We start from the raw sequence: 72,089 nt of genomic DNA, 5'->3' as shown, positions 1-72,089 counted from the left end.
AGTGCCATGGCAGAAAAAAATTAAAGTAGTAGTCTAAAAGAATTAGCACTGGACTGGAGTCAGAATATTTCCAGTGCTTGAAGTGAGGGATGGAAAAAAAGAGAATTAGGCCTCTGACATTTACCTTGACCATGTTCTTCCATTGATCTACCATGTTAGAGGTTCAAGGGGAATGGAAAAATAATTTTTTTCTTGACCGTGTAGGAATAAGCGTTTGGACATTGTCCCTTCAGCTGGAATAGGGAGCTAGAGAATCTCTCCATCCAAGTTTTACAGGCTTTCATCCAACTGTAGCTTTGGCATATGTTGCCTAATCAGAAAAGCATGACGCTTCCTTTTAACTGGCTTAATTCCATCTCACAATTGAACCTTGCTGTTTCCACTGTAGCCAGATGGCAAAGGTGTAACTTCCAGGAAAGTATCTTTCACTCTTATAGCAGATGGCAAAGGTGTAACTTCCAAGAAAGTATCTTTCACTCTTCTTTGATGTATGCATTCAAGCAACTGCCAAGCCTAAGTTAATATTCATCACAGTATTTTATATATATATGTAAATTGTAAATTCTTTATTTTGAAAAATTTATAGAAAAATTGCTAAAAAGAATACAGTGGACACACTCTTCCTCCAGTGTCTAGTTTTAGCACTCTACCATATTTGTTTTGTCACCATCTGTTTATATTTGTATATACATATAAGTGCACATACACATATATTAGTATTACTATTGTTTGTGTTGTTGAACCATTCAAGTTGCAGATATCTTAACCCTTTACCCTTTCCTGATGTATCTCCTCTGAACAAGGACATTCTCTTACATAAACACAGAACAGTGACCAAATTTGGTAAATTTAACTTTGATACCATAATACCGTCTAATGTGCAGTCCATATTCAAATTGCACCAGTTGTCCCCGTAATAGTCTTTATAGCGTTTTTCCCGTCTGATCCACTGCATTGTGCTTAGCTGTCATCTTATGATACATTTGATACCCCTCTCTCTTCCTATCTCTACATTTGAAGCTTTTATGAGTCTTTCCTTCCTTTGTTTAAGTCACTAAGAACCAATTATTTAGCACCTGTTAAATGGTTAGCATTACATTAGGCCAAGGGAGGACAAAAAGAAGTAGAGATGAAATTTCAAGTTGTGTCGTCTCTTGGGAAGACAATATTTCCATTCATAAAATGATCAGACTATAGCTTCAAAGCTATACATAGTAAAGTGTGAAATAGAGTTATCTAAATGCTCAAGGAATTTAGAGAAGAAAGAAAGGAAGGAAGGAAAGAAGGCAGAGAGGAGAAAAGGAAAGAAAGAAAGAAAGAAAGGAAGAAAGAAAGAAAGAAAAGGAAAGAAAGAAAGGAAGGAAGGAAGGAAAGAAAAGAAAAGAAAGAAAAAGAAAGAGAAAGAAAGAAAGAAAGAAAAAGAAGAAAGAAAGAAAAGGAGGGAGGGAGGGAGGAAGGAAGTTAGGAAGGAAAGAAAAAGAAAGGGAAAAGAAGAGCACTTCTGGGTCTGGGCTAGCCCCAATTCTGTGTTGGGCTCCACATTTCTCTACTGGATACCTAGTAGAAGTACAAACTGGTCACCAAAAGTTTTTAAGACTCTACGTGGAATTCCACATTGGCCCTTAGATTGAGAATCATTGCACTAGAATCTGAAAACATCACAGTGAGCAAAACCATCTGTGCATCCTTGTGCCTTCTTCTGATGTTGGCTGGACCTATTTCTCTTTGCAGGTTTGAGATGTCTATATCAACCCCAAACAAACTGTTCAGTAAATCTGTAACATGTTTCCATTCATAAAACCAAAGTATCTCAACCTCAGCACTATTGACTTTGTGGGCTGTGGCTCTTTGGGGCACTATTGACACTCTTTGTCATGGAGCTGTCCTGTGTATTAAAGGTGTTTAGCAGCCTCCCTTGCCTCTACCTGCTAGAGATCAGTAGCGCCTTTCCTATTGTAACAACCAAAAAATGTCTCCAGATGTTGCCACATGTTCTTTGCAGGGGGATAAAATCAGCCCATTGAGAACAACCACATTAGACAGAGCTCCTCAAGAATAGGGGCCACTGCGGATTTATCTACTATTGTGTGGCAAGCACCACATCTGGCCCAAAGTACAATAAGTCTGTGATAAAGAGCAAGCTAATGAATCAAAGCACTAGATTTCTGCTAATTTGTTTAATTATCCCTACTATTACATGTTTGTACTGAGTTGTCTCCACTACAGTTTTTCCCAGCAGCTGCATGAGAAAGGATTGGGTTGACTCCATGTAATCTTTTTTTTTTTAATTTTTAATTAATTAATTAATTATTATTATTATTATTTTTTGGCTGTGTTGGGTCTTCGTTTCTGTGCGAGGGCTTTCTCTAGTTGTGGCAAGCGGGGGCCACTCTTCATCGCGGTGCGCGGGCCTCTCACTATCGCGGCCTCTCTTGTTGCGGAGCACAGGCTCCAGACGCGCAGGCTCAGTAGTTGTGGCTCACGGGCCCAGTTGCTCCGCGACATGTGGGATCTTCCCAGACCAGGGCTCGAACCCATGTGCCCTGCATTGGCAGGCAGATTCTCAACCACTGCGCCACCAGGGAAGCCCCATGTAATCTTTATGATGAAACTACATTTCAATTAAAGTTCAAAGCCCTAGTTGACCAATGACAAGACACAGACAGATAAATCCAGCGTGATATGCGATTAGTTTCAGAAGATTTATTCTTTTCATTTACTTGAGGAAAATAGATTATTGACAGTTTAAGTCTGGCAGGGAAGGTGGTGGGATGAAGGCAGCTGACACATCCCACCAACCACAGGAAAGTCTGCGTGAAATAGCACAGGAGCTACTTTTGGTGCCCGTGGGGCAGTGATCGACTTGGTCCTCGAGGAAAGTTGAAGGGTAATCATGCTGAACTATCAGAAACTTATCTTAGCTGCCACAAATGTACATTGTACAAAACAGTCTTTTAATTTGTTTATCTTTGTCAGACAAGAGAGTCATGAAAAACTGTGTACATGTAAAATCACCACATTTAACATACTGTCTTAATCTGGTTAGGGGCGTTGGTAGAGGGGGAAGTTGGGTGGGAGGGATACAGGGAAATGCTCTGTACTTTCCATGTAATTTTGTTGTGAACCTAAAACTGCTCTAAAAAAATAAAAATTAACCTTTGCTAAGATGTTAATGCTAAGTTTAGCGGACTCTGACCACATAGTTCAGACTTTCCTTGTTCGTGTGTCCTTCTCATACTTAATGACCTCGAAAGGCTTAACTGTTTCAGTGATAACAGCTGCTCCAAGGAGACATTAATAGGCGAACTCCTCGCAGGAGGAGAAGCCGAAGTTAAGGTCATTCTAAGACGAGGATTTTCTGAGAGTTTTGGCTGCCTGGTCTTCTCACCACCCACAAATTTCTGATTTTGAAATTACCTATTTTGGGATTTCCCTTGCGGTCCAGAGGTTAAGATTCCATGCTTCCATTGCAGGGGGCACAGGTTCGATCCCTGGTCAGGGAACTGAGATCCCACATGCTGCATGGTGCGGCCAAAAGAATTTTTAAAAAAAGAAAGAAATTACCTGTTTTATATCTTAATTCTTAAATGAACTGCAGTTCAAAACCCTGGAAAGCACAATACCGAGGACCTGGGAAGGTGAAGCAAGACTCTGGGGATTTTATTTTATTTATCTATTAATATTTTATTTATTTATTTGTTTGTTTGTTTGTTTGGCTGCACCGGGTCTTAGTTGCAGTATGCAGAATCTTTAGTTGCAGCATGCGGGGTCTTTAGTTACGGCACGCGAACTCTTAGTTGCGGCATGTGGGATCTAGTTCCCTCCTGCATTGGGAGAGTGGAGTCTTAGCCACTGGACCACCAGGGAAGTTGGGTATTTTAAATTTCACAAGGTTTAGCTTTTAAAATCTAGCCTAATAATATCCATATATGCAAATAGCTCACTGCTTCAAAAGATTTCGACCTAGAGTTTTAAATGTATCTTTTAAAAGGCAAATTAAGGATATTTTCAACAGGATGTACACTCCCTACCTCCTGCAAAGCAGTTTTTTGGTTGCTATACCCTGTCATTAGTTGGTTCTTGACTCACCCCATTTCCCAGCTGAGACAATTCTCCACTCTACTTTGTCACTTAATCCTATTCTGTCTCACCTGCCCCCAACCTGGAATAGTTGACCACTAGTCTTATCTTTGATGTTCACTAGTGGCTCTTAAAGATAACACACAAAGTAGGATTTGATAACACTGTTCTGTATTTCTTGTTTGGTTCCTACATTTCTACACGCTCAGCAAGTTTTATTGATTCAACAAATATAGGAATGTTCAAGGTAATCTTTTAGGCACTAAAGACACAGTCTCCACTGTCAAGAGGATATTTAGTGCTCTTCATGTCAGTACCACATCCAATTGATCAGGAAGTTCTATTACCAAAACCTATCTCAAATCTGCCCATGTCTCTACATTTTCCTGACTCCTTATCAAATCCAAGACACTGTCATCTCCCTCAGGACTTCCAAAAATAACCTTTTAATTTCTCCCTTTTCTCTGTATCCACCCTCCTATTCATTCTTCATATGGCAGCCAGAGTAATTTTTTAAAATATATCACCCAGAATTTTGTCACTCCCTTGCTTAAAACTGATCAGTGGCTTCCCATTGCACTAAGAAGGAAATTCAGACTTTTCCCACGAGCCTCAGGACTCTGTGTGTTGGCTGGTGCTTACCTCCTGACTCCCATCTTATACCTCTTCTTGCACACCAAGGCCTCAGCCACACCTGGTCTTCCTTCTTAAACCACCTATTGTTTCCTCCATTGGGTTGCTCTCCCCACGGCTATTCACATTACTGGTTCAATCTCAGTGTTCCGAACAAAAGTCACCTCCTTAGAGAGGCCTTCCTTAAGAGATCCATTGGAAACTGGTCTCTCCTAATTACTATCACATTTCCATCTTTATTTCCTTCAGAGCACTTATCACAATCTGTATTTACTTATTTTTGTTTTTGTTTGCTTATTTATTGTCTACCTCCCACCTCTAGAAAATAAGCTCCAAAGTATAAGGGCTTTATTTATTTTGTTTATTGCTATATCTCCAGTGCCTTGAAGTTAAGGTCATTCTAAGACAGGCCAGTGTCCTGAATAGAGGATGGGGCATAGCAGGCACTTAAGAAATATCTGTGGAGTCAATGAATATATTCCCCACATTGTCTAGCAATGGTTCTATACGAGAGCATCAATAAATAATTTTTGATCAATTGCCACTTGAGGGCCTATGATATGAAACAATACCTTTTCGGACTTATAATATGATTTGAGTTATAATTCTAGAATATTTTGTTCCTCAGAATTACTAAGAATTATAGTGTTACGAACCTATGGTGTAAAATATTTAGTATAGTAAATAATATATATACATAGATTTGTACAAACCTGTACTGCACACTTTCTAAAGGATGTCCTGTGCATAAAAAGGCACTTTTAAATATTTTAAAATTATTACATTATGAATAAACTTTGCTTATTAACATGTCTTTTGTGAGCTCCAGGAGAAAAACAAGGCCCTTGAAGTCTTGCCTGAAGCAAAGGTCCCAGAGTCATCTTAGGGTTTCTCAGGGAAATCCTAACTCTGGCCACAGAAGCAAGGCCCCTTCCATAGAATCACTTCCCAGGAAGCACTCTCTAGCTTGGTTTGGAATAAGGTAAAGAGGTGAGATGGTTGTTCTTGTAGCCACTCAGCACTCTTGGGAATAAACCAGGCAAATTAAAGTGGTGAGTAGGCTAACAGAGAGTTGCTAGCTATTAAGGAAAAGGCTCAGTTATTTTAGGTCACCACGCATAAAAATCTCCTTTTTTTCTTAGGGTTCCAAACATCAGTAGGCTGAATCTTTTCATGAATGAGTTAATTTCACCAAAGCAGAGAGGGGCTCTTTCCTGGCTCCAAAACATATAATCCTGCCTCTGCCTGACAAAGGGCTCTCAAAAGTCAAATAGGGACTGGACAAATTGAGCTTCCATGACATGAACTACTAAGCGTGGACAACTCATGTTAAGCACGTTATTCTTGGCACCTACTGTTATAAACTTGAATTTGCCCAGGCTTTCAAGTGGATCCAACTTCATAGTAGCAGCTCTACTTCTAGTTTCACTGGCTTGTACTCCCACCCATGCACACACGTAATGTTGGGTCTCATGCCCTGAAAGATCTCCTATCCCCCCTCCAAAGATTTCTGGAGTCTCTAGATGCTTCCTACCTGTGCTCACATACAAGCCTTCTCTCTCTCTTTTAATCAATTTTTTTAAATTAAGGCAAAATTCACATAACATAAAATGAACCATTTTAATGTGAACAATTCCGTGGCACAATGTTGTGCAGTCACCACGCCTCTCTAGTTCCCAAACATTTTCATCATCCCAAAAGGAAGCCCTCTACCCATTGAGCAGTTGCTCCCAATTCTCTCCTCCCTGAGCCCCTGAAACCACCGATTTCTGTTCTGTCTCTAGGGATTTACCTATTCTGCATATTTCATGTAAATGAAATCATACAATATGTGACCTTTTGTCTGACTTCTTTGACTTAGCATAATGTTTTCAAGGTACATCTATGTTGTAGCGTGAATCAGCACTTAATTCCTTCAATCAGCTGAGTATTGTTCTGTTATATATATAAATATATATACCACAATTTGTTTATGCATTCATTTGTTGATGGACACTTGAGATGTGCTATAGTCTGAATGTTTGTGTCCACCCAAAATTCACATGTTAAAATCCTAAAGCCCAATGTGATGGTATTAGTAGGTGGGGCCTTTGGGAAGTTCTTTAAATCATGAGGGTGGAACCATCATGAATGGGATTAATGTCGAATAAAAGGGGCTCCAGCGAGATCCCTTGGTCCTTCCACCATGTGAGAGAGAACACAGTGAGAGAAGGTGCCAGCTATGAACCAGGAAAAGGGCTCTTGCTAAAACGTGACCATGCTGGTGCCTGATGTTGTACTTCCCAGCCCCCAGAACTGAGAAATAAATGTCTGTTGTTTATAAGCTGCCCAGTCTGTGATATTTTGTTATAGCCACCCGAATGTACTAAGACAGTTTGCTTCCATTGTCCATTGTGAATAGTGTTGCTAGGAATATGCATCTACATGTATATTAGCTTTCTCTTGCTGGGGCACCACAGAGGGCTTCCACCTCTCAGCATTATTGTTGTCCCGCAGTGAGGCTGAGATGCTAGAAATGAGACTAATACTGTGTTTTACTTAGAATTGCTCCTCCTTTCTGAGGGCCAAGACTTTTTTTCAGGGCCACAGGCTTGCTCTCTGATTATTTCTTTCTTAGGATCAGTCATTTTCCTGAAAAACCTCAGTCTTCGTGTACCACCAGCTTTCAGTTTGCCAACGGTTCCCAGATAATTCTGAATGACTCTAAGACTCAAGCTAGCGCTCCTGTCACATAAAGATAAAAAGAGTCAGTTCAATAAATTACCTTCAATAAATTCACAAATGGCTACATCCTGATTGGAGATAACTTGACTACAGCAAATACATATGTATTTATTCACTTAGATGTGTTTATTGGTTGTGGTGGTTTTAAAATATGTCCACAAATTTGACACTTCCCCCTACAAAAGGTGGAGCCTCATCCCTCTGCCCCACCCCATGTGTGTGGGGTAGATTCAGTGACTTGCTTCAAATGAGTAGAGTATAGTGAAGATGATGGTGTGTCATTGTGGCTTCTTCCTTGCTCTGCCTCTCACACTGCTTGATCTGGGGAAAGCCAGCCATCTGCCATGTCATGAGGACACCCAAGCAGTCTGGAGAGGCCCACCTAGGGAAAAATTGAGACCAGAAGCTAGCAAGAAAAACTGAGACCAACAACTAGCAGGGAAGCGAGGCCTCCTGACAACAGCCATGTGAGTGCACCATCTTGGAAACAGATTCCCCAGCCCCAGTCAAGCCTTCAGATGATGGCAGCCCAGCCAACATCTTGACTGCAACTTCACAAAGAGACCTTGAGTCAGAACCACAGAGCTAAACCACTCCCAAATCCCTGAGCCACAGAAACTGTGAAATAATTTTTAAGATGTTAAGTTTTAGAGTAATTGGTTACACAGGAATGCATAGTTAGGATATTTGTTTATTGGATGACTGCAGGATACACACATAAAATGACATTATGCTTTGTCACCTTTTCCCCTTTAAAGTTGATTTTTCTCTTTGTTCTTTGCTGCCCCAGGATGAAATAGTAGGCATGTTGCTTAGCTTTTCTGGGTACATTTAGATGTTAAAAAGTTCATTTTAGTCTAATAATCGTATAACTCCTAACTCTCATTCAATTTAAGCTTCACCCTTCTGCCAGCCCAGGGCTATTTTAGGCCTGAAAGCCTGCAGTTGGAAGGGAAGCTTGGCTGGATTCTTTATTCCCTATCTTATTTTACTTCCTTTCTTCCACTCACCAGGCTGTGTCTGATACCTCTGTGGATAGGGGATACGGCAGAGGAAGGATGCCAGGGAAGGGACAGAAAAGGTCTTACCTGACTGGTTTGGCTGTAATATGACATCTCTGCCTTCTGGGAATGGTACAGTGGCGTATGCTAAGTTTGCCTGTAGCAACCCTCAAGAGCTAATTGTTCAATTATCAGGAATTTTGTGTGGTTGTTAAATCCAGACATCATTAAAAATTAAATCATATATAAACTTACAATTAAATAAATGTTTTAAAATCAAAGGTAACAAATACTCATTATCTTCTAACTATTTAACTACATTTTACTGTTTTCTATGTTCTTGTCTTGAGTTTACTTATGTCTACTGTATATGCATGGTGGAAGCACTTTACAGTGGTGTCCTATTGTGCATCTTTTCCATGTTTAGCGATGTCACGTTGGTAGCCCGAAGTTGGCTGCAGCAGGAGCCAAGGAATCTTACTGTGGAAGTCAGAAATGCTACAAATCTGGACTCTTTTCCTGGAGATCTGGTTGTTAAACCTTTACTAGAACACCACCGGCATGGTGTATTCCAAATGCAGATCTTCATTCTCATGGAATGCTTCTGCTGGGAAATATGTTTCCTGTAGTTTCCTTGGCAAGGGCCCGTCTCATCTCTTTGACCACTTACAATTTTCCCCTGAGTAGTTCTCTGTTAGAGATATCTCATCCCTCAAGGCAGCCCTGGTTGGTAGAGTCACTCTTAAGAAACCCAATATGGCTCCTTCCTATGTGGTCCACTTCTAGCCCGTGAGAAATTCATCTTCATTTTTCTTCCTGGAAATTTAGGCCATTCCCATCAGAATTCTCTTTCCTTATCATGCAGACAGAGCAGCAAGCCTCCAGTAAGCCCTAGTTGCATCTTCTTGCCCCCAGACTCGGGCACCAGTCCTTGTGTTCCTTAAACTCAAGAGAACATGTGCTAAGACCTTTGAATACTCTCTAGAAGTGCCTGCTTCCTCCCTTGCTGGTCTTGAGGTGGGGAGAAGCACACCTCCCAAATCCCTACGGGGATGCTGATGGGAATATTCAGATAATGTGACAATGCTCTTCAAACAAATGCATAGTTTCCCATCTTTAGACTCTTCTCGTGGATTCTTAGTCTACATATACAGCCTGGATATGAGTGGTGTGCGGACAGTAAAACTAGGATAGGACACTCCCTTTACAGTCTAATCCCTTACCTTAGAACATGACTGTCTTTGCTACTTATTGTTTATTCTGTTTTGGGGCCTCTGCTCAAAGCAGAAGATAACACAGAGAGTCACATCTAACAACCTGTTACATGTATCATAGCCTCAGTGTGCTTTTGTCAAACGTTCTCATTTGGGAGTTGAGGCAACCTGGGCTGCTCATGGGCCACGTGGGCTGTAGAAGTGTTCCAGAGACTGTGAGGCTCAGGCTGGGTTGATCATTTACTGCCTCGCAGCAGATGGGAGCGCAGGTGTTGGTGCAAATGATAAGAGAGGAAAGAGCCAAGGTTGTACTGGGCGAGTGGTATCAGGTATCAAGTGTCAGCAGCAGAGCACAAGACCAAGATGGGAGATGGGAGAACGAGTGAGAAGCTGAGGAGGTCAGGATCCCGTTGGGAAGTGGGTGCAGCTGTCAGTGAGCTCCTCGTTACCACGCTGTAACCTGCTGGCGTGGGCCACTCAGCTGGCAGGAGGCTGATAGGCTGGTTGAAAGCACAGGGTGGGCACGGGCGGCGCCACTTTTAAATTCGTCTGCATCAATTAAATGGGGCTCTTATTTTCTTATCTCATTCCTCACCAATTATGCCTTCACCAGTAAGGTATAAAAGGAAGTAACACTCCAGTGAGACCATTTTCAAAAAGAGCATCGATTTGGCGTCCAGCATGGTACATAGTGCTAAAAGGATACTAGCCAAGTACGTTTAGATTCAGTACTTTCTAGCTTAGCAAATGCCTGCTTTAATTAGATAATCAGTTTCGTCCATAACATGGTGTCCTTGAGGGCCACGTCTTACACAGTGCCCGAACAATACTACCACATTGGTAGCCATCAAGTGGACACTTAATAATTTCTGCCTTACTAAAAGTGTTTCTCTCTTATTTAAAAGCTCTTTGGTTCTCCTCACATAGAAATTATAAGTCCAAACTCCCCGAACTAGTTCCCACAACATGCTGCAACCTCCCCAGAATTCACCTGATCTGTCTTAATTCCCATTCCTTCCCTCCATATATGCTGTGTTCTGTCAAGTGTTTTACCAGTTGCCTCTGGACACACCTTTCTTTCTTGCTCATGTCAGAGACCAGAATGTGGCACCCCCCAAAACTGTCACTTTGGCATAAGGATTATTTTGAGCTGGAGGCAAATGAGATCAATAGATGCAGAAAGAAGCCTTCCTGACTAAAAGCGGAAACTTCTGAAAAATTAAGGACTGCCATACTTAAATCCACTCTCCTTGGGAAGTTTTACGGCCACGAAGAAGACAGAAAGCCAAGATGGACCTGCACAAACCAACCTTATTCCATTAGCTGCCCCTACGTGTTTACCTTCTCACAGGTTGCTGCACCTGAAAGTCTGAAACTCTTCCTTTGTCACATCTCTAGAAATTATTGTTTTGTTAAGATACTACATTAGCCCAAGCTCTAACCCCCCATTTGAGTTACTTTTCCTTGAGATTTCTCCCGAACGATGTGCCTTGTATGTGTTAATAAACTGTTTGTCGTTCCCTTGTTAATCTGTCTTTTGTCAGTCTAATTTTACAGGACCCCAGCTGGAGAACCTAGGAGGGTGAAAGGAAAAAAGAATTTTTCCTCCCCTACACTCATACTCTTTTACTCTCTTAGAAAAAATAATCATTCCTCTACCCTGCCCCCATCAAAATTCTACCCATCATTAAAATGAAGCTCAGATCCACCTGTTTTCTAAAGCCTTCTTTATATTTACCTAAAGAGATCATGCCTGCGGAACTCTGGCCCATACCCTCAAGGGCATGGCAATGAGTGGCCATCAATCAAGCACTGTCCTGGGATGCCTATTCTATATATGTTTGGAACTTTTATTCAGATCTCTTGCTATTTTGCTCCTCCAAACTGCCTGTAAACCCTTTAAAGTCTAGGACTTGATTGTACACAATAAACCCTTAGGAGCTTAGATATCCCAGAATCTCCCAAGGTTATGACTTCCATTACAGCATATTATTTACCCCGTAAAATGCAATAATTCAAATTCAAAAGCAGTCTCTTGTGTACAATTAAAAAAAAAAATTGTGAACCTCAGTCCATTAGACCATGTGTTAGATACAAATCAAATCAATTATTTATTGAGCTTGTGTACCCAGCATTCTGGTAGGTACTAAAGAGACTATGATGATAACATACAAGCTACAAGAGTAGACTGTTGGCCAGGACTTGATCAATAACTGCCAGCTTCCTAAGTTTTTGCCCTGTTTCCAACTTAGGACCAACCAGAGAAAGGCAAATATGCACCCCTAACCAACCACATAGGATGCCTTGCTTCTGGTTACTCTTTCTCGTTTCGCCATGCCAACAATCAAGGCATCCTGAAGCAGTTCCCCTTTTCTACTGTAAAGCTTTTACACTTCCCGGCCCTCCTTTGAGCCTCTGCCAAATGCAAGTGATGGGAGCTGACTGCCTTGCTATCACAAGCTCTGAATAAATATCTTTTGCTTGTTCTCGTTTGAGTGTTCTTTATTTATTTCCACACTTGGAATTCACAGAACTATTATAAGTGGTTTCAACTATTAACTGGAGGCTCCAAAGGCTCATGACATAGCCATTTGTAATTTTACTGAGGCTTGAATTTAAAATGTAATCTTTGATAGTGGTGTACAGGAGTTAGTTAACTAGTGACGGCCCTGTACACTCACATACAACTTTGCTTTCATATTCATATTGTAACATAGGTACTTACTGAAGAAATTATATTCTCTGTATTTCGGGGGATTTTTTTTTTTTAAGACTTAACTGATGAATCTTAAGGGTCTACTATTGACAGATTTCAAAAGGACTTGAAGAGTGATCGACTTTGAAGAGTAAAAAGGAAATTAATAAAAATGAAAGATCAATCTTTTTAAGCCTGTGAGACTACGAAAATAGTACTACCAACAGAAATGAAGATATGAGGAAGAAAATTGGCTTCAAAAGGTAAAGAGACAGCAGGATGTTCAAGCTCATTCAACAAATATTGACTGCAGTTCTGTGTCAGGCACTATTCTAGGTGCTGAGGAGATAATGGAGGACCATATAGGCAAAAATCTTTGCTCTGGTGTAATTTATATTTGAAAATGTAGACAGCTGGGATTTGGTAGGAAGGGAAATGTAAAGATACCTGCTTTTAAGACTTAATCACACAGAGATGAGTTAAACTTATATCAGAAAGCAGCTTTCTACGACTTTGAAGTTTCTGAGGACTTGGCCTTGGACAAGACATATGGGGACAAAAGAAAAATGCCTGAGGTCAGGATGCCACAGCACAGAAACCACACCAGGGCCTGTTGACTCAGAGTAGTCCAGTGGAATTTCCCTCAGAGTATGCTGGGAAAAAAATGTTAAGGGAAGATTAACCTAGGATTAGAGGCACCGTCCTTTAGCAGATGCTCTGGAAATAAGTGGTAATAATGGTAATTTATATACATTTACAAAGTACTTACATTTGCATTATTTATTTAAGAAACAGATAAGAGTATCAGCATATTTATAGATGTAGAACTGAGGTAGAGAGAATAATAGTCCTCAAGATTACACAATAAATTGTGGTGAGATTAAGAATTAGAACCTAATTTTCCTGACTCTTAGATCCTGGGAGGTATTCATAATGCTACTATTTTTTTCAGTCTATGTATATCATAAATGTAGCATAAAAATTCTGAAGCATATTATGAGCCTGACACCCTAAAGAAAGAAGGATAAAGCGGGTACTGAAATAATTTGATTAATGTCTGCAAACAAATTTCCCCTAAGTAGTAATTTTAAGTAAATGGTTAAGATTTTTCTATTCTGCATGATACGTTTCTGAATAATTTATTAGAGGAGCTTGATGCTGATAGTTTATTAGAAATTGACTAGATTAACACAAAAAATGTCCATTGGTATTGTTTTACTAGTCAACTGAAAAATTTCAATACATTCAATTTCAATAAAATGAGAGATTAAAAAGGTAAGAAATGCACTACATTTGACTATAGAAGTAAGAAAATTTCATTTCTTCGCACCATCTCATAAAGATGTTACAAATGCGCTGGTGGTAGACAACTCCATACAGAACCTCTTAGCATTGTTTTCGTTTTCTAAATGCAAACCAGCTCGCTGGCAAGCCATTTTTCTTATGGGATACTGAAAAGATGATTAAGAAAAAATCTGTACAATGTAATAATTATTAACATTTGTGTTCTACCTGCCATGAATTATCTAAGCCCTTCACATTTGTACGCTCATGTAATCCTGGCATATGTACAAACTAACAGATGAGGCAGGTACTACTATTATTATGCCCACTTTTCAGATGAGGAAACTGAGGGTCAGGGAGGTGAAGCAGCTTGCCCTAGGGACACAGCTTCTAATTCCCAGAGCTGGGATCTACTTTACATACAAAAAGTTTCCACAAAGCAAAAGTTCTCCCAAGCCATTTTGCTTTTCCGGCCTCTTCTCGAGAAAGGAATATCGAGAGTTGCCTGACCGAACTTTGTAAGAAATGGAGTTGCTATCTCTTCTTTTAGCGCGGGGCCATCTGGAGGCTCGGCCACCTCCCTTGACCTTCGCTCCGCCCCAGCCACCCACGCCCGCTTCCCTCTTCTCCTTCCACCGCGCCGCACTTCCCTTCTTCCCACCTCCGCTCCTCCCTGCCGCTCCAGCCGCATCTCCGCGCTCGGTGCCCAGCGCCGCCAAACCACCCTACATGCGGACCCTCCCGCGGCCGCCGTTGCGCCTCCGTGACGTAACCCGCGCGCCACCGCCCTCAGGCCGGGGGGCAGGGCCGCAGGCCGGGCTGGCTGGCCGGGGGCGGGAGCGGGACCGGAGCCGGGGGCGGGGCCGGGGGCGGGGCCGGGATCCAGCTCCAGGCCTCCGCGGCCATCGCTGCCTGCGCGGTTCCTCACTCTCGCCCGCTCCCCGCCCTCCCGGGCCGAGTGGAGCCGGGTGGCGTCGGCAGAGTCGCCCGGAGGGGCACCGCGGCTTCAGGGGCTGGGCCTCCAGCGCAGCGCAATGTCAGGCGCCGCGACAGCCCTGTGAGTCCGAGGCCGCGGCCGTGGCCCTGGGCGGCGGCGGGTCCGGGCCGGGTCCGCTCATGGTGCCGCCACGACACCATCGCGGGGCAGGAAGGCCAGGTAGGTAGGCACGGGAGGCCCGCGGAATCACCCGGAGCCGGAGCCGGGATCGAGGGTCCACCAACAGCCCCACCTCCAGCCTTTGGTAGCAGCCGACGTGCTTTGACCGAAACGGCAACGGTGTCTGGGCGCCGAGTGAGGGGGGGAGGCTGACGGGGGCGAGCGAACCCGGTCCACACTCTGGCCGTTGAGGAAGCTTCCTGGGCGCCGCCGCTTCAGGGCTTTACTCGCCTTCCCTGGGGAGGCGTCCCCGGCTTAACTTTTTTTTTTTTTCTTTTCCTCCGAAAAAGGAAGATTCCCTTTAACAGCTGTTTCCCCACCCATCTCGTGAATGACTATTTAGATCTAAAATAAGTGACGGGGGTGGGTGGGGAAGCCTGGAGGATCCTTTCCCTTTACCACGTGAGGTGCTTGGAAACGTGCCGTCGAGACGCACAACAAATCCCTTCCTCTCACATCACCCAACTCCGCTCGAGATCGGGGACGGAAAAGACACTTAGAAATCGGCGCGTGTCTAGACGCTGTCCCGGGAGCGGGTACCTCCGGAGAGAGGCACGGGAGGCGAATGCAGTTCTGTATTTATGAAACTCGGAGAAGCTATTTTTCAGTAGCTAACTATTCTTAAATATGCCGTTTGTTGAATACGGCTTTTTTTTTTTTTTTTTTTTTCCCCCTGTACCGTGTTCTTTTCTGAGTATAATTTGAAATGCACAACGGATCACATGAAAGTCTAGAGGAAAGTGTCAGTTATATTTTACACACTTTGATATTCTTTCATTTGGAAGGTGAAGAGTGAAAAAGAGCTTATGAATCTTAACGTTGAGTGATCGATGTTTTCATAAGCGTTGTTTTGTGGTGGTTTTTAGGTGCGCTGAGTTCTTCACCTCCGTTTAGACTCAGATCTGCCCAGTTTTCAGGCACTGCTCTTGAAGACCTCAGAAAGGCCTTTAAAATAAGGTAAATTACACACTTTTTTTTTTTTTAACCTGGATGACTTTCAACCTGAATATTAGCTTAACAAATGTAAGACATTTCTGTTTTACTAACTTTCTCGTTTTTATACGGTTACTTTTAAAATATCTCCTCTAATGTGATCTGTATTTTCACGAAACAGACTGCAAATGGTGTGTGTATTTATCATGAACCGAATGAATTCCCAGAGCAGTGGTTTCACTCAGCGCAGGCGAATGGCTCTTGGGATTGTTATTCTCCTACTTGTTGATGTGATATGGGTCGCATCCTCAGAACTTACTTCGGTATGTAATTCTTGTCTAGGAATGATGTTGCGTTATAGAAATATTACTATTGTTATAGTATCTCTCGTCATTACTCTCTCTCATGCTTACTTAAAGCAGTATTTTGAATATTGTTGAATTATTTATCTTTGATAATGAATTAGTATCAATTCAAGTTGAAACTGAAAGGATACTCTTTTTGTTGCTTCCTACAGTTTTCTTATATCTTTTAGGGAGATTATTTAGAAAATGAGATACACGCGTATTTTCTTAATATTTGTGGGTGTTTTTGTTGTTCTTTTCCTAAATTAATTTCTTTCTTTAGAAATACTGTCTTCTAGTGGAACAGCCACCTAGGATGCGAATCCATTTGTCACCATTTAGTAGAAAGTGAGAATGCTTTAGGTCAGATGAGTGAAAGTGATCTGAGTTTTCCTGTACAGGGCACTATCGTACACATACATGCGTGCATGGACATTTATATGTTTGCCGATTCAAACATTATTATAAAGTATATGTATACAGTGATTGCCTTTAGTTAAATTTTATGTTGTTTTTATTGATGACCTGTCAGTAGTAATGTGGTATTTTGAGTTCGCAAGCTAGTTTTTCTTTCAACTTGTACAGGTACTTTATTCTGTTTGGCTAATGACCCCTGTAAAAACTTATTTTCAGAAGTTACTGCATTTCAACTTACATGTTGCTATCTTAAGGCAAAAGGAAGACTAGCATTTATAAAATGAACTTAAATGTCAAAAGAAGCAGTGTGGTACTGCTGGTCGTCTCACATGGTAGCTAAGTAAATAGTTGACATTGACATTGTATCTGATGAATGAATAAATGTTTAGCCTTCTTGGACTTAGGCTCTGGAATACAATAGGCCATTTATTTTTCACTCTTCTACAACCTTTTTTTTTTTAGATTAACATTCTGTAGTTTAACTACAAAGAAACCTCTTTAATGTTGACAGGGAAATAAGCCTATCTTTAAATTTTTATTTTAGTTTTAAATAAATAGTTTGGTTTTTATTTATCACGAAATAAAGTTTAGGACAAAAGAGCACCTGATTAAATTATAATTTAACAATCCATATCTAAGCAAAGTAAAAAAAAAAAAAAAAAAAAACAAAAACCCAACAACAAACTTGTCCCTGTTTTTGAAAAAAAATAGTAAAACCTGTTGATAAGAGGATATTTTATAATTTGGTTATCCAGGAGCATATGTAATGTGTCTAATTCCTCAGCCAAATATGCTCTTCAAACTTAAGATATGCTGTGTATTTCAAAATTGAAAATCAGTCTTTTTATTGTGGGAATTTTCTGACATATACAAAGTAGAGAGAATGGTATAATGGATCTTCACGTACCCATCACTTACCTGTAACAGTTATCAAATTTTGCCAATCTTTTTTTTTTTTTTTTAATTATTATTTATTTATTTATTTGGCTGTGTTGGGTCTTCGTTTCTGTGCGAGGGCTTCCTCTAGCTGAGGCAAGCGGGGGCCACTCTTCATCGCGGTGCGCGGGCCTCTCACTGTCGCGGCCTCTCTTGTTGCGGAGCACAGGCTCCAGACGCGCAGGCTCAGTAGTTGTGGCTCATGGGCCTAGTTGCTCCGCGGCATGTGGGATCTTCCCAGCCCAGGGCTCGAACCCGTGTCCCCTGCATTAGCAGGCAGATTCTCAACCACTGCGCCACCAGGGAAGCCCCATGCCAATCTTTTTTTTTTTAATAAATTTATTTATTCTATTTTATTTATTTATTTTTGGCTGTGTTGGGTCTTTGTTGCTGCACGTGGGCTTTTCTCTAGTTGCTGCGAGCTGGGGCTACTCTTCGTTGCGGTGCGCGGGCTTCTCATTGCGGTGGCTTCTCTTGTTGCGGAGCACGGGCTCTAGGCACGCGGGCTCAGTAGTTGTGGCTCGCGGGCTCTAAGAGCTCAGGCTCAGTAGTTGTGGTGCACGGGCTTAGTTGCTCCGCGGCATGTGGGATCTTCCCAGACCAGGGCTCGAACTCGTGTCCCCTGCCTTGGCAGGTGGATTCTTAACCACTGCGCCACCAGCGAAGCCCCAAATTTTGCCAATCTTATCAACCCCTTACCAAACATTTTTTTCTTCCAGTGTTTAAAGCAAGCTCTAGCCACCTGTCATTTCACCTATAAATTCTTTCATATTCATCTCAAAAGGACTTCTAATTTTTTAAATATAATTACCATGCCATTAATATATCTCACAAAATCAATTATAATTCATTAAAATCATCTGATATTCAAATTTCCCTGGTTGTCGAGGACGTCTTTTTAGGTTAGGATCTAGTCAAAGATCACACATTACATTTGTTGGAACTTTTAGTCCTTAACCGTATTTCCTCCCTTTTTTTTTTTTTTTTTTTTTTTTTTGATTTGTTGGAGAAATGGATCATTCTTCCTGTAGAATATATCACTCTGTCATAGTCCATTTGGGCTGCTGCCGTAACAGGTCACTGTAGACTGGGTGGTTCAAACAACAGTTCTTACAGTTCTGGAGACTGAAAAACCCAAGATCAAGGCGCCAGCAGTTTTGATGTCTGTTGTGAACCGCTTCCTGGTTCTTAGATGGCAGTCTTCTCACTGTGTCCTCACAGAGCAGAAGGGGCAGGAGAGCTCTCGGGAGTCTCTTTTTTTTGGGGGGGGAGTCTCTTTTGTATGGAACTAATCTCATTCATGACTTACCCTCATGACCTAATCACATCCCACAGGCTCCTGCTTCCTCATACCATCACATTGAGGGTTAAGATTTTCACCTAAGGGGATACAAACATTCAGTCCACAGCACACATGTTCTGGATTTGGCTACTTACTTCCTTGAGATGTCATTTAGCTTGATTCTTTGTCTCTCTTTTTCCTGTAAAATGGTAGTTAGATGTAAAGTCTTGATTTGATTTAGGTTCAGTTTTTAGGAAAAAAATGCCTTGGTGGTATCGGGTACTTCCTTTGACATCACAACATGAGGCCCATAATGGCTGCAAGTCTTACTTTGGATGATGCCAATTTGAGCACTGTAAGTTCCTCATCAATCTTTAGGTAGTGGTTGAATATCCATATGATTATTGCCCAGATAGAGTATTTCACTAGGGTTGTAAAATGGTGATTTTTCTAAGGGTCGTTCCTTCTGCGTTTATTAGCTAGAATTCTTTAAGGAGAACTTTTCCACAACTACTGTTTGGTTATCCTGATACATGGGTCATATAGGAAAGGTTGGATAAATCTTGATTCTTTTCCTTATTCATTTTTTCCCCTTTATTCATTTTAAACTAATGTTGCCTAGCAACTTCCAGAAGTAACCATTGAGGATTTTTTGCATATCATTATACATTTACAGATTTTTGTATATTTGATGTGTTTTAAACAATTGTGCTTATTATCCCTTTTGATGCTTAAACTGCCCTATCTTTGGCCGGTGGGACCCCCTTTAAATTCTCTCCAGTGTCCTTTCAACATTACCCCGTTAATCTCTTTTTTTTTTTTAAGATTTTTTTGATGTGGACCATTTTTAACATCTTTATTGAATTTGTTACAATATTGCTTCTTTTTTTATGTTTTGGTTTTTTGGCCACGAGGCATGTGGGATCTTAGCTCCCCAACCAGGGATCAAACCCTCACCCCCTGCATTGGAAGGTGAAGTCTTAACCACTGGACCGCCAGGGAAATCCCTACCCCGTTAATCTTTAACATCCTGTTTGCCTTCTGGCACAAGATGCCCCAGACTCATCTCATACATTACTGCCCCATACTTGGATTTGACCCTTTCTTCAAGGGCCTATGGTTTTTTTGTGTGCAAAATGGTACAGATCATCATCTGGATTCTAGAGGTGCTCATTCCTTACGGGTTACCTTTTTTTTTTTAATTTAATTTTATTTATTTTTTTATACAGCAGGTTCTTATTAGTCATCCATTTTATACACATCACTGTATACATGTCAATCCCAATCTCCCAGTTCATCCCACCACCACCCCCACCCCCCGCCGCTTTCCCCGCTTGGTGTCCATACGTTTGTTCTCTACATCTGTGTCTCAATTTCTGCCCTGCAAACCAGTTCATCTGTACCATTTTTCTAGGTTCCACATACATGTGTTAACATAGGGTATTTGTTTTTCTCTTTCTGACTTACTTCACTCTGTATGACATTCTCTAGATCCATCCACGTCTCTACAAATGACCCAATTTCATTTCTTTTTATGGCTGAGTAATATTCCATTGTATATATGTACCACATCTTCTTTATCCATTCGTCTGTCGATGGGCATTTAGGTTGCTTCCATGACCTGATTATTGTAAATAGTGCTGCAGTGAACATTGTGGTACACGACTCTTATTGAATTATGGTTTTCTCTGGGTATATGCCCAGTAGTGGGATTGCTGGGTCTTATGGTAGTTCTATTTTTAGTTTTTTAAGGAACCTCCCTACTGTTCTCCATAGTGACTGTATCAATTTACATTCCCACCAACAATGCAAGAGGGTTCCCTTTTCTCCACACCTTCTCCAGCATTTATTGTTTGTAGATTTTTTGATGATGGCCATTCCGACTGGTGTGAGGTGGTACCTCATTGTAGTTTTGATTTGCATTTCTCTAATGATTAGTGATGTTGAGCATTCGTTCATGTGTTTGTTGGCAGTCTGTATAACTTCTTTGGAGAAATGTCTATTTAGGTCTTCTGCTCATTTTTGGATTGGGTTGTTTGTTTTTTCATATTGAGCTGCATGAGCTGCTTGTGTATTTTGGAGGTTAATCCTTTGTCAGTTGCTTCATTTGTAAATATTTTCTCCCATTCTGAGGGTTGTCTTTTTGTCTTGTTTATGGTTTCCTTTGCTGTGCAAAAGCTTTTAAGTTTCATTAGGTCCCATTTGTTTATTTTTGTTTTTATTTCCATTACTCTAGGAGGTGGGTCAAAAAGGACCTTGCTGTGATTTATGTCATGGAGTGTTCTGCCTATGTTTTCCTCTAAGAGTTTTATAGTGTCTGGACTTACATTTAGGTCTTTAATCCATTTTGAGTTTATTTTTGTGTATGGTGTTAGGGAGTGTTCTAATTTCATTCTTTTACATGTAGCTGTCCAGTTTTCCCAGCACTACTTATTGAAGAGGCTGTCTTTTCTTCATTGTATATTCTTCCCTCATCAAAAATAAGGTGACCATATGTGCGTGGGTTTATCTCTGGGCTTTCTATCCTGTTCCATTGATCTATATTTCCGTTTTTGTGCCAGTACCATACTGTCTTGATTACTGTAGCTTTGTAGTATAGTCTGAAGTCAGGGAGTCTGATTCCTCCAGCTCCGTTTTTCTTTCTCAAGATTGCTTTGGCTATCCGGGGTCTTTTGTGTTTCCTTACAAATTGTGAAATTTTTTGTTCTAGTTCTGTGAAAAATGCCATTGGTAGTTTGATAAGGATTGCATTGAATCTGTAGATTGCTTTGGGTAGTAGAGTCATTTTCACAATGTTGGTTCTTCCAATCCAAGAACATGGTATTATCTCTCCACCTGTTTGTATCATCTTTAATTTCTTTCATCAGTGTCTTATTCTGTTCTGCATACAGGTCTTTTGTCTCCTTAGGTCGGTTTATTCCAAGGTATTTTATTCTTTTTGTTGCAGTGGTAAATGGGAGTGTTTCCTTAATTTCTCTTTCAGATTTTTCATCATTATTGTATAGTAATGCAAGAGATTTCTGTGCATTAATTTTGTATCCTGCTACTTTACCAAATTCATTGATTAGCTCTAGTAGTTTTCTGGTAGAGTCTTTAGTATTCTCTATGTACAGTATCATGTCATCTGCAAACAGTGACAGCTTTACTTCTTCTTTTCTGATTTGGATTCCTTTTATTTCTTTTTCTTCTCTGATTGCTGTCTGGATTCTGTTTGCTAGTATTTTGTTGAGGATTTTTGCATCTATATTCATCAGTGATATTGGTCTGTAATTTTCTTTTTTTGTAGTATCTTTGTCTGGTTTTGGTATCAGGGTGATGGTGGCCTCATAGAATGAGTTTGGGAGTGTTCCTTCCTCTGCAATTTTTTGGAAGAGTTTGAGAAGGATGGGTGTTAGCTCTTCTCTAAATGTTTGATAGAATTCACCTGTGAAGCCATCTGGTCCTGGGCTTTTGTTTGTTAGAAGATTTTTTTTTTTTTTAATAAATTTATTTATTTATTTTTAGCTGTGTTGGGTCTTCGTTTCTGTGCGAGGGCTTTCTCTAGTTGCGGCGAGCGGGAGCCACTCTTCATCGCGGTGCGCGGGTCTCTCACTGTCGCGGCCTCTCTTGTTGCGGAGCACAGGCTCCAGACACGCAGGCTCAGTAGTTGTGGCTCACGGGCCCAGTTGCTCCGCGGCATGTGGGATCTTCCCAGACCAGGGCTCGAACCCGTGTCCCCTGCATTTGCAGGCAGATTCTCAACCACTGCGCCACCAGGGAAGCCCTGTTAGAAGATTTTTAATCACAGTTTCAATTTCGTTACTTGTGATTGGTCTGTTCATATTTTCTATTTCTTCCTGGTTCAGTCTTGGAAGGTTATACCTTTCTAAGAATTTGTCCATTCTTCCAGGTTGTCCATTTTACTGGCATAGAGTTGCTTGTAGTAGTCTCTTATGACGCTTTGTCTTTCTGCGGTGTCTGTTGTAACTTCTCCTTTTTCATTTCTAATTTTATTGATTTGAGTCCTCTCCCTCTTTTTCTTGATGAGTTTGGCTAAAGGTTTATCAATTCTGTTTATCTTCTCAAAGAAGCAGCTTTTAGTTTTATTAATCTTTGCTATTGTTTTCTTTGTTTCTATTTCATTTATTTCTGCTCTGATCTTTATTATTTCTTTCCTTCTACTAACTGGGTTTTGTTTATTCTTCTTTCTCTAGTTCTTTTAGGTGTAAGTTTATATTGTCTATTTGAGATTTTTCTTGTTTCCTGAGGTAGGCTTGTATTACTATAAACTTCCCTCTTAGAACTGCTTTTGCTGCATCCCATAGGTTTTGGATCATCGTGTTTTCATTGTAATTTGTCTCTAGGTATTTTTTGATTTCCTCTGATTTCTTCAGTGATGTCTTGGTTATTTAGTAACGTATTGTTTAGGCTACATGTGTTTGTGTTTTTTACGTTTTTTTTCTCCCTGTAATTGATTTCTAATCTCATAGCGTTGTGGTCGGAAAAGATGCTTGATACGATTTCAGTTTTTTTAAATTTACCAAGGCTTGATTTGTGACCCAAGATGTGATCTGTCCTGGAGAATGTTCCGTGTGCACTTGAGAAGAAAGCGTAATCTGCTGTTTTTGAATGGAATGTCCTATAAATATCAATTAAATCTATCTGGTCTATTGTGTCATTTAAAGCTCGTGTTTCCTTATTATTTTTCTGTCTGGATGATCTGTCCAGTGTCGTAAGTGAGGTGTTAAAGTCCCCGACTATTATTGTGTTACTGTCAGTTTTCTCTTTTATAGCTGTTAGCAGTTGCCTTATGTATTGAGTTGCTCCTGTGTTGGGTGCATATGTATCTATAATTGTCATATCTTCTTCTTGGATTGATCCCTTGATCATTACGTAGTGTCCTTCTTGGTCTCTTGTAATAGCCTTTATTTTAAAGTCTATTTTGTCTTATATGAGAATTGCTACTCCAGCTTTCTTTTGATTTCCATTTGCATGGAATATCTTTTTCCATCCCCTCTCTTTCAGTCTGTATGTGTCCCTAGGTCTGAAGTGGGACTCTTGTAGACAGCATGTATACAGGTCTTGTTTTTGTATCCATTCAGCCAGTCTATGTCTTTTGGTTGGAGCATTTAATCCATTTACATTTAAGTTAATTATCAATATGTATGTTCCTGTTACCATTTTCTTAATTGTTTTGGGTTTGTTATTGTCGGTCTTTTACTTCTCTTATGCTTCCTGCCTAGAGAAGTTCCTTTAGCATTTGTTGTAAAGTTGGTTTGCTGGTGTTGAATTCTCTTAGTTGTTGCTTGTCGGTAAAGGTTTTACTTTCTCCATTGAATCCTAATGAGATCCTTGCTGGGTAGAGTAATCTTGGTTGTAGGTTTTTCCCTTTCATCACTTTAAGTGTATATGCCACTCCCTTCTGTCTTGTAGAGTTTCTGCTGAGAAATCAGCTGTTAACCTTATGGGAGTTCCCTTGTATGTTATTTGTTATTTTTCCCTTGCTGCTTTCAATAATTGTCTTCTTTGTGTTTAATTTTTGCCAGTTTGATTACTATGTGTCTCGGTGTGTTTCTCCTTGGGTTTATCCTGTATAGGACTCTCTGCGCTTCCTGGACTTGGGTGGCTATTTCCTTTCCCATGTTAGGGTAGTTTTCGACTATAATCTCTTCAAATATTTTCTCGGGTCCTTTCTCTCTCTCTTCTCCTTCTGGGACCCCTATAATGCAAATGTTGTTGCATTTAATGTTGTCCCAGAGGTCTCTTAGGCTGTCTTCATTTCTTTTCATTCTTTTTTCTTTATTCTGTTCTGCAGCAGTGAATTCCACCATTCTGTCTTCCAGGTCACTTATCCGTTCTTCTGCCTCAGTTATTCTGCTATTGATTCCTTCTAGTGCAGTTTTCATTTCAGTTATTGTATTGTTCATCTCTGTTTGTTCTTTAATTCTCCTAGGTCTTAAACATTTCTTGCATCTTCTCAATCTTTGCCTCCATTCTTTTTCCGAGGTCCTGGATCATCTTCACTATCATTATTCTGAATTCTTTTTCTGGAAGGTTGCCTATCTCCACTTCATTTAGGTGTTTTTGTTGGGTTTTTTCTTGCTCCTTCGTCTGGTACAAAGTTCTCTGCCTTTCCATTTTGTCTATCTTTCTGTGAATATAGTTTTCCTTCCACAGGCTACAGAATTGTAGTTCTTCTTCCTTCTGCTGTCTTCCCTCTCTGGGTTATCATTTTTTTCTAGGCCTTTTCAATGCACATAACTAGGTTTTTGGGGGGTTTTTTTGGAAACAAAAATTATGAGTTCATTCTGATATTTTCAATTTAAATGAAGATTACAAGGATCTACTGTATAGCACAGGGAACTGTATTCAATATCTTGTAATAACTTATAATGGAAAAGAATCTGAAAAAGAATGTGTATATATACATAAAAAACTGAATCACTTGGCTATACACCTGAAACTAACACAACATTGTAAATCAACTATAGTTCAATTTAAAAAAATCAAACAGAAAAAAACAGTGATTACAGGCTGTTGTATAACTTCCTAATGACATTAAACTTCATGCTGTTTTCTTTATACCCCATACTGTTTCATTGCCTCTCTTTATGCTATTTCCTCTGTTTGGGCTATTATTCAGACCTTCAGATACAGATCAAGAATAGCTTCTTTTGGGAAACTTCTGTAATGTTCAAAATGGTCCGTCTTTCTTTGGTACTCCCATGGTGCCCTGTATCCCCCTATCATGGTATTAGCGCATTATACTGTGTATTCTTCATATCTATATCTATGTCTATATATCTGTGTCTGTATCTTTAGGTCTCCTCTCAGGAAATCCTGTCTTATTTTTCCTTAGCTGCTAGTATAGATACTGTTGCATAGTAGGTTTTCAGTGAATATTGAACAAAAGTTTTTTTGCAAGTTGTTGCTGCTTTGTTTTGGAAATATTATCCTTTGTATGCAAGGCAAATACAATATTCAGAAATGAATTCAAAATATCTTTATAATCCCTTTTGATCTTTCCCTTCCAAATGAACTTCTAGAGTTAAAAATCATGTAATAAATGTATTTTATTGGAAATGAGTAATAAGGTTTGTCTCATAGTTTCTGTAACTTTTTCCTCCACAGTATGTTTTTACTCAGTACAACAAACCATTCTTCAGCACCTTTGCAAAAACATCTATGTTTGTTCTGTACCTTTTGGGCTTTATAATTTGGAAGCCATGGAGACAACAGTGTACAAGAGGATTTCGAGGAAAGCATGCTGCTTTTGTAAGTTTTAAATTTTAAGTGTTTGTTGGTGCAGGGGTAAATTTTTTCAAACTATTAGTTTCTTGAAAAACAGTTTAACTTGTTCGTTAAATGAGTGAAGATAGCATGATATAAGAAAAACTTGCTTTTGTCCATACTTTTAAATTTACTCTTCTAATCAGCTTGGCATCAGAATGTTTTGTGAGAAGTCAAAGATACATAATCACTTTCTTTCCCTTATCTCATGGCATCCTCTGAGTTGTTATGACTTACTTAACTAGTCCAAATCAATTAATGTGGAGAAGGTGATGGAAGATAAAGGATAAGAAGAATATCTAGAGTCTATGGTCATTTGCAGATCAAATAAATATCATCTAATTAGCTGTAAAGTTGATTGTAGAAGCAAACTAATTCAAAGTTTATATGTTAAAAAGAAAATAACATATTTCAGGGCATATTTCAGATGTTTGGCTAATCAAATTATATTCCATCATTAATGTCACATAACATGCTTGTTTTTAAGTGTTGAAAGAAATGGCAGTTTATGTAGTGATGTATCTTCCATGTAGTAGAATCTGAATTTTTGATAATGAAGAATATAAAACTCTCTTTTTTTGTTTTTACACATTTATTTATTTATTTATTTTTGGCTGCGTTGGGTCTTCGTTGCTGCGCGTGGGCTTTCTCTAGTTGCGGTGAGCGGGGGCTACTCTTTGTTGCAGTGCACGGGCTTCTCATTGCGGTGGCTTCTCGTTGTGGAGCACAGGCTCTAGGTACGTGGGCTTCAGTAGTTGTGGGATGCAGGCTCAGTAGTTGTGGCTCACGGGCTCTAGAGCACACGCTCAGTAGTTGTGGCGCATGGGCTTAGTTGCTCCACAACATGTGGGATCTTCCTGGACCAGGGCTCGAACCCGTGTCCCCTGCATTGGAAGGCAGATTCTTAACCACTGCGCCACCAGGGAAGTCCCTTCACTTTCTCTTTTGTTGCAATTAAATAGGAATGTCTTTGTACACATCTGTAGTTATTTACTTAGGATAAATTCCTAAAAGTATAATTGCTGGATAAAACAGTAATATCATTATATTGCTAAATTATCATCTACAATAATTGCACCTGTTTCATGTCTGTTAGCAGTGCATGAGACTGAACTGTTAGCAAAACCCTAATGCTTTGCCAATATGATAGGTAGACAGTGGTATCTTGTTTAATCTGTGTGTTTTTGGTTACTTTTTCATATATTTGTTGCACAGTAGAATTCTTTTGTGAGTTGTCCATATCTTGTCCATTTTTCTACATTGACTCTTTCTTACTGATTTATAAGGCTTTTTAAGGGCATGGGCTTCTGGTGTTTGAATCTTGTTCTGTCACTTGCTGATTGTGTGGTCTTTAGCAAGTTATTTCACCTCTTCAAACTTTAAGCAGGGATAAATGATAGGGTAGTTGTGCGTGTGAATAAAAGCATGCTTATACAGCACTAGCACAGTGGTTCTCAAAGTGGTCCAGTGTCTGAATCCATTTAGGGGATTCTTGAGGTTAACACTGTTATCATGTAAGATGTTATATGTCTTCTTCGCTAACCCACCCATCCTCTCCCTAGTGATCTGAAATGTTATTATAATATTGTGAAAAGGGCTTAAGTTCAGAGTTAGACTAAATTGGGCTTTAATCCTAGTTCTGTTACTTAGATGAAATTTCTTATCCTCAGTTTCTTCATCAATAAAATAAAGATAATACTTACCTTACATGGTTGAGTACTTGGCATTAGCTGCTGTTATTATTAATAATGATTATACCCTTATAGGTCTGATCTGGATTTTTGGTTCTGTTCCTTTGAGCTGTGACTCACACTAGTTCTACTTTATTTCATGAGTTTAATTGAATTTTATGTCTCATTATTTGTAGTTTGCAGATGCTGAAGGTTACTTTGCTGCTTGCACAACAGATACAACTATGAATAGTTGTTTGGTAAGTGTTTCTTTTCCCCTCAGGAAGAGAGCGAGTGGAGTTGACCATGGCGGGAAGGACTGAAATAGCGTTGATAGCACCACAGCTATATTAAAATAAAAATATATCTCAATGTTGGCTGCTCTCCATGAGAGTTGTAATTTGTTACTTTCTTAGAGACACCTGAGACCTAAAAGTAAGCAATTCAGCCACCTCTGGGGAGAGAAGGGAAGAGGAAATTAGTTAAGGACTGAAAATAGTAAAGGAAGTCCTTTGTCCTTTGTTTCTTACCAACTTTGTCACTTCATGTTTGTTATTATATTATTACCACTTAGAAACAAATACATTTACTTGACACTGAGACTCTATAAGCAGATTGTTTATTCATTTCGCAAATTTTTAAGAGCACTTAATATATGTTAAACACTTGTTCTAGACTCTCAAAATACAGCTTATGTTCTAGTGTGTGAGGGTGTGTGTTCGGGGAAGGGAGGGAGACAGATAATAAGCAAGCATATGAAGGAATTATCAGTCACTCTGTTTAAGCATTTATAATCTTGTTGGAGAGAGAGTATGTAAAAATCTATTCTTTTTAGACCATTACTAAGGCATCTCTTTAAAATATATTATTCGAAATGTGGCATTCTATCTGAGAAAAATTTTAAAGTTAACTCTAAAATTTAATACCAATTTATGAAGCACTAGCTCGGTGACCTTACAGACAGTACAGTTTTTTGTTCCTCTGACTTTTAGAACTACAGTTGCTTGCAAGGTAGCTTACCGGGTGCTGTGAATGGTTTGTGAAGCTTAGAGAAAATGTCATTTCTTTTCTCTGGGATCCTAAGCATCAACAAAGCTAATTCCCTGGTGGTTCAGTGGTTAGGACTCTGCAGTTTCACTGCCAAGAGCACGGGTTCGATCCCTGGTTGGGGGACTAAGATCCTGCAAGCCTCGCCGTGCGGCCAAAAAAACAAAAAACAAACAAACAAAAAACAGAAAAAAACAAAAACAAGACTAATATCAGTTGTCTCTATCAGTATAGAAGACAAGAGTTGAGATGGCAGCCTACTCTTCTACTATTTTTTTCTATTATCTGTAAGATGGACATGTCAAATTGTTCTAGGCCAAATGCTATAATGAAAAGTTCAATGCAACAATGAGACTCCATCTATTTCCAAATCCTATTGTCTCCTCATTTACTGAATATTTTTCATTGGCAGAGTCTGTATCAGGAGTTAAAGATAAATTAAAGAAATAAAAAATATTTTATGTTAATTTAAGAAACAGCCTTGTTTCTTAAATTAACAGAATTGTGCCTTAAATACAGATCATCTGAAGAACATTTTCACAAACAGTTGGGGGATTTAGAACCACTTAAAAATGTAGACTTTTAGAGCATGGTTAAACAAACCTGGCTTTAATTCTGTGGTCTATCACTAGATTATTTTATATCACTGAGGACAGAGACTTTGTCTCTACTGCTCTTATAGCCCTAGGACCTAGAACAGCACCTGACATAGTAGGAGCTCAATATGTATACGTTAAAAGAATGAATGAAAAGGAATGGGAGATAATCTGTTAGCTGAGAGAGGTCTGTTTTTATGACATTTAAAAATTAAATATCATAATACGCCAGTGCTGTGTGATTACATTTCTAAGCTTTAAATTGATTCTTTCTGTCATTGTACCTGGGTGGATCATTTGAGTTTCCTATATAAGTCTTAAAAATGCATTTTGGGAAAATTATGCTGTATAAACATGGTGGTGAACAGCCCTGTTTTGGGTGGTATCTGTGTCTATATACCATCCACTTAAATTTAGCCAGTATATCAGCTATTATACTTGTTTATATTTGTTTCTGTTTTTGCTGCATTCCAGAGTGAACCTCTATATGTTCCTGTGAAATTTCATGATCTTCCGAGTGAAAAACCTGAGAACACAAACATTGATACTGAAAAATGTAAGCAAAACTTAGAATTTCATAACTTAGAAATAGGTGGAAATTTTAGCTTCATTCAAGCCATCTCAAAACTTAGTGGTTCTGTGGGTTGCCTGGGATCACCAGGCAGTTCTTCTGTTCCGTGTGGTGTTGGCTCAGCCTGTGGTTGTCCAGTTGACTGGACGTTTTTATTAATTCAATGGAAATAACTTCCAAATACCAGAAATCTCTGTGGTGTTATTATGTATATATAGATATATTTATTAATGAACAACATCCTCTTCAACCAGGCCATCAAAGACCTTGATAGCAGATTACAGGAGTTTTGCTGGTTCTTTGAACTTGGTAAAGAATGCCAGCTTCAACGTAACGCACAGTATTCATCCGTGATATTCTCTTTCAAGGAATGGAACTATAGAAGAATGTTCTGCGTGCTTGACCAGGAAAATAATTCTCATAAATTGGATATCTATGAGGAAAAATCCAAATAACCTTTTACTATAAATGCTAAAATAATAATCATACTATAATCCTGAACCAGGCAGTTGTTTGAAACTTTGTTGAATATTGGTCCTTCAAAATTTTTTATAGATGGAAACATTTTTCCCACCAACTCTTTTGAATGAGCAGAGCTGTTCCATGTAATAATTTAACTGGGTTTTTTTTGACTGTTCAAATATGATTATAGATGGATTAAATAATATGCGTTTACAAGTAAATTAAAACTTGTGACATTTTTTGGATGCGAGGGGAAATGTTTAATGATTTTATACTTTACTTTTCCTTTCAAGCTCCCAAAAAGTCTCGTGTAAGGTTTAGTAATATCATGGAGATTCGACAGCTTCCATCAAGCCACGCATTGGAAGCTAAGTTGTCTCGCATGTCATATCCTACCGTGAAAGAACAAGAATCCTTACTCAAAACTGTGGGGAAACTTACTGCAACTCAAGTAGCAAAAATTAGCTTTTTTTTTTGCTTTGTGGTAAGTCTTCTCTTTATTATATGTTTGGAATTTGAATTTTAAGACAGTAGACATACCAACAATATAGTATTAAATTTTAAGACTATTAGGTTGCCTTAGTCATGACTTTAAACTCTGTTATCTGCTATCATAGGGAAATTAGAGTATTAAAATTAATAAATACTAGGCATACGTAAAAGAATTCAATAAATACTATACACTACAACCACTCATGTATATTTAGAATTTGACATTGCCTCATGGTCAGAATAACGATTAAAGTTATTTCACACTATAATATATACAATCACTAGTAAATGTCCAGATAAGAGTTTGCATTGATTGCATTGATTTCTTCAAATAAGTGCTTTTGAGGTTTCATTTTAAATTCATATAAATGTGGTCAAATATTTTATAAGTACTCATAGTAAACATTTTTTCATTGTTTCTTATAATATTGTTTATGCCTTCTTAATTATTTTAATATAGAAACAAAAATATGCTTAATGTTTCACATAAAACATTCATATAGCAAATAAAACATTATTTTGGGCTAATTTGGGATTAGATAACTTGCCTGAGTTAGTAAACTCTGATTTACAATTTAAAAAATGAATTTCAGTGCTCTTTTCTATATGTATCATTGGAAGTAGACTATTCCAAGGTGGTTTAGTATGGGCCTTTAAGGTTTAAATTTATACTGATCATTTTAAACCACTAGGTAATACAAGGTTAATGTCAATATTATTAGCCTGATTATGAGATTTTTTTACTTTACAGTTTTGCCTCTCATATTTACTGCATAGCCAATTTTTCACCATCCTCTAACTGAATAACCTCTGTTTTAGTGATACCTTGATTAATATATTCAGGAGTACAAATCAAAGAATCTTTGGGAGTTGTAATATGATAATTACATATGTAATAAAGTTAATTTAAAGGCTCATATATTTGGATTATGCTATTGTGATTTCAGTTTGCTTGTTTTAAATGAGTATAAGGCAAGACTAAGATTTATTAATTAAATCTCCTAATTTTTAAAGGAGACTTGAGGTGAAACACGATAAAAGGATCTATAAAGTAAAAGTTTAAAAAGGAGGGGTGGATAAGAGCCAGACTAAACAGATAATGTCTGTGTAGGGTGCAAACTGGCTGTGTAATGGGTTGATTATATCAGGAACTTCCATTTAAAGAAAGAAAGAAAGCACACAACTCATCTCTAGACAAATGGGCAGAAGGGAAAAAAGGAAAACTTCCTGAGTTACAGAGTTTGTCATCTATTGATAAAATAAACTTTTCCTAACTCAAAACTGAGAGAATATATTTCATAGGTTCTTATGTAGAAAGGCACTATTCTGTATACCAGATTTACAGGTAGATATGTACAGATAACAGCCTTTTAGAAAAATTGTAAAATATACATACTATAAAACTTACTGTTTTGACTATTTTTAAGTGTACAGTTCACTGGCATTAAATACATTCACACTGTTTTGCAACCATCACCACTGTCTATCAGCAGAACTTTTTTCATCTTGCAAAACTAAAACTATACCCATTAAATGACAACTTCTCTTTCCCACTTCCCTCAGCCCTTGACAGCCACTGTTCTACTTTCTGTCTCTATGAATTTGACTGCTCTGCACACCTCATATGAATGGAATTATACAGTATTTTTCCTCTGGTGACTGGCTTATTTCACTTAGCATAGTGTCTTCAAGCTTCATCTTTGTAGGATGTGTCAGAATATTTTTCCTTTTTAAGGCTATGTAATATTCCACTGTATGTGTATACCATATTTTGTTTATCCATTCATCCATTGATGTACACTTACGTTGCTTCCACCATTAATAGTCTTTTTTGAAAAATCAACCTTAAGTAAGTTATAAGAGCAAGGAGCTGTGTTAATCTTAAGTAAAGGCATTTCTGTAGAAAGTCAGAGTAATATAGTCCAGGTATATATCTTTTTAGAAACCTGACTTAATAGAGTAATAAGCTTGGATGAGCTCTAGAGCAATGCTGTTCAATAGAAATATAATGTGCAAATGCAGGTCACATAGGTATGTTTTTTTGTTTTTTTGTTTTTTTTTGGCTGTGTTGGGTCTTCGTTTCTGTGCGAGGGCTTTCTCTAGTTGTGGCAAGCGGGGGCCACTCTTCATCACAGTGCACGGGCCTCTCACTATCGTGGTCTCTCTTGTTGCGGAGCACAGGCTCCAGATGCGCAGGCTCAGTAGTTGTGGCTCACTGGCCTAGTTGCTCCACGGCATGTGGGATCTTCCCAGACCAGGGCTCGAACCCGTGTCCCCTGCATTGGCAGGCAGATTCTCAACCACTGAGCCACCAGGGAAGCCCCCCACATAGGTATTTTTAAATTTTCTAGTAGCCACATTAAAAAAAAAGAGAGAAACAAGTTACTTTTAATACTATATATATATATTTTTGATTAATTTATTTGGTTGTGTTGGGTCTTCGTTGCTACGTGCGGGCTTCCTCTAGTTGCGGCGAGCGGGGGCTACTCTTCGTTGCAGTGCGGAGCTTTTCATTGCGGTGGCTTCTCCTGTTGTGGAGCACGGGCTCTAGGCACGTGGGCTTCAGTGGTTGTGGCATGCAGGCTCAGTAGTTGTGTCTCGCGGGCTCTAGAGCGCAGACTCAGTAGTTGTGGCACACGGGTTAGTTGCTCTGCAGCATGTGGGATCTTCCCAGACCAGGGCTCGAACCCACCTCCCCTGCATTAGCAGGCAGATTCTTAACTACTCCGCCACGAGGGACGTCCCTTAATACTATATTTTTATTTAACCCACTCTATGTAAAACACTTCAAAATATTATCAGTATAAAAATTATTGATGAGATAGTTTACATTCTTTTTTTGTACTAAAATCTTCTAAACATTTCAATTTTTAAACATTTCAATTTCTATTTCATTTCCATTTCTTTTTCTGTTTCATTTCAATTTCAGTTTTCATTTCACTTTCTAAACATTTCAATTCAAAGTAGCCACATTTCATTTGCTTAGTAGTCACATGTGGCTAGTGGCTAATGTATTGTACATTGTAGGTCAAAAGGAGTTAATGATTACTGTATTTGCCAGTCCTTCTTTAATTGTTTTGTCTCATTAGGACTTACGGTGTTTTAATTTTTTCTGTAAGATGTAATTTAGGTCATACAGGCTTTTATGCTAATTTTAAAATGAATTATCACTCATGAAATAATGAAATACTATATAAATTATTTGTGACAGCTTAATTCTTAGTAAGTGGTTGTCCTCAACTCTGGAATAATGAAAGGAAACATTGTAAAGATAATTTTTACTGGAGGGCAATTGAGATGGTCTTCTTTTGTGATGAGGCTGCCTTGGGTTTGAAAGCCAGAGAATGGAGTTTGGGGAGAGCTGGAGAATGGGAACATCTTTCTGGAAAGAGTTCATAGCTAATGATGAATAGTTATACTCTTGAATTCCTGCAATCTAAGTGGTCTGTTTTTATTTCTTTATCTCACATTAGCGGAGACCAGTAAGATTGTTTGGAAAATGAGCACAGTATTTAAGTATTAAAGTGGTAAGGAAAGTGGGTCAAGAAAGCTAATTATCACCCCACAAGCATGGCCTATTCTTGTAGAAAATCTCCAAAAGATAATGAAGGGCAGAATCTTCTGCTTCTTTTTTAGCACTTCAACTGCAAGCAGATTGTGGCTCCTACTGTCATATATATTTGATATTGCCCGTCTTACCAGTTGCTAACCTCATTTTCTTATTTAGATAGTCAAGTGAAATTAGGAAGTCAGAGGACTACAGATGGAATCAGAGTCTGGCTTTAGCTTTGAGTACAGTGTATACTGAATGAAGACTTCTAGACTCTCAACCATCTGCTGCCTTCTAGCAGTAAGATCTAGCTCTAAGATCATGTGTCTATACTGCTTCTTTGAAATATAAATGCTAATAACTGTACTTCTCACTTAACTACAAGTTCTGAGAGATATCAAGAGATGTCCCTCCCTTAATAGAGACAAGTCATTCTCCAGTAGAATATGATTATCCAGTCAGTCTGTTTAAGTAACAGAAAACAGTTAGACAAGTAGTTAATTTACTTTGACCCAGCAATCTGCTTCTTAGTATATACTACATTAGGGGCACTCATGTACATATGCCCCAGGAGGCATATGCTAGAATATTCTTGGTAGCATTGTTTGAAATAGTCAGAAAGTGTTCATCAACAGAAAAATGGATGAGTTGTGGTAAACTGTATTAGATTATCTGATAGCAGTAAAAATAAATGAACTTTGGATGCGTGCGCACACACACACGCACACACACACACCAGGCTTCATCAAAAGAGGTCCTATTTCTCATTCTCTAAATCAAAGTAGGCACAGGGTTGGGAATATAAGAATAACCTAGCCTAGACAAGCAAAAGGGAAAAAAAAAATCCTCATAGCTGGAAAACTTCCTTCATTATATTCAAAGTTATGAGAACTCTTTATATTATGTCTCAAAACTGAGAATCAGAGAAACAATCACAGTTAGCCAGTAAATTCACAATTTCTTGGACATTTTAAAATTTCCAAAGTGAATGTAAACTTTTGTCTATCGATCTGGCTAGTTCCATCCATCCCCTTAGGCATCAGCTTGTTCAATCGATTTCTCATCATGTTATATTCATCTGTACGTATTTTAATGTTTGAGAATTCCCCCCAACTTAAATTTGATTTAGATAAACTTAATAGAGTACTATCAGTGCTTGGATAAAGCAAATTTCAATGTTGATTTGATATTAAATTTACCCTAATTTTTAAAAAAGCCTGAACAGTGCTAATTTTTAACCAACTGTTGTTAATTTCTTAAGGGAAATTGGATAGCAAAGATATTAGGTCTGATATAAATGTTTGTCTTCTTTTTGGGCCTGTGACTTTTCAATACAAAGCAGATTTTAAAACTTATGATAGCAGTATTTAGAGGGAGAAAAAAAGGAGGGGACTATAAATTATAATGACAAATATAAAAAGTCATTTATTAGGTTTCACTTTATTTTCTATTTCTTTAGTGGTTTTTGGCAAATTTGTCATATCAAGAAGCACTTTCAGACACAAAAGTTGCTATAGTTAATATTTTGTCCTCAACTTCTGGTAAGAAATTTGTCTTCAAAATCTGTATTATAACTCGAGACCTATTTCTGATATATATGTGTACATATACATATATTTTTATCTTGTTTTAAATTATTTCATTCTTTCTAATGTGTATTGGTATAACTACTATTTAATCTTTAAATTTTGTGTCATAGCCTTGTGCTATTTATATTCCTTCCAATACTTTACAGTATTTTTTATACAACAATATATTAAAGTTTAATAGGCTGACTGTATTGTAACTGTCTTTCCTTTCACATATTCTTTCTAAAGATCTTTTTTTCAACCCTTTGGCTAAATGTAATTGCTTATTTCATAACTATAATTTGCCCTGTGAAAGGTGTTTTATTTTTAAAATTGAATCACCTTCCAAATCTGGAAGATAAAAAAAGTATTTTTGAAGCTGTAAAAATAACTTTAGTACACATGCTTGATTATGATGAGGTCAGAATGTTACTCTGAATGCTCAGTTTAACTCTCTTATTAGTTTTAAAATAAATAGGACTGTACTTGATCTGTATTGTTGAAATAAACATGGTTTCATTTGGAGGCTGTTTTTATGTGTGATCTCTGAACGTTTCAGCCTAGGTAACTGCAGTCTTATTCTTAGTCATTTAAAAATGACAAAAATTAGTTTAAAAGTTAGGTGTGTAATTAACTTATTTAAACAGTCAAGTTGGTAATAAATAATTTTGACAGTATTTAAGCTAATGTATCTTTTTTTTATCCTTTTCTCTCCATAGGACTTTTTACCTTAATCCTTGCTGCAATGTTTCCAAGTAACAGTGGAGATAGATTTACTCTTTCTAAACTATTAGCTGTAATTTTAAGGTGAGAATATAGTGTAATAGCTAGTTTATTCTGCTTAAAAATGCAATGTTTAAAGCATTTCTGGTAATGATAGACGATAGTTTATATTATAATGTACTGTATAGGCAAAGATAGATGAAGGTAAAAGGTTTTAAATGGACATTATGCTACTCAGCTCTGCATCACATCCTTGGCTAGTTTTCGAAACCTTCCTGGGGAGGGTAACTGGAGGGAGGACCCCAAAGCAGCTTTGGTTCCCATTCACGTGACTGTGGACCACTAAGTGTTGTACTGACGTTCACGTTTAACTGCCTGGTAATCCTCGTAAGCTCCCAAGTTTGTTTCCTTTTCCTAAAACATGTTCCCCTTTTTGTTTAGTTTTTAGTTTTCACTTCTCCCACTTCTAGAAATCTAACCTGCAGTCTTCTCTGATTGTCTCAGCCTCAATCTTTCAATTATTTCTGTATAAATTATCTGGCAATTTTGTATTACTGTTTGTAATACAATACATAAGTATCATTAATGACTAATTTAAATCTTTTACTTTATTTAACTTTGTATCCCTACGAGATTACAAACCCTTGAAGGTCAAAACCTTGTTTTCTACTTCTTTGTGTCATCAAAGGCCTAGCATAAAGCTTCGCTCACAGTCAGTGCTCAAAAAAGACGTGTTGGTTTGATGAAGCTGTTGTTTTTGTGAGAGAAAATCAGAAATCTGAGAAGGTAGCAGAATAATTTACCAGAAAGATTAGTGTTTCTGAACTTTCAGAGGTGGGTTTGAATCAGAGCTCTGCTTTTTGCCCCTGGGCACTTGCCCTAAACTCTCTGAGAGGATTTCCTAGATGACAAAATGATGATAGTATCATCTACTACTTTGCAGTCTTGTTTTAAAGTTTGGAGGGATGTATATAGAAAGTGATTATCGTAGAGCCTGGCACTTGGCAATCACATAAGTGGTGTTTCTTTCTTTTAGATATAAGGGTAACTTGACATGGTAGTTTCCATGGGCAATCGGGTTGAACCAACTAATTTACCATTTAGACTTTATGGACACTAGGAATTTATTCTTTTTGCATGATTGGCCCATGTTTTAGCCAAACATATTTTTGCATTAGGGAAATACAGTATATTTGTCTGAGGGAAGTGATGAGGTTTATCCAACTTTGTTCAAAATTCATGCCTTTTCTTTTCATTGTCTTAATAAAAGTAGAAAGATACATAGAAATAGAAAGACAGTATAAGGCTCCATGAGGACAGGAACCACATCTCTCTTGTTCGTTGCTTAACCCGAAGTTTAGCTCATTAAGCAACAGTTGAATGAAGGAATAACCTCTTGATTTCTCTACATCCTTAATTTGGTCTTATTTTTACATTAAAATAATGGGATTAATTTAATTATTTAAATATTTAAGGATAGTTTTACCATTAATTTCGGTTTTACCAGTGAGAGTTAGTGCCATTGCTAGGTTTATATGGGTTTTGATATTTGTACATTGCCAAAAAAGATAGGAAGAGGGATGATAAGTTGGTTAATTTTTTCCTAACTGAAAGGCAGAAGATAGCATAGCAGGTAAGAACACTGGACTCTGGAAGTAGACTGCCTGCGTTTCAGTCCCAGCTGTGTGATTTTGGTCAAGTTACTTCATTTCTTTGTGCATTAATTTTCTCATGTGTAAAATGGGAATGATAATAATAATAATACCTTCCTTATAAGGTAATATTGGGCATTTTATGTGGATTAAGTGAGTTAATGTAAGTATAACACTTATACTATACTGATAATATTGTTAGATATTATTAATTAAATCATTAATTCTTTGATAGTTTTACCCAAAGTTGAGATTAGTCTTTATTACTTGTAAATAATTTTGATCTTTGAGGTTAGTCTTTTTAAGGAATTTATTATTTTATTTATCAGTAATGACTCTTATTCTCATAGCATCGGAGGTGTTGTGCTGGTAAACCTGTCAGAGTCTGAAAAATCTGCTGGAAGAGACCCAATAGGTAAGTATATGACTCTGCATTCTTTCTGTTAGAGTATACAAGAAAAGTTCTGTGCATGTCATCATGCATGTGCATGTCCACACACTTACGTGCATACACACACACACAGGGTGGGCCCTAACAAGGCCTTTTTTTTTTTTTAACTTTTCCTTTGGAAATAATGTAAAAAAATTAAAAACTAGTTCGCAGAACTCTCATATAGCCCTCCTCCAGATTCTCTTAACTAGTTGCAATGTACATAACTACAGTACAGGTTTAAAAATCAGGAATTAACAGTGGTTACAATAATTTTTATTTAGTCTGTAGATCCTTTTCAAATTTCACCATTTTTTCCACTAATGTTCTTTTCCTGGTCCAACATCATGTGTTGTATTTAGTTGTCATGTTTCCTTAGTTTTCTTTAATCTGGAACTATCCCTCAGTCTTTTTTTGTCTTTCATAACTTTAATATTTTTGGAGGATACTGTCCACTTGTTTTGTAGAATGTCCTTCAATCTGAGTTTGTCTGATATTTCCTTATGGTTAAATTTATGTTGTGCATTTTTGGCAAGAATACCATGGAAGTGATATTGTGTCCTGATAAGTACATCATATCAGAAGGCACATGATGTTGATTTGTCCCATTACTGGTGACATTAATATTAAAGTTGTGTGTCAGGTTGCTCCAGTGTAGTTACTGATTTTTCCCTTTGTAAGTAATAATCATCTTGTAAGAGATACTGAGACTATACATATATCCTATCCATCATGCTTGTACCTGCTAATTTTGTCATTCACTTTTGATTCTTGCCTGAAACAGTTACTACTACAGTAAACACTTTGTTTTTGATCCATTGTTTAGATTTAACAAAAGAAGGGTAGTCAGAATCTAGCTTAATTGGTTTCCTTCTGGATACTTTCTTTATTTTTTATTTATTTATTTATTTATTTAAATATTTATTTATTTATTTACTTGGCTGCTCCGGGTATTAGTTGCAGCATGCAGGATCTTAGTTGCAGCATGCGGAATCTTTAGCTGTGGCATATGGGATCTTTAGTTGCGGCATGCGGGATCTAGCTCCCTGACCAGGTATTGAACCTGGGCCCCCTGCATTGGGAGCACAGAGTCTTAACTGCTGGACCACCAGGGAAGTCCCTCCTTCCGGATACTTTCTTTAGACATTTAAAGTTTATTAAATACAACAATGCTTTCTAAACTATTCCTGGTTACTGCCCAGGGAGCTGTGTCTTGAACTGCCTTACCTCTTTCTCACCCAGAGCCGATCTGTATGTGTAAAACAATATATATATTTGTTGCGTGTGTGTGAGAGATTTTGTTGACAGGCTTTCCCTTTGCTTTTTAAAAAAAGTTTAGTAGTAATAGTAATAATAAATAGATTTAATGAAACACTGGACTTTTGGATAATTGATTAAAGTATTGAATATGGTCACCTGGCAACACCTTATACAGCTGTTTTTAAAGGCTTACTTAAATGTTCTTGCGAGTGAGTTAATATATTAAAGAGAATCCATATTTATTATGCAGGTACTGTGAGCCCTACATTATGTTAGATATTTTAGAACATTAAAAACTATAAATTATGTGTTTGCAGTTGTCAAGGAGTTTTTTATTTTAATCAATAATATATGATTGACAAAATGAAGCCCCTAGAGAATAAAATAATACTATATTTAACTGTAGTAAGTATTACATTATCTAAAATAGAAGACAAGAAGGATGGAAATTCAGTGGAGTAGAAAGAGGATGCTTGGTGGCAGTGGTGGGACTTTAATAGGGTCTTGAAGATGGTGGTAGAATGTATATTAAAAATGATACATGGCAGTGGGGAGAACAATATAAACAACTGCTTAGAGAGGGAAGGAAGCATTGTTAAGTTGGCTGTGTCAGGTGTCATAATTGCTTATGTAGGGGACAGTATGAAGTATGCATTTCAAAATTAAATACCAAAATGTTGGCAATATAACATGTATAACATTGGTTAGATCATTGAGGTGAATGTTTTTGCATTTATTTGTTTATACTTTAAACTCCTTCCTATATTCCTGGAGGCCATGGATAAGGTGGGTTATACTTTATCTTTTCATATTTGAATAGTTGTTTCTTGAAATAGGAGCTGACTGTGTCAGATTTTAAATAAGTGTGTGATAAATGAGTTAATGAACAGATGCTTTAAATTATTATCTTGATTTTTACAGGTTCCATTTGGTCTCTTGTTGGAGCCATGCTCTATGCTGTCTACATTGTTATGATCAAGAGAAAAGTAGACAGAGAAGATAAGTTGGATATTCCAATGTTCTTTGGTAAGACTATGTTTAACTTGTGAGGCTATGTACTCTGAATGATTAACTTAGGGTTTCGTTTTTGTTTTTTGGAGGGAATAGGGAAGTCTTCCTCCCCACTCCCCCATGTGATTCTTTAAAACCATTAGATTTTAAAGATTATGAAGTCCAATTTCAATGTTTTTCTCTTACCTTGTTCTGCATAGTTGTGCACCTGTGAGGAAACGCTCATTCCCTCAGTGTGAGGTAAAGAAATTCCTTCTAACACCTTTTTCGAATTAATGTCTTCAGCCTGTGACTCAGATATTTTCCTCACTGATATGACAGGTTATGCTGTTATAAGCATGTGAGTGTATACCTGTTGTATTATACATTTTGCCTTTTTTGAATTGTTAGAAGTGTAAGATTGGGGAAACTGCCCGAAAATGATACGTATAATACTGTTTCAGTCTATGTACTTGTTTTTACTAAAAATTGTAGGTCTTTTGAAGGTTTTCCATTTGCACTTTAAGACTCATATTCTTTTTTTTTTTTTTTTTTTTTTAATATTTTCTGTACCTCTTAGGGTTGTGATTTTTTTTTTTTTTTTTAATATTTATTTATGGCTGTGTTAGGTCTTTGTTTCTGTGCGAGGGCTTTCTCCAGCTGTGGCAAGCGGGGACCACTCTTCATCGCAGTACGCAGGCCTCTCACTATCGCGGCCTCTCTTGTTGTGGAGCACAGGCTCCAGACGCGCAGGCTCAGTAATTGTGGCTCACGGGCCCAGCTGCTCCGCGGCACGTGGGATCCTCCCAGACCAGGGCTCGAACCCGTGTCCCCTGCATTGGCAGGCAGACTCTCAACCACTGCGCCACCAGGGAAGCCCTCATATTCTTTTATGACATAGATTTTCAAATTATCCAGTTATAGTTTCTGGCATCAATTCTTAATTTTGGTAAATGCCTAATATGATTTTTATAAATTCTCCTTTGCCTGAAATCAGCTCAGTAAAGAACTTGTGATATCTAGGATTGCAAAAGAAGAGCACATTGACAAGATATCTTCCAAAAGATATCTGAATATCAATAGATAAAGAAGCATGGTGATGAGAAATCAAAGTGCAGCTTACAGGGAACCAGGAGACATGGACCCTAGCTGTTATAACTTCATTTATCTCATAGTCATCTGAAAATGAGAAGATTGGACTAGGTTAGTAGCTGATTTATGGAGGATCCTGGGAAGGTTGGAAGGAGGTGGAGTTGCACGTGTGAGTCTGGTTCTCAGACTCCTTTGCTGCTTCTGCTGGAGCAATTCTGCTTTGTTGGTTTTTTAGCATTATAATTTAATTTGTAGAAATGATTTTTCTGCTAAAAATAGTTTGTATATTTTCACCTAAAGATTAACAAAAATAAAACCTTTGAAAAGCCACTAGACTGGGTGATCACTCAAGTTCCTTTCAAGTAGAGAATTCAATAAGTATACTTTAAATATGAAGATAATTTTAATGATGTCTTATTTTAAAGTCATAGAAAATTCCATCTGGAATGGATTAAAATGTTAATGTTTTACGGTGTTCTTTTTTAAGATTGGCAGCTTTCAAGAAAAATTGCTTATTTACTCTTATAGGAGAGTAGTACACAGCCATATAACTTGGTTGATCTTCTTCATATGTGCCATGATATGGAAAGCAATATGAATTTGACATGGGCTTTAGAATAGATAGGATTGGAGAAGTAGTAGTTAGGGTTGGGATGTAGAGGGTTCTTTCGGCATTTGGATGTGAGCAGAGCATAGCAGGGAACAGTGAGTAGATCCATTGTGCTGGAATGTTCACTTTAGGGAAGAGCAGAAGTGCATGTGGCTGCATTCTGGAGGGTCTAGAGAACAAGTGAAGTGATTTGGATCTTTTATCTCTAGATCCAAAAGTTGTTACTTAATGTGGGATTTCATAGGTTTCATAGTTCAGGGAACAGAAAAGAGATTTGGTTCTTGATAATGCCAAATTTTGGTGTTTTAATTAGAAGAACTTTTTAATACTATACAAGCCTTGTGTACGTGTGTTGTTTTGTTCATTTTTATTTTTATCACTAGGTGTCTTAAGTTGGGTTTCCTAGAAGCAGGGTATGAGACAGGGCTTTGGTGCGGGAGATTCACTGAAGGGGTGCTCTGCAGGAAAGACTGGCAAGGGAGTGAGAGGAGCAGAATAGAGAAGGGGAGAGAACCGCGTGATCTCTGGTACAGTTGAGGTGTGGCCCAGCTCGTTGCAGGTCCCTGGGCAGGGAGCACAGGGGGAGCAGGTAATGTGCCCAGGCACTCCTCAGAGTTGTCCTGGCCGAGAGCCATTAGGATTTGGCTGCCCAGGGTGTGGAGTGGGGAGGGGTGGGAACTTCCTGGGAAAGGCCGACTTGGTCGCTGTCCAAGATAGTCCTTCGGAGAAGGCAGGTCCTGTGAGTCTTAAGCAGCAGGTGAGAGTAGGTGCTCCAGCCCTATTAAGATTTAACTAGGCATCCTATGGGCTTCCCTGGTGGCGCAGTGGTTGAGAGTCTGCCTGCCAATGCAGGGGACACGGGTTTGAGCCCTGGTCTGGGAGGATCCCACATGCCGCGGAGTGACTGGGCCCGTGAGCCACAACTACTGAGCCTGCGCGTCTGGAGCCTGTGCTCCGCAACAAGAGAGGCCGCGATAGTGAGAGGCCCGCGCACCGCGATGAAGAGTGGCCCCCACTTGCCGCAACTGGAGAGAGCCCTCGCACAGAAACGAGGACCCAACACAGCCAAAAATAAATAAATAAATAAAGATTTAACGAGGCATCCTAAATACTAGTTTATTATTTAGCAGCAAATATAAAATACATACCTACTGTAATTTAATTTTCTTTTAGGAAAGCTCTGTAGTTACCTCTGGATCTCATAGTGGAACTGTGGTGTTAAACTATATACCAAGTCCAATAAAAACTGCTATAAAATATTTTTTTCTTTACATTCACATGTTATAGTCTTATATAAGCTTATGTTTCTATAATAATAATAGCTAGCCTTTATTAACTATTTACTCCATGCCATGTACTGTGCTGTATTTTATATGTTCGTCTACTCTTCCTAGTAACCTAATTAAATATTATTTTATACTTATATATTGGAAAACTGAGGTTTACAAGAGGTTGAGCATCTTGCCTAAAGTTTGCCTAAAGATTACAGTACTAGTGAATGGTAGAGCTGGGATTGGAACCCAGGGCAATCAGACTGCAGAGCACACACTTAACCACTAAATATTATAGCCTTCCTTTACACATAGTCCCTGCTTAGTTCATACTTGAATAACTATTGGTGTATGTGTGTAATCTCACAGACTAGCTTATGAGCTCTTGGGAAGGCGGGAAGCAAGAATTTTATCTTTTTGGGGGACCCTCCTCCATTATTCCTAGCATAGCACGGGTGCTTTAAGCATAAATATGATTCGAATCAGAGAGTAAACCGTCTAGTTCCTCTTAATAATTTAGGCTGAATACACACACACATGCACGCACCAGTTATTCCTTTAAGTTCTAGGACGCTATATTATTATAATCTAAGGTTAACAACCCTTCTTTTTGAGTTGTTTTAAGTGGTTTGTGCTGCAGTACTTGCTCCATACACTCCATACAGTGAACCTTGAAGACTCAGTGATCACCAGTTGCTTGATAAAGTTTTTTCTTGTGTTGATCTCTCCATAAGACTTACTTAAAAACAAAAGTAACAGAAATTTCAGTTAAGGAAACCTGTTGAAGCCCTTTGTGCAAAATCTAACGTTTTCTGATTATAGAGTTGTAAGTTTGGAAAATTGAAATAAATCACAGTTACTAACTTTTCTCTCTTTTATACGTGTTTAGGTTTTGTAGGTCTCTTTAATCTGCTGCTCTTATGGCCAGGTTTCTTTTTACTTCATTATACTGGATTTGAGGACTTTGAGTTTCCCAATAAAGTAGTACTGATGTGCATTATCATTAATGGCCTTATTGGAACAGTGCTCTCAGAGTTCCTGTGGTTGTGGTAGGTACTGTTTATTGCCCTGTGATTTATTAGTTATGAGTTTATTGACTTTTGGCTAGTTTAAGCATTTCTAGTTCTTCTGTCTTCTGATGGCCCCTCGTGCGCACCCTCCCACCCCACACACTTACAACTTAATACAGTAGCTCCATTAGAGCAGGAACTGTGTTTTGTTTTTTAATTTCTGTGTACCCATTGCATAGAGTAGTGGCTGGCACATAGAAGGAGCTCATGAATTTTGCTGAACAAATAAATGAATAAGAATGATCTGAATTTATAGAATGTTTTAGAAAGTAGAGTGTTATGCTAATTCAAGGCATCGTTATCTAATGGACAGTCACACTTAGGAGATGTGTATCCCAGGTGTGAATACATGAATTCTAAGTGAGAATCTGGGGACTTTGCTTATTCAGGAGACTTTGGAATGTCTGTTTGGTTGTTCATAGACCTTTTTGTTTTGTTTATTCTCAGGACTTTTCATATGAGTGAGGCAGATATATAAACCCTAAGCTCTGATTAACTTGAGATTTTAACATAGTTTGATATGTTGTAATATCAACTATGTTGATATATGATAATAATCTTAAAAGTTTGACAACAGTATCATATATGGAGTTTAAGAAAACTTCAAATAGAGAGCTTAATACTTAGTCCTGTTTCCATCTAATATGAACTTAAAAAGAAACACAAATTGTACTTAAACTCCTAAATGTATTTTATTATATACCATTTAAGACTACTGACTAGTTTTCCCTTGCAAAAGACTGCAATAAAAATAGCCTTTTCCATCAAGTCTTCCTTAATGCTCTGCCTACATTTCTCTGCCCTCTCCAATTAAGGAAATATCTCTATTTTCTTGATATCCTCTGTACTCACTCCCTTTCGTGTAGTACTTAAAGATTTACTTTGTATTGTAGTAATTTATGTAATTAAATTCCTTTGCTGATCTAAAACTCTTTGGTATCAAAATCTCATTTTGTACAAATTATTTTAGGTGCTCATTTTTTTTTAACCAAAAAGAATTACATATTTTATTTTATATATTAATACATACCATATGTCTCATTCTTTTGTCCTATCACTTCTTTTGTTCTATCATTTCTCTTGCCTCTTTCCACTCTTGGTCCTGGGCAGATGAAACTGCTTACTGGTAGTGTTTTGATTGAACTTAGTTGAACCATAAGGAATTGTTGATCTTAAACCATTTTTGATGGCAGTTTCATAGGGTTCAACCCAGTGAACCATATGCTTTAAACAATTATGCACTCACTGTATTTTAATAGAAGTTTGTATTCCCTACTTTTCTAAGTTTAGCTTAGATTAGAAAGTTTCAAAGCAAGGAGTTTTTACATATTTGAAAGAAATAATTTTAAAAAATTTTTGGATATTAGATGAGAGAAAGGTTTAGTATGGTTTGTATTACATTGAGACTCATAATAAACATGGACTATACCACTTACAAATATTATAATACTCGTTCTTTATCGAGAGAGTTATGTTTAATAAATATATACACTAGAGTTTCATTATGTCAGCAGATTTTAATGTAGGCTTTGGGGATAAGTGAATATGAGTTGTGACATATGTAATCTCTCTCTTATGTGAGCTTTCCTGAGTTTGCTCCCTTGGAAAATTTTACAGTTAAAGAAATAATAAATAACATGTTTTGAAATACTTTTATTCTTTTTGTATTTAACTTTTTTTAAATTAAGAGAGTAATACATACAAAAATGTACAAAACGGATTACAGTGAAAAGGTAATCTCCCTTCTACCCCAAATTTTCATTTCTTTTCCCCAGAGGCAACCACTATTAACTTCTAAGCCTTCTACAAAATTGTCTGTATATACAGAAGTGTGTTATCAGTCTCTTAATCCTCCCCCCTCCAATTTGTTTTATTTTTAACATGCAAACTATGGATATCATTCTATACACAAATTACCGTCTTGTAAATCTTTAGATATCAGCCACTAGATTCATTTTTTAAAGCTTGTGTAATACTCTAATCTGTTATGCTCCAATCTATTATGTAACATAATGCATAGAACATAACGTGTTTTACCAGTTCCTTCTTGAGAGACATTTTAGTTTGTCGTCTTTTGCTTTGTAAATAGTATGGCATTGAACATCCTCATATATGTTCTTGCATATACATGTAAGTATTCTATAGGATAAATACTGAAAAGACTGAATCAAATGTGTAGACTTTAGATTTTGAGAGAATTGCAAAGTTATTCTCTACAGAAGGAACACAATTTATATTCCCAACTGTGTATATGAGTGTTTATTGTTGACTAAACTGGACACTCAAGGTCATATATTATGATCAAAGCTATGTTTATCCTTACCTGGGGTGGATTTTTCAGGACCTCAAAAAGGCTTATTTTTCAGATATACTTCTACACTCAAGCATTTAAGAGTACTTATGGTTACAACTCAAAAGCAGTAAGTTAGTCAGTAATGAAACAAACTTCATATCCCTTCAATTCTAGGTGTTGTTGGTAACTCAAAATTATAAGGAGCATATCTACGTATTTTATACCTTTTTAGATCATTAAAAATAGTTAAATCAGAAGTCATAATCTTTGCGTGTATGATGATTTCTTTCTAGGAAGGCAAGATTATTGTATGTTTAACTATAAATAGACAACAAACTTCAGCATATATAATCAGGTGCTGAGTAGTATACTAAAGATTTAAAAGTGCAGTTGTGAATTTTTTGGAAATTAAAGATGTGTACTTGTCACTCATTGTTTATTTGAAAAAAAATTTTTAAGTGCACTGTTAACTCCATATATTGTACCGCTAGTATAGATGTGAGATTATCCACCTGGTCCTCTGTCTTAGCATTTCCTGGAGCATGTTGAATGAATAATAGATCAAATGGGGAATTCCCTGGTGGTCTGGTGGTTAGGACTCTGCGCTTCCACTGCAGGGGGCACATGTTCGATCCCTGGCTGGGGAACTAAGGTCCTGTGTGCCGCGTGGCTCGGCCAAAAAATAAATAAGTAAATTAATTAATTAAAAAAATAAATCAGATGTATTTAGCCATCAGCTAAATTGGGAAAAGCTGGTATAAGTCAAACAGGGTTTTTAATACTTCATCTCAGACTCAGTGTGATTCTACTTTGCATTATAAATCTCTAAGAACATATACTGCATTAAAAAAAAACAAAAACCAAGAGAATTCCCTGGTGGTCCAGTGGTTAGGACTCAGCGCTTTCACTGCCGGGGCCCCGGTTCGATTCCTGGTCCTGGAACTAAGATCCTGCCTGCAAGCCTTGTAGTGTGGCCAATAAATTAATTTATTAAAAACTTTTTTAATTTAAAATAAGCGATATTTGATCCCTGAACCCTCTTTTCACAGATCAGTTCATGAATAGTGGACTAGCACTTGAGTTTTCTGTACCACATCAATAGGAGCTAATTGTCCAGCCTCTGGTGAATACTTGAAGTGACACTTTATCAAGAGATAGCCTCTTTTATTGTAGGACAGCATTCTTAATCCTAACATATACTGAGCTAGAATTTACTTGCCTATAATTTCCATGGGTCTGTAGTCCTAATTATTATACATTATGGTTTTATCTTGGCCTATAATTCATTTTCTTCTTATATACCCAAATATCTATTCAATATAATGCTTTCCTTCATTTTTTTCCTTCAGCTGTATAAAATTATATGCAATTGGTATGTCAAAATTTGATACCAACATTGATAGTTCAAGGTGAAAATAAAATGAAGAGCTTAGGTTTTGGTTTGGACAATTGCTAGAAAAATGAAAAACAACAAGGAAATATCCCTGAAAAATACTCAAGTTCTTTTTTTCTGATATTAAGCCACATCAAAAGAGCAGCACACATCTAAAGACTACTTTAGTTTTTAATGAGGGTGAGATATTTTTGCTTTAATGACAGACCCACCTGTTGGCTTATCACTTGGTTAAAGTCTGTGTTATGTGGTATTGTCCTGAAATTTCAATATAGCTGTTTCCTTTGTTAGCTAAGTATCATTATCACAAAACTATAAGAACTCTTTTGACAGTTTTATTAAAAATGTTAATAAAATATAAGCTATACATCAAAAGTTGAATAGCATCTGTAAGCAGATCTAGAAAATAGCATAAAGTCTTGAAATTTGTATACTTATGTATTGGATTTTTAATATTTGAAGATAAACTGTAAGAATGATCTTAGTAACTCTATTTTTTATTATGTCTTAGTCCATCCTGAGCTTTTATTTTTGCTCCTGATCTCTCTTGCCTATATTGTAAGATAGATAGTTTTTGATCATTGTTTTTCTTTGGTTCTTTTACTTTTTTGATATGGAAATGTATATTTTCTTTTTTTTCTTTTTAGGGGCTGCTTTCTTACCTCATCACTGATAGGCACACTTGCACTAAGCCTTACAATACCTCTGTCCATAATAGCTGACATGTGTATGCAAAAGGTAAGGCAAACTATTTATTAGATATTTTAAGTGTATTGTTAAAACAGAGCTAATGAAAGGTAAGGAATGTGACTAAAAATTATAAAGATGATCATGAATAATACTTGATGCCTACTCTTCCAAGCTGTTTTACTACAAAGAGATATAAAAAGTACCAAAGAAATGGATAATGTGTTGCATTTTTTAGCCTTTCAATATTTTTCCTTAATTTCTAAATTAAGGGCAGTGTCTTTATATATAGTTCTCCAGTTTTGGAGCTCATTGTGTTCCAAATGTTCTTTGGTGAGTCAGTGGTATGGAATAGGGGATATAGTTTAATCATATAAATAGTAGTGTTTTGATCTCTCAGATAGACTCCAAAGGTTTCTTAACACTCTGTTAATACTCCCATAGATGTGAGCGGCACAGGAATAACGTCGTTTCTCAGTGATCGCTCATTTCTGTCTGGACTCACCAGGGCGGGCGCTCCTTCCCTCGTCTGTGAAGTCCTGGTCTGAATGTGAGGGTTCTTGTGATAAATGCTGGCCATGATAACGTTGCAGAAAAGAGAATTGGGGTGGAGGGTCCCTCCCAGCAGCCCGAAGGGAGAAGTTTCTTTAGTGGTTCTAGGGGTACTAGGGAGAAAAAGATGTGCCACTGGCTAACACGAAAAGATGTGTAGCCTTTTATCACTCAGTTCAATATTTGTAAGCTTTTAATGCCAATATTAAGTAACAAAATGATGTGTGTGTGTGGTTTGGTTTAATATAATTTGAAGAAAATACTTGCAAGCCCAAACGCTTATAATGTGTAGAAGTTACAATCAGATTTTTATTTTTCTTTAGATCTTCATGCAGTTTTTAGGATAAAGGCAAAATACTCTCAGTGATATGTATCCTCTTTATTTAAAAAAACAATTCTGTGGTATTTAATTTTGTTTTATGGTTCAATAAATTCTAATTTATTTGTCATGGTTAAGAATGGAAATCTTTGTAATTGAGAATTACTTATCTTACATATACCATGCATTTTCAAAAAATGTGAATATTATAAAATATATGTAACACTAAAGTCATACATCATTAAATCCTTTTATAGATTTAAATAACATCCAGGTCTTTCCACATCTCAGGGTCATAATCTTGAATATCAACCAAAATTATTCTAGTGAAACTAGGGAAGTGCTGCTTATTAGAGGATTTTGGTAGATTGCTGTGTAAATGAACTTTACATACTGATATTTTGAAAACATCGGCTTTTTTGCAGATTTGAAAGATAAAAATTGAAGGTTAATTTTATTTTTGGATTTTTTAAAAAGAACTGTAACAGCAGATTTAATTTTATTAAATGATTATGTCATTAGTTCAGATATTTTAAGATGAAGGCAGAACACAAGGGAAAAATGTATGTATATATAATAGATTAGAAAAACATACCAACAGTCATTTCTTGATTGTCTTTGCATCAAGATTAGGGAATCAGTTAAATGAGTAGGCTGGGCCTTTGGTGGGGATTGAGGGCAGGAAGATACCTTCTGGTAAAAGTAGCAGGGTATGCCCCAGACCTGTAATAGAAACATGGTAGGAGAAACCTACTTTCCTGGGTTTTTTTTTATTCTACTATCCAAGCATATTTATATATAGTTTCTGAAATTTTAGCATTTATCAACTTTACTTATTGTGCTTAAAATATATATTTTTTTAACCTATTGGTATTTGGTATAATAGGAAGCATCCCTGATTGTTTTCAGGTTTATATTCAGATATATTCAGGAATTAGACTCTTTTTGTTTACTTAGGCAGTTTTCGTTGTTAATAAATGTCTTCATTTTAAAAAAATTGTCTTCATAGCTTGTTGGAAATCAAATTAAAAGTTTTTTTTTATTATTCGGCAACATATAAATAACTGCATTGTTAAAAGTGAACTTTGCCTGTAAAAGTCATCTAGAGTTTTACCTACCTTTATAAAGTTTGCTTTTTTCAGTTCTAAAATAGGGTTTTTAGTTGAATATTCATGAAATCATTCTATCAACTATATCTGCATTTTTAACTCTCATTAGTCATAAGTTTTTTATACTTTTTCTGTTCTTGGGTCATTTAAGTTCATCATGGTTTTTCTAGATTATTAAATATTCTGGCAAATATTCCAAGAATATGTTATACCAATACTTTGATAACAGTGTGAAGGCGTTTTAGTACTTACTGCTGGGTGTTCTTATCCTGACTCAGCCTGTGTGTGTGTACCATACAAGCAGAACATGCATGTTAAAAGTTATCAGTGGTTTCTCTTGTGTTACGCATTATGAGTCCCTCATAAAAAAACCATTATTCTCACAAAACCCCTTTACTCTGACTAATGGGTGGTATGAAATGGAATAGTATATGTTTTCCACCAGAGGGAGTCTTGCCTTTGATTCTCAACTTCATTTTTTTAATGCTTAGAGAGGGCAAGCAGTTTTTCTTCCCTATTTTAAAGATAGGAGTTACTGTTTTTGTCATTATTTTGAAAGCAAACCACCAGGGTGTTGCAGCTGAGTCTCAATAGTTAATCAGTGCAGGCTCTTTTTAGCAATTGTTTTTGATCCTTAGTTGAATCTAGATGGTAAAGGAAAGAATGATTTTTTTGGGGGGGGGGTAACTTTATGGCATCTCATTATTTTTAATTTTCTTGACGACCCTGATAAAATGTTGGATTGGAGGGTCAGGCTTGGCGATCTGAGGGCTCCTCACTGCTGAAAGTCTTTCTCTTTGTAATCGTTATTTTACTTAGTCATGATTTCCTTTTGAAAATTTCTATTTCATTTTTTACTAGATAATCAAGCTATATTTCATTAATAAAATGTTTGCAAAAGTTTTACTTGAGTTTCATCTGTTTTTAGTACTGTCTTAAGAACCATAACATAACATATCACGGCAATAGCATAACCTAGTTTTTCAAAAATAGGAGTTTTGAAAAATGACTTCAGGAACTAAAGGGGAAGAATCAACTTGAGAACAGGCAGTAATCAGTAAAGAAAAAATGGGCAATGCGATGTGTAAGGCAAATGCTTAAAATTTCATAATTCTGTTTCTGATGTACTATGCCTGTACTTATTAGTGAAAAGCATGCTTTCCTTTAGGCTATTTTCCAAGCAAGAAGTATTTTTGTTGGTAATTTAAGCAAGTGGTTAATATGTTGAAGTCCTGAATCCTTATATTTAATAATAACATACTTAATATGTTGTCAAAGATTAGTATTATTTTCTTGGTGTTTTAATTTATTCCTGCAAGTTATCATAAGTGAAAAACTTATGTTAAAGGGAAAATTGTCTCAATGATAATTGTGGGTGTTTTGTTTTTTTTCTATCTCTTATTTTTAGGTGCAGTTTTCTTGGTTATTTTTTGCAGGCGCTATCCCTGTATTTTTTTCATTTTTTATTGTAACTCTCCTGTGCCATTATAATAATTGGGATCCTGTGATGGTGGGAATCAGAAGAATTTTTGCCTTTATATGCAGAAAACATCGAATTCAGAGGTAGGTTAAGTTCTAATATAGATTTTTTTAAAATAATGTTTACTAAGTAAATTGGGAATCATATCATGCTGGCCTAGCTTTTTAGAGATTCTGTGAAGAATTTTTAAAAGATTATAATTTTATACGTACAATGCCAGATAAAAGAATTTGTTCAGATCCTTCAGGTGATAAGATAGTTTCTTCCCAACTGCTTTTTTTTTAAAAAAAAAGTTTTGATTCACAGGTACAACCAAAGTGCTTACTGTTTTGCTAAAACAAATTTAAATGTAGAAAACGTTTGTTTGAACAAAATTCATAATAAAATATGATAACATTGCCTCCGTTTTTTTTCAATGTCTTTCTTTTTAAGAGAGAGAAACCTTTTTACATTCTACTCTAAAAAGAATTTGGGACAGTTTGTTGGGGAATCTTGACCTTGTCTTAGTTCTGACCTCAAGCCTCAGCCAGTGGAATAGATCATTTTTAAGGGTTCCTTAGGTCTAAAGCTTTCCTAACTATTGTCTTTTTTTAAGGGTTCCAGAAGACAGCGAACAGTGTGAGAGTCTCATTCCTATGCACGGTGTTTCTCAGGAGGATGGAGCTAGTTAGCTGTAGTCCAGGTTTGTATGTTAGCTGACAGTAGTATTGAATAAGGTTCTTATTCCTGTATTGCTCAAATACAGAATCGATTTTCCATTATTAGTTGTTTGAGAGGCAATACAGCTTAGAGGCTAAGGGAGTCCAACTCTGGAGTCAGACTGCCTGGGTTCCAATTCCAGCTTCTCTATGTACTAGCTCTGTGACTTTATGCAAGGTTCTTAACCTCACTGTGCCTCAGCTTTCTTATCTGTAAAATGGGGTTGCAGCAGAACGTCCCTCACAAAGTTGTTAGAAGAATTAAATACTTGGTAAGTTTAAAACATACAATATAGTACCTGAGTCAAATTAAGTGATTCCCAAGTTTTTTTTGTTTGTTTGTTTTTTGAAAAGGAAGAAGTAAAATTGTATTCAGCTCTAGATTGCATGATTATATTTAGAAATTCTAAGGAATTAGCAAAAGAAGTTACTAGAATAATTGAGTTTAGCAAGATCACACATACAGTGTCAATATAAAAAATATCTTCCCATTATTTCTATATGTAGCAATGAACAATAATTAAATGAAATTAAGAAAAATTCCATAAACAATGAACTTTTAAAAATACTTGCAAGTACATTTAACAAACATTGTGCAAGACTTGTAGATGGAAAACTAAAAAACAATTCAAAGAAAAATTAGAGATATAAGTAAATGGAGAGATATAATAATGTGTTCATGGGTTGAATGACTCAACCCATTAAGATGTACTATTAAGAAGCCAGTTATCCCTAAGCTGATCTATAGATTGAGTGCAATCCCAGTCAATATTCTAACAAGCTTTCTTGTAGAAATTGGCAAGATGGTCCTAAAATAAGGCAATTAAAATTTTTATTTATTTTTTAAAATTAAATTATACTTGAACTACAACACTGTTAGGTCCAGGTGCACAACATTGTGATTTGATATTTCTATACACTACAAAATGATCACAAGTGATTCCAAGTTTTAACTATTACTTATATTCATGCTAATGGTCATCATTTTACTTAATGATATACTTTAGAAAAATATTTTTTTCTGAGTATAAAATTAAGAAAAAATGTAATACTTCAGTGTATATCCAGTCTCTTCTCCATGTATGTGTGTGTGTTTACCACAACTGGCACAATATATATCCTGGTTCTCTGACTATGCTTTTCACTTAACAATGTTTCGAGACCATTTCCACATTTTTTATTAATTTTAAGAAATAGTATCTTGTATATTTCTTACATGACAGAAAGAGTACGTGACAGTTTATGTTTCTCTTAATGAGCCCTTGAAATATATCCACCGTATATCTTTGGTAGGTAGGAAAGCAATTATTTATTTAGAGCGAGAGATCACAATAAATTACTGAAATTCCGGAAATTCCGGTCCCTTTCTTCTGAGATAACTTCAGACAATTTATATTGAAATGTTTCTTGATTACACCTGGGCTTCCCCTCTTCACCTAGAACATTGAACAACTCCTGTCAACTCCTTGCAGTCACATTGGCCATGAAGCTTAAGTTTATCTTCATGGTAAATTCACCTCTAACCCAAGGCTATTTGTCTTGGTTTTATGTTTTTCTTTGATTGGTCTTTTTTTATTCTAGTTTTTCCTCTTAGGATGGTTATATATGCACATAGTTTGAAGAGTTGGAGTTCTACAATTCTTATTGTACAATGCAGCTATCCCCTGCCCTGCACTGCCTATCCTGCTTTCATTCATTCCCCACCCTGAGGAGTCCCTTTAAACTCTTCACTGATTCATTTCATATTTTCCTCTCCATCTAAGTACCATGCTTATACTTCTATTTCTTGATTTCTCAGTTTCAGGCCTCTTCAGTTGGTTTTCCCACTATGGCACGTGAGGACAGGTTACTTTCAGTTTCCCCCTCCTCTGCTCCCACCGCACTTGCCTGCCTTCCAGCCCTGTATCATTCCTACCTCCTCATCATCCCAGGATATTTATCCTGTGATTTTGAATAGATGTGTAATCAGTGTTTACACTGTTATGCCTATATAAATGTTACTTTTACCTGAGCCATGTAGGATTGTGCCTGGCATTTCCCCAGTCCAGAGACCCTCTGTTACTACCCTTTTTGGAGAATAAACCTCAGATCTTCTCCTGGGATAGAGAAGAGGCACTTGACCAGCTGTGAAACGTGAGGGGCGAGCGTCTGAGTGTCTAACTGCTTTTTCTATAAACTTTGTACCAATCTGCCTATTTTTAGTTGTTTCTTCACCCCTCCTTACAGAGGTATCTGGTTGTATTTTTTCATTGCTAGCTAAGAGTTGGCTGCTCTTTTCTTGTCTCTGTTCTTCTCTATGTCCATGTGGTTTATACTTTAAAAAAAAATCCCTTTATTATCTTTTTACTGAGGTTTTGGGGACAGAGTAGAACTAAGTATGTATATTTTCGTCTATTTAAAATTGTTCTAATTTTTAAAATTAAAAAATGCAAATAATTATTCTTTAAAGCTTTTTAATTCTATAATTTATGCATTTTCCCTCCCTAGTATGCTGTGCATTATTCCCATATTCACGCTCATAGCCACCCTCACCCAGATATTTTTGGAAGTGAGAGCTGGATAAGGAGGAGATAGTGAAGACTAAAAAAGATGGACTACAATAGAGTAGAATAAAGTAGGGCAGGTTGGGCAGTAGTCTTTGTCTTGACAGGGGTAATGGTGGAATATACTGTGAATAAAACTGTTATTACGTGCTCTTAAAGTAGTATTGGATGTCAGCCTTTGACATTGCTGTAGAACTCACTTTCATGTGTTCTTAGAACTCACCTCAAGTTCTGGTATCCAGTTATTAAGTATATAGGCTGTGTTTGATATATATTTCAATGGTGAGATAATTTGCTTTTTAAAATATAAACTATAGAAATTAAAGCTATGACAGTTGTAATCTAATGATCCTCCTGTGTTTGTGTTTGTTTTTATTTTTAGCTTGATAATGGAACAATATACGGTGAAGAGACAATCCCTGGCAAGTTTTTGTAGAAAAATGTTTCAGTGCCTAGTCTGAAAAATAACAGTTTCAGTTCTTTGGAACTCTAAAACATATTTTCCTCTTGTCTGTTTTCTTCATTTTCATAATGAAGTACTTTGCTATGTAGCTGTGTACATATCACTACAGTTATAGGAAGTTTCAGTCTACAGTCCATCTAAAGGACCAACATGCCTTACACATCTCAAGGAATTCAGCTGATGAAATAATTTGAACTAATCAAGGGATAAAATTTTAATGTTCTGGAGACTTTATTTTCACATATTATTTGTTAAATGCTGGACTATATTATGAAAATGTTTTCAAGAAATCATTTTAAGTATATAGATTGGTGTTTCTTACAGGTAAAATGCTAAAATAAGCTGCCTATAATAGGTACGGATGATATTTTTGAGTTTTGTAGAATATTACAAATTAACAACACAAAAAATGTTTAATTTATGCAACAAATATGTTCACACAAATTTGGTAGGACTTTAGAAAGAATCGATATTTGAGAAAAGATCTGGTTCACTTACACTACATATACTGTATTATCCTTTCATAGCATTAGGTGCCTTCTACTTTAAATCTGTGACAAACCATGACAAATTTTTAAAGGAGAAGTATTATTGTAAAATGAAGAATTATGTACTTCTAAAGACTGTATTGCTGTAAATTTAATTGATAAAGCTCTGCTTATTTAGAGTTTTGAAGAAATATCCTCTCTTCAATTAAACATTTTCATAATGGAATGATGTAAATTGAAGTGATAAAGAGTATTATTAAAATAAAATGTTTATATATATATGTGTGTGTATTATAGATCTATCAATTGGTTTCTGATTTTTTTCACATATAAATGTGCCAAATTATTCTAGAACTAGATGCCTCTTTAAATAATTTTAGTTTTCCTAAATAAATTTTTATGGTTAAAAACCAAAGAAGGAAGGCAAGAAGAAATTCTACTTTAAAAATTACATTTGAAGATTTCCTCTACCAAGTTTAAATTAAATATAAATACTCCTGATTTTAACTTTTAAAGTTAGGTCTTATATGTCCTTATTGTGCAGCAGCTCCTGGACTCTACTCACTGTAGCCCTCAGAAGATGAATGTATGTCTCAGGATTCATCCAGGCTTTTGATTAATCAGAACCTATTTCCTTCTCAAGTTTTGTGAGATTAGTTCCTTTCTCTTCAAAATTTCTTAACACATCTGATTTTTAAAAATTCCCTTTGCAATATTTAGCTTCAGTTCATCTTATTCACATTCTTAAAATTGCTTCGATGTTACCATAAGTCTAAAGTGAAGTTTAGCCATCTTTCTGCTTGTCCTGAGAACTTTTATATTATATTAATTTAAAAGATTGTTGATAACATTAAATTTTAAAAATAGATGTTATCCTATTTGGTGCCACCAATAAATCTTAAACTGAAAATAATCCTGATTTTGTGAGCTTGGCACAGGTTAAAGGCATGTAAAGAATGTGGACTTCAAAGAAATTTTCTCTTGAAAAGAACTAATGAAGTACATTTCAATTACTCAAAGACTATGTTTGGTTGACGTTTACTATCTGTATACCCCTCTACTTTATGTTTTTGCTGTTTTGACAGTTTGCCAGTACCTTTCGGCAGTTTGCAGGATGAAATAGTTGAAACAGTGTCAGTGAAATTCAAGCTTTAAATTTTTCTGTAAATGTGGTAGGAAAAGAGGTTGAACTTAGAATTTTTTGGTTGTCCACGTGCTCTATGTTCACATGTCATACAGATCATGTGTTGTCATACAGATCATGTGTTGTCACTCAGGAGTCCAGAAGTAGTAAGCCTTGTTAACATACTGGATAAATCTTGAGGAGGTCTTCTTCCACTAGACTATGCTTTTTATCAAAGAACCTCTTTAGAAGGAAGCAAAATTACATTGGTTACCTGAAAGTAGGGATTACTGCTGCTTTGCCAACTTACGTATTGTTTTTTCTCCCAGGTTATATTTATCTAAATGATTTTGGTATTTGAATACTGTAGCCACGGCAAGTGAGCAGTTGAAGACGCCCTTTCTGCACCTTTGTAGTTAAGGGTTCACCTTCTCAGAAAATTAAGTTATGGTAGATTACTTTCATTCTGTGATTACCCAGACGTCTTAAGTATCAGGGCCCTAGGGTCACAGCAACCACATTGCAGGCCTTTGGAAGTGTTGGGAGAGGTTACATTCAAGTAACTGCTAATGTCCTTCATCTCTGTTGGAACAGTGTTGGCCTGTGATTATATTTTTCTGAACCTAAAGACCCAAATAGGGATTTCTAATACCTTGTTTCAGTCTTCTACTTTTCTTCCCATACATAATTTAAATTCCATTATTGTATAATGTTTCAAATTATGACCTTGATGAAAGGGAGTTAAATTACTTCTGTTTTGTCAGAAACACTTTTGGTTAGATGAATATCAGAATCTCTACTAAAACAAAACTGAAAAATGAGGCAGCCTTAAAAGTGCTTAGATGAACGCTTTTTGAAGCTCAGAAAAGCCATTAGATATATGTAAGACATTCCGTTAAATTTTGATTTTTAAAAAGTTGATATATTGACTTCTATCAGCCTGACTTAATTAATTCCATAAATTAAACTGATTTTCCCACTGGCAGCCAGCGAATAAAATTCATTGTTTCTATAGAAGTGAGCTCACAAGGTTAAATGAATGTTCTCAAAGGTATACAGTCTTATTTCAGGAAGAATGCTCATGCCTGCTTCACAGTGAATCATGAAGAACCAATTTGGGGTTGCAAGGTGTGACTTCTCTGGAAGCCAAGGCTTTTCATAAGGCACTTTGGTAAGATCTGTAGCACTAATCCTCTGTGCTGGTTGAAGAAACAAAATATCTTTAAAGAAAGATAAAGTAGAAAGTAATTTAAAAATATATTTCCCAGAATCGTATCAGCAAATAAATGAAATGTCATTTTTGTTTTAAGCAATTCTAGTTGTTATAATCCTGCCTCATTTCTCCCTACTTTCCTTTTGAAATATTCTTTATTACTAAATAATATTATAGGAAGAATTCAAAGAATTAAGAGATGACTGTTACCTCTGCCATCTGCAGATTTAACTTATATAGCTAACATAATTGTGCGCTGATTTTGTTTTTCGATGGTGACAGGGCATATATGAGATTTTCAGTCTACAGAATTTGAAGGTAGGGTTCTATTTTATTATGTCATGTACCAAAAATTCCATTTGGCTAAATTGAGGTACATTTTTTTACATAGACTTGCAATTTTTAGACATCCCACATTTCCTTTTTTATACTATCAGCCTCATCCATCTGTAGAAAAATTAAATAGTACAGTATTTCATAGTCTGTGCTCTATATGTACATAGGAAACTTCCCTTTAAATATTAAGAGCCTTTAAAAAACTGGGGACAGAAAAGGAGTTCATTATAAATTCAAAGCAAATAATGACCATTGGGAATTCATTGTTATATTAACATGAAGCTTTTTTGTTTTGCCATTAGGCATCAAGATGACATGATAATTGAAATCTTTATTTTAACTTTAACTCTTGTTATAATGATTACCTTATTTTCATTCTGATTTTTTGGTTTTCTAAAAAAAATTGTGTTTTATATATCTTAGGAACTAAGCATCATTTTAATGTTTTTGCATTTGAAAAACAAGGCTTTCCTATAAAATTTCCTATATGATAACTATGCATACTAGATTGGCAACTAATGAAATCATTGACATATATTTAAGGAAAAACTACATATGAAAAGGAATTAGTATTCTCTGGTTAGGCATACTTGCCGAAATGCTAAAGTGAAATGGCAGAATATCCACTGAGAACATTTTGAATTTTTGGTAACATGAATTATTTTATTTTTCATTTGGGGGTCTGGAGTGGAGAAGCACTCAGATGAAGACAGCATTTCCTTCATGATATTTTAAAGTTGGAAAAGAAAACCTTCCAAATGGAAATTTTTAACAAGGTACTTCATTAAATTCTTAGTTTTTAATTTAATTTTACATGTGGTTTCTTTCTTAAGAGGTACTTTTATTAACTTTAACTTAGATCCTTGTATGCTAAACATTCAGTATATCCCTACTTGGTTTTCCTATACCTAGTTTTAATTATGGCAAGTAATACTAAAGTCAGTCAGGCAAGGGTATTTGTTAATTTCAGTGGCTCTTTATAAGGCAGGCAGAAGATTTTTGTTTCAAGTCTTATTTATTTGGGACGTAAGGTGAAAACAGTTCTTCAGAATCCTACTGGCAATATTTGTTTATTCAGAATAGCTCTCACTTTTTTTTTTCTTATGAAAAAATTCAATGTAAATCAGTTAGACCATGTAACATCCAAAGCAAAATTTTGTTGAAGGCCATCCTTGTCATAATATTCAGGGATAAGGGGCAATACACTAAGTTCTTTTGACCTCTGCAGTAGCTCAGTGTAGAATTATATATATTTTAATACACATGCTCCAGGTAAGGCTTCCAAGAGGCAACATGCTAAAGAGCAGTGACTCTCAAACTTGAGGGCCCACCAGCATCGCTTAGAGGACTTGCTGGACCCACCCCACAGTTCCTCATTCAGAAGGGCTGGGCGGGCTTCCCTGGTGGCGCAGTTGTTGAGAATCTGCCTGCCAATGCACGGGACACGGGTTTGAGCCCTGGTCTGGGAAGATCCCACATGCTGCGAAGCAACTGGGCCCGTGAGCCACAACTACTGAGCCTGCGCGTCTGGAGTCTGTGCTCCGCAACAGGAGAGGCCGCGATAATGAGAGGCCCGCGCACCGCGATGAAGAGTGGCCCCCGCTTGCCACAACTGGAGAAAGCCCTCATACAGAAACAAAGACCCAACACAGCCATAAATAAATGAATGAATGAATGAATGAATAAATAAATAAATAAACCCAAAAGTTAAAAAAAAAAAAAAGAAGAAGAAGAAGGGCTGGGCAAGGCCTGTGAATCTGCATTCCTAACAAGTTTCCAGGTAATTCCCCTGCTGCTGGTCCTAGGACCACGCTTTGTGAATCATTACCCTCAGGAAAGAGCAGTGACTTTGAAGTTGGAATTCCCCTGTTCTCCATTAGTGGATTTACTGGGGGGCAGGAGGAGGAGGGCGGTATTTAATCCAGGTAGGCCTGCATTTCCTTAGCTGTAAAATGGAGGTGAATGCTACCTACCTGGGACTGTGAGACTTGAGGTAGTAAAGTTGGAAGTGCCCAGTCCTACGTGCCTGGGGGGCTTGATAAATGCTGATTCCCTTGTTCCATCCTCCCCTTCCTATTCTCAAATGGAAAGGGAGGAACTAAACTTAGCGCCTTCTAAGTTCCTGTCAGCTCTCAAATTCTGTGATTCTAAAAGTTCTCTAGTTCAAGAGAGACTGCCAAACACTGTATGTGTGTTTGGTGCTTTACAGAGAATGGTGTGGTGGTAACAGTGAGATCGCATAGACCATAGTTTCGTTTTTGCTTTCATTACAGCTTAGCATCCAGACTCTGTAAAAAAGTTTTCAGTCAGATTTTAAAGCAGCATTGAAGAAATTATATTTGAATTCATGACAGTTTCTGGAGGCTGAGTGTATCAGATAAATGGGCACGCTTTTCTAAACGACTGGCCTTATTGGATAGAGTCTCCACTATGTTGCCTCCTATAATGCATGCTCAACTATGTAGTTTTCATTATCTGCTTGATTTTCAGACAGCATTAAATAAGCTGCAAAACAAATCCAAGCTAAAATTGTGAGCATATAATTTTTTAAATTTTATTTATTTATTTATTTTTTGGCTGCATTGGGTCTTCGTTGCTGCACGCGGGCTTTCTCTAGTTGCGGCGAGCGGGGGCTACTCTTCCTTGTGATGCACGGGCTTCTCGTTGCGGTGGCTTCTCTTGTTGTGGAACACAAGAGCTGTGGGCTCTAGGCGCGTGGGCTTCAGTAGTTGTGGTGCACGGGCTCAGTAGTTGTGGCTCACAGGCTCTAGAGCGCAGTCTCAGTAATTGTGGCGCACAGGCTTAGTTGCTCCGCGGCATGTGGGATCTTCCTGGACCAGGTCTCGAACCCGTGTCCCCTGCACTGGCAGGCGGATTCTTAACCACTGTGCCATCAGAGAAGCCCGTGAGCATATAATTTTTATAGCATGAAATTATTCAGTGTTTTATTTAAAAATAGTCACTAGTGTATTCACTGTTGTGAATTTATAATCTAAAAAATTGGGGATGCTAGAAGTACTGGGCTAAAATACTATTAGATTTTCTTCGTTTAGCTCCGTCTTGTTAAAGAAAATAATCACAACCAGGGTCCTTTTGCTTTACCCCCGCCATCTAAATCTATACAGTATGTATGCTAACGCACATATATGGAATCTAAAAAAACCGTACTGATGAACCTAGTGGCAGGGCAGGAATCAAGACGCAGACGTAGAGAACAGAGACTTGAGGACGCTGGTGGGAGGGGGAAGCTGGGGCAAAGTGAGAGAGTGGCATGGACATATATACACTACCAAATGTCAAATAGATCGCTTGTGGGAAGCAGCCGCATAGCACAGGGAGATCAGCTCGGTGCTATGTGACCACCTAGAGGGGTGGGATAGGGAGGGTGGGAGGGAGGTCAAGAGGGAGGGGATATGGGGCTATATGTATACATATAGCTGATTCACTTTGTTGTACAGCATAAACTAACTCAACATTGTAAAGCAATTATACTCTAATAAAGACATTAAAAAAATAAATCTATACAGTAAATTTGGGGATGAGTACATACAACAAAAAGCATATGCAGCTAAGTGATTGGGGTTTGGCGACATATGTGGAACTTGAATAAAGCATTTGCAGCCATCCAGGATGATCTCCTTAGACTACTGACTGCCGGGGGCCTGCAGGATGAGTACTGGAAACATGGGTGGGAGAGCTTTCCCCACACGCTGGAGGCTCTGACTGCATTTGAAGTACCTATTTTTAAAAACCTGAGCAGAAGGAGGCTAGAAAGAATGCAGACAGGACATTGAACATGCTAATTCCCTTTGTTAGTATAACATGAAATATCTGATAGCGGCAAAAAAAAAAAAAGTCAATGCCAGGATACAATGTAGGGTAAAGTTCAACTAGTATAATCTGAAGTGGGTCTTAATATTCAGATACGTGTTAGAGGTTAGGCAGCAATATTTTTGTGGAACCAGGTATATATATTTATTTTGCATTTCTTTATAGTCATATTGGTAAATTCTTGGGAAGGTTTGTTTTGCATCCAAGATATTTTCTATACAGTTGACCCTTGAACAACACGGGCGTTAATATGAGTATAATTTATAGTCGGCCCTCCATATCCATGGTTCCTCCATATCCGTACATTCAACCACACACCTTTATAGTCCTGTAATATTTACTGTTGAACAATATCTGCATATTAGTGGACCTGTGCAGTTCAATCTGAACAGTTGTTCAAGGGTCAACGGTACTAAAATTTTATAGTATATTATTAATCCCCTTTGGCTAGTAAATTAAAGCTGAAATTATCAAGTGTCAACATACTGTGATTTGTATTTTAACATAAGACAAGAGTGCATCATTCTGATCAAGTTGCAACATTTTAATTTTATCTGATAGGTCTGTATTGCGTAATCAGTAGCTAAGTGCAAATGCTCCCATCCCTGTAGTAGAGATCATTTTATATAAAAGTCACCTTAATTACTAGACCCAGAAGGCCAGAAGTGATGAAAGAGTACTTTAGAAAGATGAAATGTTAAATAAATAAATTAAGGAAACAATCTGAGATAGATTTTCCTAAGTGTAATTTAATGCAGATTTTTACCTCAGATTTGTTTTTAAACTTGATAATTTTATTCTTCCATCTGTTTAATAAAATGAATATTTTCCGATTTTCAGAACCTGGCGTATTTAAATTTTAAACACAATTATAAAATTAATTCTAATTACTACTTATGGTTCAAATTCTGTTCTAATTTGGGGCCAGAACTATCCCAGTTTTGGAGGCAATTTGAAACATTGCTTATTTTTATACTATATGATTTGGGAAAGATTATTTTATAGGCTATGAGTAACCTAATGTAAAGTATGTATGATTTATTTTAATGCATTTGTGTAAAATCATATGCATATTCTACTTATAGTGTGTACTTCTATTTCAGTAACAATACATGAAAAATTCAGATCTGTCCTTGTGCAAACAAATATTTGGTGGTTCTTTTTTTTCTGGCCGCACCGCGCAGCATGCGGGATCTTAGTTCCCTGACCAGGGATCAGACCCGCGCCCCCTGCGATAGAAGTGCTGAGTCTTAACCACTGGACCGCCAGGGAAGTCCCAACAAGTATTTGATTTCTAAAGGTTCCTTTTATTCAAATATTTGCGCTCATTCTTTCATGCCGGAGTCTCCAAGATGTATCTCAGGTATTTGACAAAGCAGATCTTCCTGTAGAGCAACGAAAGAGCGGGAGCCGCGCACATGATGCAGCTGGAGACGAGGAGGACAAAGAAGGGCCCTGCTTTTCCTTTTCTTCCTGCCGTTGCTCCCATTGCAGGACGTGACCGGGAGCTTGGGACTTGGAGCCTCCGGATGTCAACTCTTCCGAGCTAGAGAGCAGAGGTCAAGCAGGCCCAGGGCTGGCATAGGCACTAAGTAGCTGGCTTGTGTTTGGAGGCCTGATTGTGTGGAAAACACGTATCTTTAAACAGCAGAATCACAGTACGTGAAGATGTCACAGTACAGGAAATACTCTAAAGCCAGGATTGGTTTTGTCCATCTCAGGTCCACTCCAGAAAGAGGATTTGGGGGAAAATGCCTGCCCTGGACTTCTGTTATCATTCCCAGCCCTCCCCCTCTACTTCCCACCGCCATCCTTTCCCTTTTCCTCTGCTCCTCGAAAATGTGGCTGCTTTAAAGCCAAACATAAAAATAGAACATGAAAAGTATTTTTTAGTGACTGAGAGGATGAGAGCTAAAGCATTCAGGATAGTGTATTCACGGAAGTGATGAAAAAGACGAACTAAGAACAATAATTTCTTAGTATCTTGGAAGACTCATGAAAGACTGAAAATAGAGTCTTAAGGAGATAGTGTTCTCAAAACTTTGCTCTAATTATTTGAAACTCTTCATCTTAATTATTTTGAAAAGTCATTAAGCATTTGTCAATTCTAACCATTAGAGATAAAATTTTAAACTGGTTCATTAATCATAGGATCATCGTTTTACAGTTGGAAGGGTCTCTAGAGAGTTTCTAGTGACAGAATTAGGATGGCCATGTGTCCCAGTTTCTGGAGGACAGTCTCAGTTTACATCTTGTTGTCCTGGTATAATCATTAATAGTGCTCCAATAAAGAATGTAATTTATATTCAGTCAATTATATGGCCACCCTAATGTACTCCAAGTTTCCTGACAACTAGGCTGCTGACAAATTTCACATTCTTTGACTCCCAATCTAGTGTTTTTTACTCTAGACCTGTGTGCTTGCATAAAGGAAGCCATATGAGCCAACAATCTTGGGTCTTTTGATCAGGATGTTAACTCCTACCTTGAATCAGTTTTCCTCCTGGAGTAGAATGCTAGGATACTTCACAGAGGTAAGTGAAGAGCCAGATTATCCGGTTTGCTCTATTGGCCCAAATTTTCCTTCCTGGGGCCATAAACCAGTTATTATTATTAAGAAACAGATTAACAAGCAAATTTTTATTTTTATTTTTCAGGTTTATTGAGGTATAATTGACAAAATAAATTGTAATATGTAATATGATTTGATACACGTATACATTGTGAAAGGATTTCCACTATAAAGTTAATTAACACATCCATCACCTCACATACTTACTTTATTTATTTTTTGCTCAGAAAGCTTAAGATCTACTCTCAGCAAATTTCAATTATACCATAAAGTATTCTCAACTATAGTCACCATGCTATACATTAGATCCTTAGAACTTTGCTCACTTTATACCTGAAAGTTTGTGCCCTTTTACCAAGCGCTCCTCATCTCCCCCAACCCCCAGCCCATGGCAACTACTATTCTACTCTCTGTTTCTAGAAGTTTGACTTTCTCCTTTTTAGATTCCACATGTAAGTGGTACCATGCAGTACGTCTTATTTCACTTAGCATGATGCCTTCCAGGTTCATCCATGTTGCAAAGGGCAGGATTTCCTTCTTCTTAAAGTCTGAATAATATTATATATTATAAATGTATATTACATATATATTATATTATATATATCATATATATATATATATGCTCTTCTTTATCCATTTGTATGTCGACATTTAGGTTTACCTTGGCTATTGTGAATAATGCTGCAATGAACATGGCAGTACAGATATCGATTTGAGATAATGATTTTGTTTTCTTAGGATATATGCCCAGAAGTGGGATTGTTGGATTATATGGTAGTTTTGTTTTTTAATTTATTGGGGAACCTGTTTACTATTTTCCATAGTGGCTGCTATACCATTTTACATTCCTGCTAACAGTGTACAAGGGTTTCCTTTTTTCCACATATTTACCAGCTTTTGTTATCTCTTGTCTTTTTTATAAAAGTCATCAGGCTGTGAGGTGATATTGCAGTTTTGATCTGTATTTCCCTGATGATTAGTGATGCTGAGTTTCTTTTCATATACCAATTGGACACGTGTATGTCTTCTTTGGAAAAATGTCTATTCAAGTCCTTTGCCCATTTTAAAATTAGATTATTTGATTTCTTTTGCTATTGAGTTGTATGAGTTCCTTATATATTTTGGATATTAACTCCTTATTGATATGTGGTTTGCAAATATTTTCTCCGATTCTATAGGTTACCTTTACATTTTGTTGATGTTTTCCTTTGCTGTGCAAGAGCTTTTTAGTTTTGATTTGATCCCAGTTGTTTATTTTCGCTTTTGTTGCTTTTGCTTTTGGTGTCAAATCCAAAAATTTCATTCTTTTGCATATGGATATCCAGTTTCCCCAACACCATTTATTGAAGAGACTATCCTTTCCTCATTGTGTATTCTTGGTGCCTTTGTCAAAAATTAATTGACTAGATGTGTATGGGTTTGCTTCTCTTCTGGGCACTCTATTCTGTTTCATTGATCTATGTGTCTGTTTTTATGCCAGTGACATACTGTTTTGATTACTATTGCTTTGTAATATAGTTTGAAATCAAGAAATATGATGCCTCCAGCTTTGATCTTTTTGCTCAAGACTGCTTTAGCTCTTCAGGGTCTTTTGTGGTTCCAGATGAATTTAGCATTGATTTTTCTGTTTCTGTGAAAAATGACATTGGAATTTTGGTAGAGATTGCATTGCATCCATAGATCACTTTGGATAAGGATGGACAATTAATTTTTCCAATCCATGAATATGGACTATCTTTCCAATTATTTGTATCTTCTTCAGTTTCTTTCATCAGTCTTTTATAGTTTTTAGCATATAGATCATTCACCTCCTTGTTAAATTTATTCCTAAGTATTTTTACCATCTTTGATGTTATTGTAAATGGGATTTTTTCCCTTAATTTCTCTTTCTGATGGTTCATTGTTACTGAGTAGAAATACAACTGATTTTTTAAAAAAATTTATTTAGTTTTGGCTGTGTTGGGTCTTCGTTTCTGTGCAAGGGCTTTCTCTAATTGCGGCGAGCGGGGGCCACTCTTCATCACGGTGCGTGGGCCTCATTATCGCGGCCTCTCTTGTTGCGGAGCACAGGCTCCAGACGTGCAGGCTCAGTAGTTGTGGCTCATGGGCCTAGTTGCTCCGTGGCATGTGGGATCTTCCCAGACCAGGGCTCGAACCTGTGTCCCCTGCATTGGCATGCAGATTCTCAACCACTGCACCACCAGGGAAGCCCACAACTGATTTTTGTATATTGATTTTTATGTATTAATTTTTGTACTCAGTGACTTTACTGAATGCATTTATCAGTTCTAACAGTTTTTTTATGGAATCTTTAGGTTTTTTTTTTTTATATATGAGATCATGTCGTCTACAAACGTAGACAGTTTTACTTCTTCCTTTCTGATTTGGATGTCATTTTATTTCTTTTTCTTCCCTGATTTATCTGACTAGGACTTCTGGTAATATGTTAAATAGAAGTGCTAAGAGTAGGCATCCTTGTCTTGTTCTGATCTTAGAAGAAAAGCCTTTAGCTTTTCATTGTTGAGTATGGAGTTAGCTGTGGGGTTGTCATGTGGGGTACATTCCTTCTATACTTAATTTGTTGAGAGATTTTTTTTTTTTTTTTAAATGTAAGGTGGAGTTCATGGGTTTTTTTAAATATAAACTTTATTTATTTATTTATTTATTATTATTATTTGGCTGTGTTGGGTCTTCGTTTCTGTGCGAGGGCTTTCTCTAGTTGTGGCAAGCGGGGGCCACTCTTCATCGCGGTGCACGGGCCTCTCACTCTTGCGGCCTCTTTTGTTGCGGAGCACAGGCTCCAGATGCGCAGGCTCAGTAGTTGTGGCTCACGGGCCTAGTCGCTCCACGGCATGTGGGATCTTCCCAGACCAGGGCTTGAACCCGTGTCCCCTGCATTGGCAGGCAGATTCTCAACCATTGCGCCACCAGGGAAGCCCTTGTTGAGAGTTTTTAATCATGAATGGGTGTTGGATTTTGTCAGATGCTTTTTCTGCATCTATTTAGACAATCATATAATTTTTATCCTTCATTCTGTTAATGTGGTGTATCATATTTATTGATTGGCATATGTTGTACCATCCTTGCATCTCAGAGATAAATCCCACTTGATCGTGGTGTTTGATTCTTTTAATGTGCTGTTGAATTTAGTTTGCTAATATTTTGTTGAGGATTTTTGCATCTTTGTTTATCAAAGATATTGGCCAAGGAAATTTTCTTGTAGAGGCCTTTTCTGTCTTTGGTGTCAGGGTAATGCTGGCCTCCTAAAATGAGTTTAGAAGTGTTCCCTTCTCTTCCATCTTTTGGAAGAGTTTGAGAAGGATAAGCATTATTTCTTTTTAACTGTTTGGCAAAATTCACCAGCAAAGCCTTCTGGTCCTGCACTTTTCTTTATTGGGAGGTTTTGATTACTGATTCAATCTTCTTATTAGTAATTGGTCTGTTCAGATTTTCTGTTTCTTCATGAATCAGTCTTAGTAGGAATGGATCCATTTCTTCTAGACTGTCCAGTTTGTTGGCATGTAATTGTTCATAGAAGTCTCTTATGCTCCTTAGTAGTTCTGTGGTATCAGTTGTAATGTCTCCTTTTGTTTCTGATTTTAATCATTTGAGTCTTCTCTCTTTTTTTTTAGTCAGGCTAAAGGTTTGTCAATTTTGTTTGTCTTAGTTTCATTGATCTTTCCTGTTATGTTTCTAATCTATTTATGTTGGCTCTGAACTTTGTTATTTCCTTCCTTCTACTAACTTTGGGTTTAGTTTGTTCTTTATTTAGTTTCCTTCAGGTGTAAAGTTAACTTGTTTATTTAAGATCTTTCTTTTTTCTTAATATAGGCATTTAATACTATAAAATTCTTGTTTAGAACTGCTTTTGCATCCCATAAGTTTTGGTGTGTTGTGTTTTTGTTTTTGTTTAAAGATATTTTTTGATTGCCCTTTTGATTTCTTCCTTGATCCATTCAGGAACATGTTTCTTAATCTTCACATATTTGTGAATTTTTCAATTTTCCTCTTGTTATTGATTTCTAGTTTTAAACCACTGTGGTCACAAAAGATGCTTGCTAAAATTTCAGTGTACTTAAATTTGTTAACACTTGTTTTATGGCCTAACATATGACCGATCCTGGAGAATATTCTGTGTGTGCTTGAGAAGAGTATGTATTCTTCTGCTTTTGGATGAAATGTTCTGTATATGTCTGTTATGTTCATCTTTAACATGTAGTTTAAGTCCAGTTTGCTTACTGACTTTCTGTTTGAATGATCTCTCCATTGTCTAAAGGGGGATATTGAAGTCCCCTGCAGCTATTGAGTTGATTATCTATTCAATTGGATGTTGAGCACATTAATATTTATAATTGTTATATCCTTCTTGATGAATTGATCACCTAATCATTATATAATGACCTTCTTTGCCTCTTTTTACAGTTTTTCACTTAAAGTCTATTTTGTCTGATGTAAATATAGTTACCCTGCTCTCTTTTGGTTCCCATCTGCATGGAATAGCTTTTTTCCCGTCCATTCACTTTCAGTCTATGTGTATCTTTAAAACTGAAGTGAGTCTCTTTTCAGCAGCATTTATGTGGGTCTTATCATTATTATAATTTTAAAATCCATTCAGCCACTCTATATCTTTTGACTGGAGAATTTAGTTTACTTACATTTAAAGTAATTTTTGATAGGTATGGACTTACTATTGCTATTTTGTTAATTGTTTTCTGGCTTTTTTTGTAGTTCCTTTGTTCCTTTCTTGCTCTCTTCTTTCATGATTTGATGATTTTCTGTAATTGTATGCTTTGCTTCCTTTCTTCTTATCTTTTTTTGTATCTACTGTAGGTTTTCACTTTGTGGTTATCATAACAACTTCACATGCATACAAAGGCTCTCCATATGCTTACTCTCCCTCCCACATTTTATGTTTTTGATGTTACAAATTGCATCTCTTTAAATTATGTATCCATTAACAAATTATTGTAGCTGTAGTTATTTTTAATGCTTTTTTCTCTTATCCTTTATACTAGAGTTATAAGTGATTTATACATCATCATTGCAATATTAGAATATTCTGAATTTACATATATATTTACCTCTACCAGTGAGTTTTATGCTTTTGTATATTTTCATGTTACTAATTAGCATCCTTTTGTTTCAGCTTGAAGAACTCCCTTAAACATTTCTTATAAGGCCAATATAGTGGTAATGGACTCCTTCAGCTTGTGTTTGTCTGGGAAATCTTTATCTCCTCTTTAATTCTGAAGGATAAGTTGGCTAGAATATTCTTGGTTGGCAGTTTTTTTCTTTCAGCATCTTAAATATGTCATCCCACTCTCTTCTGGTCTACAAGGTTTCTGCTGAAAAATCCAATGATCGTCTTATGGAGGTTCTTCAGCTCCCTGATGCAGGCTAACTGGAAGCCTGACCTTCAGGCAGCAGCTGGGAAAGTCAGGACGTTAGCTATGCAGTCTAGCCCCTATCAGGGAGAAACCAAGAGCTGGGTGTTTTTGCTTAGTCTGTGCCAAGCCAGAGGGGAAAGTCACTGGTAGTGCTTGTGCACCTATATAGAACGGCCTGTTGTTTTTTTCGTTTTGTTTTGTTTTTTTGTTTTTTTGTTTTTGTTTTTTTTTGCTGCATTGGGTGTTTATTGCTGTGTGCAGGCTTTCTCTAGTTGCAGTGAGCAGGTGCTACTCCTTGTTGTGGTGCACTTCTGTGGAGGGGAAGTCAGGAGCCTCTTATCTAGCCTTCTCGGTGATGTCCTCCATGTGACATTCTTAAGGGGCCTTTGGGCTGCTCACACCTTCCTCTTGTTTGAGCATCTCCACTTGAATCTTGCCACACACATTTAGTTTTAAATTGGCATTGAGGAGAAACATCTGGAATCAAATCTAGCCACAAAGACCCAAATCACCCCAAGAGCTAAGGGAATCTAAAATATACAACAGGTACTGCTTTCATAAAAGATTAAGAAAAAACCTT

The 72,089-nt window shown here is 37.1% G+C and overlaps 1 protein-coding gene across 2 annotated transcripts; it reads left to right on the top strand.

Moving 5' to 3' along the window:
* Positions 1–14,514: 14,514 nt before the first annotated feature.
* On the top strand, positions 14,515–57,227 carry SLC35F5 (solute carrier family 35 member F5). Of its 2 annotated transcripts, XM_059927633.1 has the most exons (16): positions 14,517–14,787; positions 15,654–15,744; positions 15,902–16,043; positions 25,810–25,953; positions 27,836–27,898; positions 29,756–29,837; positions 30,608–30,798; positions 35,816–35,897; positions 36,644–36,731; positions 38,650–38,714; positions 40,911–41,015; positions 44,842–45,001; positions 49,356–49,446; positions 52,784–52,938; positions 53,451–53,537; positions 56,479–57,227. In XM_059927633.1, exons 1-15 carry the CDS (start codon positions 14,748–14,750, stop codon positions 53,524–53,526), a joined length of 1,575 nt encoding a protein of 524 aa, XP_059783616.1. In that variant the 5' UTR covers positions 14,517–14,747; the 3' UTR covers positions 53,527–53,537; positions 56,479–57,227. The 2 variants fall into 2 exon arrangements, 1 of the variants encoding a protein (XP_059783616.1); XR_009504171.1 differs by lacking the exons at positions 35,816–35,897; positions 40,911–41,015; positions 44,842–45,001; ... (2 more) ...; positions 53,451–53,537; positions 56,479–57,227 and having other exon boundaries at positions 14,515–14,787.
* The last annotated feature ends 14,862 nt before the right edge of the window (positions 57,228–72,089 follow it).

This window comes from Balaenoptera ricei, chromosome 7 (assembly GCF_028023285.1).
Source record: "Balaenoptera ricei isolate mBalRic1 chromosome 7, mBalRic1.hap2, whole genome shotgun sequence".
In the NCBI taxonomy this organism is placed as follows: domain Eukaryota; kingdom Metazoa; phylum Chordata; class Mammalia; order Artiodactyla; family Balaenopteridae; genus Balaenoptera; species Balaenoptera ricei.
The sequence above is the reverse complement of the archived record's forward strand: the minus strand, read 5'-3'. Positions and strand labels throughout refer to the sequence as shown.

Coding starts and splice junctions, on each gene's coding strand:
- SLC35F5 (XM_059927633.1), top strand. CDS start 14,748: ATGGTGCCGCCACGACACCATCGCGGGGCAGGAAGGCCAG. Junction 14,788..15,653: donor TCGCGGGGCAGGAAGGCCAG/GTAGGTAGGCAC, acceptor GGTGGTTTTTAG/GTGCGCTGAGTTCTTCACCT. Junction 52,939..53,450: donor AGAAAACATCGAATTCAGAG/GTAGGTTAAGTT, acceptor TCTTTTTTTAAG/GGTTCCAGAAGACAGCGAAC.